General features: G+C 46.2%; 4 protein-coding genes and 1 long non-coding RNA gene across 8 annotated transcripts; 4 read left to right on the forward strand and 1 right to left on the reverse strand.

The window, feature by feature from the left end:
• The first annotated feature begins 4,561 nt into the window (after positions 1-4,561).
• On the forward strand, positions 4,562-13,176 carry HOXA4 (homeobox A4). Of its 2 annotated transcripts, XR_009541971.1 has the most exons (4): positions 4,562-5,239; positions 8,304-8,483; positions 12,697-12,779; positions 13,088-13,176. XR_009541971.1 is itself a non-coding variant. In XM_060156963.1 (2 exons), exons 1-2 carry the CDS (start codon positions 4,609-4,611, stop codon positions 6,142-6,144), a joined length of 984 nt encoding a protein of 327 aa, XP_060012946.1. In that variant the 5' UTR covers positions 4,562-4,608; the 3' UTR covers positions 6,145-6,615. The 2 variants fall into 2 exon arrangements, 1 of the variants encoding a protein (XP_060012946.1); XM_060156963.1 differs by lacking the exons at positions 8,304-8,483; positions 12,697-12,779; positions 13,088-13,176 and adding an exon at positions 5,792-6,615.
• Positions 12,705-27,832, forward strand: HOXA3 (homeobox A3). 2 transcript variants are annotated; one of them, XM_060156960.1, is made up of 3 exons: positions 12,705-12,779; positions 24,063-24,708; positions 26,113-27,832. In XM_060156960.1, the coding sequence occupies exons 2-3, from the start codon at positions 24,183-24,185 to the stop codon at positions 26,916-26,918; spliced, it is 1,332 nt and encodes a 443-aa protein (XP_060012943.1). In that variant the 5' UTR covers positions 12,705-12,779; positions 24,063-24,182; the 3' UTR covers positions 26,919-27,832. The 2 variants fall into 2 exon arrangements, with proteins under 2 accessions (XP_060012943.1, XP_060012942.1); XM_060156959.1 differs by lacking the exon at positions 12,705-12,779 and having other exon boundaries at positions 21,981-24,708.
• Positions 27,833-31,507: 3,675 nt separating this feature from the next.
• HOXA2 (homeobox A2) lies at positions 31,508-34,545 on the forward strand. Its single transcript, XM_060156965.1, has 2 exons — positions 31,508-32,782; positions 33,461-34,545. The coding sequence occupies exons 1-2, from the start codon at positions 32,404-32,406 to the stop codon at positions 34,198-34,200; spliced, it is 1,119 nt and encodes a 372-aa protein (XP_060012948.1). The 5' UTR covers positions 31,508-32,403; the 3' UTR covers positions 34,201-34,545.
• A 460-nt stretch (positions 34,546-35,005) lies between these two features.
• LOC132524691 (uncharacterized) lies at positions 35,006-38,779 on the reverse strand. Its single transcript, XR_009541974.1, has 2 exons — positions 38,504-38,779; positions 35,006-35,142 (listed from the first exon to the last, which is right to left on the reverse strand). It is a non-coding gene; the product is annotated as an uncharacterized LOC132524691 (long non-coding RNA).
• On the forward strand, positions 38,201-41,610 carry HOXA1 (homeobox A1). Of its 2 annotated transcripts, XM_060156967.1 has the most exons (3): positions 38,201-39,315; positions 39,519-39,613; positions 40,092-40,222. In XM_060156967.1, exons 1-2 carry the CDS (start codon positions 38,971-38,973, stop codon positions 39,576-39,578), a joined length of 405 nt encoding a protein of 134 aa, XP_060012950.1. In that variant the 5' UTR covers positions 38,201-38,970; the 3' UTR covers positions 39,579-39,613; positions 40,092-40,222. The 2 variants fall into 2 exon arrangements, with proteins under 2 accessions (XP_060012950.1, XP_060012949.1); XM_060156966.1 differs by having other exon boundaries at positions 38,201-39,613; positions 40,092-41,610.
• Positions 41,611-69,627: the final 28,017 nt, after the last annotated feature.

Genomic DNA, 69,627 nt, shown 5'->3' on the forward strand with positions numbered 1-69,627 from the left:
TCCACAAATGCCAGACCTCTTCTCAAGACCACAGTGACAGACTTCTATTCTCCAGAAAATACTCTTTAAAAATACATTTGGAATGAAAGCCAAGGAGAGGGGAAGCAAGCTAAGGAGGGAGGGCGGGAGAGTAGAAAAGAAAGGGAATAGTGTGTAAGGGAAGCCTACTGGAACCATGCCTTGTGTGTGCACTGCAACTGGAGAGCTAAACAATATTTTATTTTTAATGCACCTATATTAACGTTAAGTGTTGGTACCGTTAGCATCTATTTTCTGGGGGACGTATTTTCCTTTTCTGTGTATTGATCTTCAAGTAATTCGTGTAGGGAAACAGAGAAGAGAAAGATGACATTTTTTTCTAGGTTTTTCTTTTAATTTTAGAGATAAACTAATTCCACTACTCAAAATGTAGACCCTTGCAGGGACATTTAAGATCATCCCACTATAGTCTGCTTGATTAGATTTGCTGGTGCCAGGTATGTTCAGGGGTAAGAGCAAATATTTCCCAAACACTGCCTTTGTGGAAGTGGTCAGGTTGCTTTCACTGTGCAATGTGTAAAGTTTTCACTCTGGCCAAGAGCTTGAAGCCAAATGGGGGTGTGCCAGATGAGAACAGAGGAAAAGGAACAACTGTGGTGACTGCTGTTACAGCAGCGAACACTTCAGCACATCTGGGCCAGTGAAATGAAGAAAACGGAAACCCCCCCCATTAGTCACCAAGACAATTATGCGTCTCTTTGAGAAAACCCTGTTATTGTGTTATTGGTTAAAAACGCGCCACACCTTAGGAACATGTCAGCTTCAATAATCACAGACACCTCTTAGCTAGTTTTTCAACTCAAAGAAAATGTACCTGCAGAAGTTATTGCTTTTAGAGTGCTTACTTTCTTTATTTGGAGGATTTTAATCTTTAGGCCTCTCACACAATCCTGGTTAAAATTCATGTCTAAGCCGGATATGAATTTCATATGCCTTATGCCTGGGTTGTGTTCATTAGTATAAACTTCTATAAGGAAATTACCCCCAAACAGTTAATTGGTCAAATGGCTGATAAAGTATTGCTTCTCTAAAATCCTATGCCGACTGTAGGTGGGGGAAGCCCTCAAATGCCACCATCAGGCATTTTGAAATTCAGTCCTTCTCCCGTGCCCTCCAGAGACGTGCTTCAGACAGCGAACAGTCAGTCTGGGGGACTCTCGCTCTAGAGAACAAAGGACAAATACAGTCAATACATTCCATAACGTTTACATTTCCTTTGCTCCCCCCCCCGCCTTGGTTTTCCCTGAGAAGGAGTGACCTGGGCAAAGCACCCACTCTCTAAAAGACATGGTATAGACCTTTTAGAGGCGCAAAGTCCAAGGCCGAGGTGAACTTCAGGTCAGCGCGTCTAACAAATATGAAAATGTCGGCTGGTGAAGGGCGCGCCTTGTGATTTAACAAAGACTGTCAATGTGTAAGATTAATAAGAAACAAAATGCGCACGGTGTCACTGTTCGGTCACTTTGAAACTTGGGACAGGGCTGCATTCAAGAGGGAAGGCTGTTCCAAATATATTCAAAATGATTCAAATCAGATTCAAACTAGGCTGCAAAACACTGCCCCCCTCTCGCCCTCCCTCTCCCTTGGACTCCCTTCACTCTCCTTCTCCATCTGGGACTCGAGGACATGATGAAAAGTTATTTCACTTAATGGGACTTTAAGAAAGCTTTTGTTGGGAATATATGTTATCCCTGCACGTGGAAATGAGCAAATGTGCTTACCAGTTTCCCAAGAAAAGGATAACGCTTTCACCCTGCTTGGGACTGGAGCCAGTTGGCGTGCGAAGATTAGCACACTCCCTCTCTGCTCGATTTCAGGGCATCCCACCTTTTTTCGGACAAGGCGCTGCTGGTAAACCTCAGTTTATTTATTAATTGAGTTAGTTTCTTCCTGGCTTTACTTTGGTGTCTTGGATCGCATATGAAGGCAAGAGTTTTCTTTGTTTTGCTTTTCCAAAGATTATTTGATTCAATGGAATGATGCTATGGCTTGCGAAGAGAGATTGTGGAAGGATCAGAAAAGGTACTGAGATTGTTTATTACAGCCATAAATCTTGCAGTAAAATGTCAAAATGTCCGTGTGTGAGATAACACTTGGTGGTCCTGGCTTCCTTTGTGTTTATGATACGAACCACAAAGACAAGTTACAGGCCTTGGGGGGATTCTGTGTAAGCCCATCTTCCTAAAGTAATAGAACCACATGAAACACAGGCGCAGTTAACTCGTTTAGGTTAACCATATACAAAACAGTGCCCGAGCCTCGTTAATACTTTAAAATAGAAACTCGGTAGACGGTTCTGAGGCTAAACAACATGAATTTTGTGTTTTAGTGTCTGTAAATAATATTGAACAGACATGGTTAAGACCTTAGTCTGATGGCACGAGGAGGGAGGCAAAATTTCCTTGTCATGTTTTTTCTTCCCAGAAGCTTAGAGAGCCCAGTTTTGCTAATTACTTTATGTATGTACATATTATTCATGTTATATAGTACACATATGTATATACTATTTTTTCTTGCTGTAGAGAGATATTGGTTTAGGCAGCTATATCACAGGCTAGAGAGTCTAGAGAGAATGTCTAAAGATTTACACTCAGCGTTGATTTCTGTCTGTGGCTTAGATTTCATTTTTAAAAATTTTCAGGGTGTGCCATGTCAATGGACAGCACTCTTCACAGACACACATCCAATGTGGAAAACCTCTTTGTACCACTTCAGGGTGATTGCAGTTAGAAAGCTAACATGATCCCTTTTTTAACCTCTTTCCCTAAATTAGTTTAAAGATTAGTACCATATAATGGGCTTTATGTGGCTAAGCATTAAATGACTATCCATCAAATGGATATATTCCAGCATTTAGTAACTCATATGAGTAACCGATATAAATGAAGATAGAATTCACATTCGTTTTGAAGTGTCTCCAGGCTTAGGCTATGACTTTCCTTGCCTGCGTTTCAGACTCAGTTGTGAGAAGGCAGTTTATATTGCTCTTTGAAAAATCAACTAGGGTACACCAGCTGAAAAATCCTTGCTTTACATGCCAATATGAAAGTGTTTTTAGAATGGTGACTATGCTAGTTAAACGCACTGCTTTAATCTAGGCTGGAAAGTAGAGGATCTAGGTATGTCTGTCACTCAGAAAAGGAAAGGGAAAGTACACACAACGAGTAAGGCATCAGTATTTACTTTGAAGATCAACATTAGGTGGAATTAATAAGTAATTTATTTGTTAATAATGGCATAATTAGTTTACCCATCAAATTTCAATTACCAAATGGCAGACAACAGTCCTCTCTCCCTACTTTCCAGAGCTACTGACATCATTAATATGCTAATTTTCAGCAATCCAGAAATTATAGACCGTCCTTAAATATAACTTTAGCCTCAGATACAGCCTGGAAAAGCAACAGCTAAAAGACAAAACAAAATTCTTAGCGGGAAAAGACCCCTCGGCACAGTGCCTATGCTATCCTTAGTTTGTTTTTGTTTGGAGATTTTTCTGAAGTAGGAAGTTGTTGGTCTCAACGCTCGATTTTGTGGCGGCATCATCGCTCTTATGCATCCCCGCCCTTGGGCCACTTTCTCACAATCGCACCTACTACACTGGAGCATGTTTCATTCTGAATCGACACCTCCATCAAATGAGATGCTATTAGGAAGGTTGTTTGCTTTTTTTTTTTAGGTAAAAAACCAATTATCTTCTGCTTCTAAAAGAAAGAAAAAAGGAAAAGTGCTCATCCGGTTGTATTGGAATTGCCTTGCTTTACATCCAGGGGCCGATTTCTCTAAGCTGCTCACCCACCCACCCTTTTCGCTCCTGCCTGGCTTCTCAAACTGGGGACGTTGGGCGCGGACGCGGCGGGCATGATGTGCGGAAGGGAATCAGCTGGTGAGAAAACCGGTCTGTTAGCCTCATTCGTTTTATTCCCCGGCCAGGATAAAAATCGGAATACCCCCTTGGTCCCGACGCCATTCCCTCCCCCAGGCGGCCTCGAACCCTTGAGGACGCCAGGCCAAGCTAGGCTGGGCCCCGAGGTCAACGCTGGGCCGCGGCCGCCTGTCTGCCCCGAGGCGTAGGCCAGAGTAGGGCACGCATAGGGCTCGGTCTGGGCATCCGAGAGGACCAGAAGACTGCGGGCCCTGAATTCCCAGCGGAACTCAAAGTTGGGGGTTTGGACGCCCAAAGCTCCAGTTCCCTCCCTCCTCCTGGAGCCGGACAGCAGCATCCATCACCCGCCCGCGCGCTTCCTGATCCGGGTCCGCGCGCGCGGCGCGCACATTGGCGGGGGCGGGTCACGTGGCGGTACTGGGCGGGGCGCGCGCGGGGCCGAGACCGGGGACGCGCCCGCGCGCGCCCGCGCGCGGGCGAGCCGCGGGGGAGGAGCGGCGCGAACTTTGGTGGCGTCGGCGGCGGAGGGAGGGGGAGGGGGAGGGTGGGATCTTGACAGCGGGGGAGGGGAAGGGAGCGGGGGAAAGGGGGGATGGGAAGCGAGGCAGGAGGGGGAGGGGCCTCGGCGAGCCCAGAAAAACGACAACGCGAGAAAAATTAGTATTTTTGCACTTCACAAATTAATGACCATGAGCTCGTTTTTGATAAACTCCAACTACATCGAGCCCAAGTTCCCTCCCTTCGAGGAGTACGCGCAGCACAGCGGCCCGGGAGGCAGAGACGGCGGCCCTGGCGGGGGCCCGGGCTACCAGCAGCCCCCAGTGCCCGCGGCCCAGCACCTGCCGCCGCAGCAGCAGCCCCAGCTCCCCCACGCGGGCGGCAGCCGAGAGTCCGCAGCCTCCTACTACGCGCCGCGGGCCGCCCGCGAGGCCTCCTATCCCGCAGCCGCGCTCTACCCCGCGCACGGTGCCGCCGACACCGCCTACCCCTATGACTACCGCGGCAGCGCCAGCCCCGGGCGGCCGCCGCAGCCCGAGCAGCCCCCGGCGCACGCCAAGGGTCCCGCGCACGGCTTGCACGCGAGCCATGTCATGCCGCCCGGGCGGCAGCCCCCGCCGCCGTCTCCCCCGCAGCATCGTGCGGCTGCCTCCGCGCCCCCGCGGCGCTGCGAGGCGGCTCCCGCCACCCCGGGCGTCCCGGCAGGGGGCAGCGCCCCCGCGTGCCCGCTGCTCCTGGGCGACAAGAGCCCGCTGGGCCTGAAGGGCAAGGAGCCCGTGGTGTACCCCTGGATGAAGAAGATCCATGTCAGCGCCGGTACGTGGCGCCGCTGGGGAGGCGCGGGAGGGTGGGCTGGGACCGAGCCCGGGTTCCAGGGTCGGGGCGGGGGTCGTGGGGAGAGGCCGAGGGGTTGGGGGCCTCGGGAGGGGAGCCCCCAGCTGGCTCTAGCTACAGTGGGATGTGGGTGTGTGCGCGCCAGCCAGCCGCCTGATCCCAACGTGAGAATCCTTTTGTACCCGGGGTCCCTTTATCGGGAGATTTACGAGACGCCAAACTGTTAGGGCAGTAATTATAGCCCCCATAAATTTAATTGCCCTGGCAGAGGCTTCAGGCCATGTGTCTTTGAAGCTTTTCTTCAGCCCCAATGCCCAGCACTATTCTTTATGGCTCTCGGGTGTTTCCCTTGTCAATAGCCTGTGAAACATTTTCTTTGCCGTTTTATGTATCTTGCGTGAACTTGGTGTCAGGTTATTATATAATGATGATGTCCAATTGCTCTTCCCCCACCCCACCTTCTCTTTCCTCCTCTTTTCCCTCTCTTCCACTCCCTCCTCCTTGGCTTTCTCCTTCGGGGTTATGGGCTTTCAGTCAACCCCAGTTATAACGGAGGGGAGCCCAAGCGCTCCCGAACCGCCTACACCCGGCAGCAGGTCTTGGAGCTGGAGAAGGAGTTCCACTTTAACCGCTACCTGACCCGGCGTCGCCGCATCGAAATTGCCCACACGCTCTGCTTGTCCGAGCGCCAGGTCAAGATCTGGTTTCAGAACCGAAGGATGAAGTGGAAGAAAGATCACAAACTGCCCAACACTAAGATGCGATCCTCCAACTCGGCCTCGGCCTCAGCAGGCCCACAGGGGAAACCACAAACTCAGAGCCCACACCCGCACCCCCATCCTCACCCCCACCAGGGCGCCTCCACACCCATTCCCTCCTCCATATAATCTTCCAGAGCTCTAGACCAGTTCTTGCCCTCACATGCTTTTCTTTCCTCTTCTGCCCGTTTCCCATCCACCCCTCCCCATCTGGACTACAACAGACCCCAAAACAAAACTCAGCTTGGTGAAAAGGATAATAAAAGGTGAAAAGGATAATAAAAAGAAGACATTTTCTGGGTAAGAGTGTGAGCTGGTTGCCGCCCAAGAGAGGACAATGGCCAAGATGCTGGCTAGTGGGACAACCTGCTGGCCTGAACAAGGCTGCCAGGTTTGGGTACCTGAGAAGAACCACTTGGCATCAAATACTTTTGAGATGGCTAAAGTCAGTCGCACAACCCATGCTGACTGGGGACGTGTACATGTATATTTGTTGCAAGCAGAAGAAATCAGACCCTTTTCCTATCTTCCTTATTTCCCCTTCCCTCATTAAGGCAGCTCATACAAGCTTGTACCGAACTGAATAAATGAGTAGACATTGTGGACCTCACAAGATTATTTATTTCTCAAAATGTACAGACCTTGATGGTAGATGTGACACGTTAGTTTCCTTTCCTTTCATTTATTTAGAATATTGTTGTGGAGATATTGTTGTCTTATTCTGAGGCACTATCTTGGGGGAGGGAGAGTGCATTTAGACCCATGTGCAACTCTACAAATTGTGGTGTGGCTCTATAGAAAGACATGTGCTAAGAATAAACTCCATTTAAAAAACAAAGTTCTGAGACATATTTGTGTGTTTCCTACTTTTAATTTAAAAAAAATTATCTCAATTGAAATGGTTGACCTTGCATGTAAAATTCCTGTAGATGGCTTGAGTTGCATTCACTTGGACTAACTGCTCACATAATTTGTTCAACTTGAGCTGAACTCTTGTCAAGTTTGACCCACTGTGGGAAAAGTTCCAAAGAGCAGGAAGGCTCTTGAGCTCTGAGAGGGCTCCTCTTCCCAAACTTGGCCAGGCTTTCAGGCTTCAAGTCTCTGTAAGGCATAGAAACGTGTCCTTCTCTGCAATGAAAGGTGAAACTGTGCAGTGCTGTGGGCCCAGGACTTTCTGCAGCTGTTCTACATGCTGAACTCTGAGCACACTTGGAAAGAAGTGGTCTCTTTGGTATTTATTGCACCTTCACGCTTAATCTTTCTGTTTCCCTGGAGATAAAAACTAGTTTGTGCAAAGAGTTGAGATTGCTTTTTGTTTCGTGGCTGTTTATAAGGTTCTCTTCTTCACTAACTACAGCTTGGGATTTTTGTTTGTTTCTTTTTCTTTTCTTTTTTATTTCTTGAAGCAGGAGCTTTCAAAATAAACTGAATTTTCCCAGTACACCCTCCAGAGTTTCTTCTGAGGAAAGAAAAAGCATAATGACACCTTAAGCAAGGTAGACCTGGGAGTATTAAGTGCTGGAAGAAAGCCAATCTCTGAACTAGGGTCGCCTTCCTCAAATGCTCCTGGATCTTTCTGCGCAACCTAGAGATCTAGACTCAGAAGGTTGAACTCAAACCCCATTCTCAATCTTCATAGCCCTAGTATTTGTTTACTGATTTACAAATTAGTAAAAGAGGATTTAGACTTGGTTGTCACTGAAGGGAGTACTCTGCAACAAGATTCAGAAAACCAACAGCCACTAGCCCCCAAATATTAGAACTGTAACCTGGCTTTGAATGAGTGTAGTTTTTAGTTCATGTAACAATTTTAGCAGAGATGGGAGGGGGGAACTCACCTACCTCTGCAGTATCAGAGGATTTTTAAACACATTTTCCCGTCAGAGGCTAACCATCCTTAGCCAGTAGTCAGTGCTGTTACCCCTTTCGCCTCGGCTGCTCTGTGTGTGATAACAGGCAAGGGTGATTGTTCTCTACCTGGGAGCAAACCAGATCTGAGAGGAAAGTGGACACCAGTCTCTGAGGGGCCACCTCCTCTCCCCAGGAAAATTCAGGGGCGAACAAATACACTTCTTCCCAGGTCAGGCCAAACCTGGCATAAAGTGCATTTTATAAGGTGCCAACGGGTGCCAGGGGTTTCTGGAGGCCCTGCAACTGCTGCTAAAACTTATTAACCCTCCCCCTACTACACTCACTTGTAAAACGCAATTAAATCACGCTGAAAATAGCAATTTCCCCAGGAATCATTAATCACCTCATACAATAAATACTTCTTTGTAATTCAACAGCAATTCTGAAAGGCATTCTCTGGGAAAAGTCTGTGGAGAAGCGAGGGATCTTCTTGAAAATAATGTGGTCTCGGGCAAAGACTCAGCATCTTGGCTGTCTGCTCAAAAAATGCCTAGACTCTTGGTGGAAATTGAGTGTCGAGCTGCAAAACCTCGAATGGCAGATTATCATCATTTAAGGTAAATTCTTATATTTCTCCTTGGTGAGGAAGGAGGGGTACGGGGGCATTCATTAGCTTCATACTGGGGGCACTTGTATAGGGGTGGAAGGGGTAACTTTCTTTCACTTACTCTGAATCTATCCAGGAAAAAAAGAGGATCGAGATTGTCTTTCTAATATCCCAGAACAAAATGGTAGTTTTTGCCCAAGCTGTCTTGATTATTAAGGTGTTGGTAAGGTTTACAAAGCCAAAGTTACCCACGATGATCCAAATGATTATGTCATTTCTTCAAGTGTTTTGCCTGCTTCAGATTTGGTCTTTAAGGGAGTTTGTTATAACAGCTTAGAAAATCCCACTTTGTGCTTCAAAATCGTTCATTGTCTGCCCCTTGCTAGGGCAACCATAAGAGTTCACCCAGAGGACAAATTTTCTATCTCATTAATTTTTTTTTTAAAGCGGACCCTACTGGCCCCTCAAACCCTTGGCCTTTAAAGACAGTATTTTGCGTAAGCTCTGTAAGCCTCCTACAAAAATGACCCTTATACATGCTCCCCTCTTCTTTCTCTCTTTTCCCCTCCTTCCCTCTAACACACACTCATCTGCTTTAGTCACAGAGCCACACTGTGCATGACTCCGGAGATAAAAGTTTTGTCAACATCTGAAATCAACCTAATCGGATAGGAGACACTTTAATGGTCACAGTTTGAATTAAGTACTTAACACTCTCCCCCGTGAAGAGAGATGGCACTTTTCAGGCTCTCTTTCCTAGTTTTGCTGAAATCTACGATATACCCGGTGTTTTATTACAGCAGGAATTCAACTGTGACAGGCATAGTAGAGTACTTAATACCCAGGATGGACCTCCTGGGAAGATTACCTAGATATATGGAGAGTGGGCCCTCCACACAGCATCTTTGACTTTGTATTCACCTGTCCCAGGGTGCCCACATTCCCCCCACTTCTCAGCCTCCTCCCCATGGGATGAGTATCACCATCTCTCCTCTGTCCCCCTGCTTCCCTGAGCTTCCAATCTGTGCTGCTTTTCTCACCACTGCCTTTTCTACAGCCCTTTCAACATAGAAACATATCCACGGCTCTTTGGAATGGAAAGAAAGAAAAACCCCGAAGAATCACTGTAGCAAACAGAAACCTGGGACTTCCTGTGTGAATGCATTGGTTCTGTGCAGGCAATAGGCTGTTCTTTGTACTCTCTTGGTCTCTGCATCCCTAGCTGCGGGCTGGTATTGTAGAACATAGGCTCACCTTTCCCAGCAGCTGCTCCTGTTGCCCCTTGTCTATATTATACACTGGCCCAAGAATAACTGCTTCCTCTCTCAAAGAGTAGGGGCTGGGAAGGAGGAGGAAGAGAGTGTGTTCTAACTCCTTGATAGCATCAGGGAGGCTGCTGGCGCTGTTGTGAAACATTCTAGTCTGAAACTTCAGTCCTGGAACTCTGGCATCTCTTCTTCTCAAGGCCCCAAACTCATGGGGGCCCCTCTCCCCCACCCCTGCTTTCAGGCCAGTCCCACCCTCTCTGGGATTGATTCCTGGGGCTAAAAGAGATCCCCTGATTGAAAGGATGTCCAGGGCAAAAGAGATCTGGAGGCCATTTTGGTTCAGTCTTCTCAGTTTACCAATGAGGAAACTGAGGCAGCTGAACGCTTCCCCTTCACGTTCTTTATGTTAATGAGTGTGTAGTTTGAACAGCGTCTTTGGTCTCACCTTGGGTAGGGGTAAGTGTACAGACATCTTTTCTCTGCAGCAGCCTGGAATGGACATATGCATCTGAGCTTACACTTGAAACAGAGGGCCACAGGTGTCCAGAGGCCAGGGAAGAAGGGTGGTTTCTTGCCTGATGAGCCACCAAAGCAGCTGGGGAAATCATGTAACCAAACTGCTTTAGCCAGTGCGCTGAGACAGGTGGGCTGACCTCTGGGCTCAGGAGGGGACCGACATCAGGGCACCTGACTGTCCACAATTCTCCTAGTCCTGGAACGACTAATTCTACTATGGCTGGCCCTGGGATTTACATGGCGGTGGCTTGCCTGGGAGCGGGCATCTGCGTTTCGGAGGCCTGGGAGCTAAAAAAGTTAAACAAGGATCCTGGTTGCAGCAGATAAAGGTGTAGCGCCTGTTCGAGGGAGATATTGAAATTGTAATCTTTGTGGTCACGTGACTCATTAAATAATTAATGTGGATCGTCAGGAATGGATCGGAGTCGTCAGGGCTTCACTAGGAATGAATCTCTCAGAAGTGAGTCCCCCAACTTCCTATTTGATTTTTAAAAGCACACATACTCAGATTTGTATCCAAAGGCTTTTTAACTCCTTCAGGAGTGGTGGAAAGAGGCCATCAGCGGCCAGGACCGGAGCTGGCGGGCCCACGCTGGGTCTTGGGGCTTTTCCTGCAGGGGTTCTGCGAGTCTGTGGAGCGCGCCGCGCCCGGGCAAACGTGAGTTCGGGCTCGGGATTTCTGCGGTCACATCTTGGCTTTGGTGATGAAGTGGGACGGATGAGCAGACAGTTGGTAATGTTCTGATTCGCACTGGGGAAGGCTGCAGAGATACCACAGAACGGACGCGCGGCTTTGTCCAATTTTCCCGGTGTTCATAAATCACCCGCGCCGGGCGAGCGCCAAAAACGCGGAGAGAGAGGCCGCGGTGGTGGCGGCCATTGCAGAGGGAGAGACCTGGGTAGCATCTCTTTGTGACTCATTAGTCTGAACGATTTATGGTGGAACAGCAGCCATGAATATTTGACTTGGGGATAAGGAAATAGCAACAACAATGATCACCATAATAATGACAATACTCCTAAGCGTGAGGAGGTGGGGATGTGTGTTGTGGTGGATGGTGGTGCAGCAGATCCTTCTGGGGCTAAGCTGAGTGGTAATGTGCAGGGTAGCTAAGCCCCACCTTGCTCAGGGTCAGGCCAGGATCCCCAAGGCCAGGGGGCGCTCCCTTTGGGGACATAGAGGGCAAGTTTGAACAAGAGAAAGGGCCCAGCATGGATTCTGAGTCCCAAGTGCTTGACGGACAATGGGGCCTGAAGGTCGAGGTGGTGGCAGAGGGCAGCTACCTGCTGGTGTGCGGCCACTTGTTCAGTGTGCTAGAGGGCCCTGAAGCCTGAGGGTCAGGGTACTTACCGGCTATTTGGTAGCCTCTCTTGGCACTATCAGCAGGATTGCATGGACGCAGGACAGCCACTGGGGCTAATTTAGGCAGGCTGGAGTGTGGGGAGGCCACCCAGGCCTCGGTGAAGGGATAGTGGGGCAGGGACAGAGCTGTGGAAGCAACCGGCCCTCAGAGTCCCAGCCCAGCAAAGAACTTCTCCAAGCCTGAACCCAACGCACAGGAGGATTCTTTGTCCCTCCTCAGAGTCTTCCCCCATCCCCTGAAAGTTGGCTGACCATTTGGTAGTTAGAGAGCAAGAGAGGGTTGCAGATATCTTAAGGAATGAGGCAGCAGCGGAATTAGGGCCTGGAGCGGCTCGTGGCTGCTGTGCATAGGGAGCCTGGGTAGGGCCCCCAGATCGGTTATTGTCTGATGCCCGCATCCTTCCCCGTTTCCCCCACTTCCAGAAACCATAACTGGCCTACTCTGAGGGACTGGGCACTGTGGTGGTCCCGCCAGCCCACTGGGACCGAGAAAGGATGCCCCAGGGCTTTAATGAACCAGAAGACAAAACCTCACAAGACTGCCCCAGCCCATGGGCTGAGCTGGAATCTGATTTCGCGCCAAACAGAAATGAACACTATTAGTGAGGTTTCAGGAGAGTCCGTGATTGAATGCTCCCAGACAAGGCTTCCCTTTGTTAGCAAAAGAAAATAAAGCGTGCATTCACATCCCCAAGTTGAGGTGCGAGAGGAGCTCTCGCAGCAGAGCGGACACCAACAGAAAGCCTCTTCCACCTTCTTGTCTTCCTCCGTCTGGTCCATTTTCTTCCCCCGCTTCCCCTCCCCCCCGCATAAAAAGAAAAAAAAAAAGAGTGTGGGTGCGGAGATGGAGTATGTATTTATTTTACAAAAATAAATCATGATCTTCAGGCTATTTGTAGACCGGAACCTTTCAAGCAATGAGTGAGCCGCATGGACGAGTGCCCTGGCGACTCCTCCGTGTCCGCGTCACCCCGGGGGCCACCCGGGTGCCCGCGCTGCCTTCGTCTCGGCCTCCGGCCTTCCAACTCCCTTCCTCCGCAGCCGCTGTTCACCCTCTGCTGTTTGTTTGTCCGCAGAGCGCCCAGACACCGGAAACGGCGGTTCCCTGAGCGCCCGGAGCTGGAGACACTCTCGAGTTCAGTCTTCGACATCTTTCGAGGTAAGCGCTGCGTCAAAACTCTTCACTGCCCCGGGTTTCGCACCGGGCCTTTGGGCAGGAGTTTACTTTCCGTGGCAGCTGCAACCCCATGCCCTTTGAAAGAGGTGCTGGTCAATATTTAACTTCAGAGGAGTTTTGGGGCTGGTTCCCCTCAGCTGCACGCCCAGCCAATGCGGGGCTTCAGCGGACAAAGCTCTGCCCCAAAGCTGGCCTCGTACGGAGGGGCGGTTGCATAGACCAAAGATGTGTGTCTGTGTGTGGGGCAGGGGGCTCAGAAGGGTGTGTTTGTCCCCTCCGGCATGCCCCAGACAGACCAAACCGCTACACGGAACAGCAGGGCAAAAGCAAGTAGAGGCCACTGGCGCGGCGGCCGCTGCGTGGGCTGCTCTCCTTGTGGACTGTTTGCGGCGCCTGCGGAGACTGTGAGCTCGGCAGTTGTGGCCAGTCCCAGCTCTGCGTGGAGGAAACTTGTGTCGCCGCCTTGCAGTTTCTCCTATCGTTTTGCCTTTTCTCGGCACGAAGGAAGTTGCTGTATTTCAAATGTGTAGACCATCGCAGGCAGCTGGGCTTCTGGGTTTCTTTAGCCGGGCTGATCCGCTGATCCTCCTATACGAAAAGCACGAGTTTTGTATGTCTCGGCGTTTTCTTTTCCTATTTGGAACAAGGGAAAACTCTTTAAAATTCTTTTCAAGTTCTGGCTTAATTTGTTCTCTTAGTTTGGGGTGCAGGGAGGTAATTACTGTGGTTTATTACCTTGTAAAAGATCCATAAATTTGCTGCCTGTTTGGGGGAGGGGCTGCTGGAATAGCTTTCAAAAGCTTGGGTTGAAAGAATGGATTTGCTTTGTGCTTTCAGGAATTACTTATTTTAAAAAGTTTTCTGAGATTTTTATCTTCTATTCCCTAGGCCTCAGCCTTCCCCGAAATCCGCTCCTACAATAGATACCAGGTTGTTAATTAATCAAAACATGCTATTCAGTGTTGCTCTAAGACTGATATGGTATTCCAGATACAATTATTACTTTATCAGATAGGAAGTAAACAGAGTAATTGTAAAGCTGGTTATGTTCTCAGCTACTGTATGTCTGTTTATACCAAGTATAGATGGAGCATTTCAGGAATTTGCAACTCAGTGTGTACTTATGATTTGCATCTCTGCACACAACAGAACCACTGCATGTGTAAATAGTTGCAGAGGTCTGCGGCCATGTGTATAAAATGATATACACATCCATATGGGTCCAGAGAACTTGGAGCTCATTTGTACTGTAGTTGCACCCACAGGAAATATCTCATGTTAAATAATGATCTATAATCTACTCTCTCTCACTCTCTCTCACACACACACACACAATACACACACACACACACACACACACACACACACACACACACACACACACACACACACACACCATGAGCAAAGAAGGCCCTACCTGACGCTGAGTAGAAAAACCACTAGAGTTAAGTAAAGGGAGAAAAATGTTAAGTGTATTTTTGACAGAGAAATCAGATTGCAGTGTTTGAATACAGATATAGCTAATCTGCCAACAGCCTTGCAAATATTGACTCAAGCTCTGTATCCTTGGTCACCTGCTCCTTCCAAGACAACTTCACGGCTATTTTGGCTCTGGTGCACGGATCCAGGGTATGTGTCCCCAGCCCTGGCCAGGTTGGGTGGGGGAGTCAGGAGAGGGCGGATTGGCAGCTGGGTTTCCCAACCTGGGCTTAGATACTTGAGCATCTCTATTCTTGTTCTCTGGAACTGAACCATAAAAGACCCACAGCCTTGCTCCAGGAAAGTGGGTTTCGGAGTGGTGAAGGAGGACTCTCAGCTGCTGGTTCCCCGGGGGCTTGCCCAGACCAAGGTCTCATAGCGAAGCTGTTTTCACCTCAGAAGTTAAATTTCCTTTGACTTGCTCAGATTTTTCCCTTCACATCCCACCCAATCACCCCATCCCACCCCAAGTCGTTAATGTTAATTGTTAAACAGCAGTTGGAGCATTAACTGGGCTGTTAATAGCGGTATAGAGGCTCCTGGCTGGAGCTGAGATGCTGCTGGGCCTTGCTGGCGTTAAGGCATTTCTCTGAAGCAGTACCAAAGACTTCTCCCATTGATTTATGGCCTCGGGAGTTTTGGTTTGCTCCAGATTGCTCTGAGAGTTCTGAAGGGGGCCCCTTCTCATCTTTGAGTCGAAGCCTGTGCAGAAACTTTGGTTGGGAGCAGGCAAGGGGTTTGCCAGGTTATCTGGAGAGCTCAGGGTGAAATTGTGTGGGTGGAGGGGTAAGGGGAGCAGAGGACAGTGTATTAGTTGTCTGAGTCCTCGGGGAACTGGAGAGTGCTTTTTGAAACCAGCCTTTGGTCCTGTCCTCTACCCCCAAAACGTGAGAGAAGCAGGTTTTCACTTTGGGTTCTCACTTTCTAGCTTGTGGCTTCGTTCAGAGCTGGGAAAGTTCACAAAGAGGTTCTCTCCCAGCTATCCCACAGACAGAACCTTATTGGAACACTACCTCTAGCTTAGGCCAGGGCTTACTTCCAAGGGATTCGGTCTCCTCCTCTTTTATTGCCCTTGTGATTTGGACATCCCCATGACCAGGCCCCTTTGCTGAGGGCCTTACATTCTCACCAGGCCTCTTCTGCTCCTCTGTGGGGGAGGAGAGGAGGGAAGGAATCACGCACAGCTTCCGGCAGCTGCTACAAGTGAGTCCTCACACTCAGAGAGGCCTAGCCAGCTGAAGACCTACTCTCGAGGAACAAAAGAATATGGCATGAGGATCTTACCCCCTCAGAGCACTCCCCTAGTTCAGAAACTAAGGCCTGAAAAGAGGAACTTTTTAGATGGCTCCTGAGAGGGTGAAGTGTTAAAGTCAGTGGATGGTGTCACCAAGCAGAAGGTAGGAGTTGGAGTGGGATGGGGAGGGGTAATGCCAGGTTCTTCCTGAGCTGAGTTGGTCCAGTTCAGTTTCTGATGGTGGACACAGAGTTGTCTTGGGGGAGGGTGGGCAGACTTGTCTGCAGAGAGGGTCCTAGATTGTCTAGTAGGTTAATTCAAGGGATGCCAGCAAAGGTTGGTTCTTTTTTTTTTCCTCTCTTGCAGAGACAATTAGATCATTTCCCCTTACATTTTTCATCATCAGAAGCTTATAATTTCATGTATCACTGAGCTATGCACTAAGGAAATGTGTAAGTACAGATTTGGCCAGGGCGCTTGGTCCCTTCAGATTTAGCAAACCCTGACCCACCACTCTAGAGCCAAGCATCTCTCTTCTAGGGGGTTCCCGTCGAAAAAAACCAACTGGACTTGGAGGAGGTGCTTCAGCCTTTTGTCAGGTAATTATGGGCCTTTTGGGTTTCTCCAGTGGCTGTGGTGTATGGTGTGGGTGTTAGCAAACTCCATACAATGGCAGGCCATTAGGGAGTCCACTGACTAGGCCAGTCCTTATTGGGTTTCCTTCTGGAAACAGGGCTAGCGCCTTGCCTTTTGACATACTGGCCAGTGGGCCAGGGGAGACTAGAGTGCTTGGGTGTTCTGGGTTCAGTTTATGTGTGAGTGGAAGACTGTAAGGAAAGTTCCGTGGACTGTAAGAATGGAGATAGAATTGCTGTTCCCTTGTGTCTGGATCATGTGTAAAGAAATATAAGTAGAGATAAGTGGCCTTGTGTGGCACGTGTTGGGGTGGGAGGAGATGCCCCCAGCGTCCTACTGCCCTAGACAGTGCTTCCCTTCCCCATTGCTGGTCAAGGTCCCCCGCTTCACCTCCCCGAAAGCTAAATGTTCTGCTTGGAAACCTAGTTCCTTCAGTGATTCCCTATTTCAAATAGAAGGATTTAAGTTGACGTATGACCACGTGAGCACATAATACAGCACATTATTGTGGCATTTGGAGCGGAGACCCGGGCGGGCTTTGCCTGTGATTACGTTTTCTAGATTCTCTACAGAGCGAGAGCTTTTCCCCCCACCCCCTCGCACCCACCTCCTCCTTCTCCTGCCCCTTCTCCGGAAAGCGCTTTCCTAGCGGGTTGCAGTTTTCAGCGCTCATGGAGCAGTTCTGGGCGAGCTAGCGATGGGACTCCAGGCCACACCAGGAGGATGGAATTTATTTTAAGGTATTTCCGTTGATTGTTCATATGTAGAGTGAGTTATGGCTGTGAGAGACAAAGGTCAGGTGAGGAGACCCTGGTTCAGGGACAGGACCCTCAGCCCTTCTCTTCCTTTGTTTCTCCCTTAGAACCGAAAGCATTTGAAAGATCCCCAGTAGCGCCTCAGACTGAATTTAATTCCTTGGAAAGTATTGGGGGGGCTGTAAAGGAAGGGGCACTCGGGGGCTACTACGTGGGCCTGGTGGCCTCCGACGCTCCAGTGGCTTTGTCCACTGCATCGGGGCTTGAGTCCCAGAAGCTGAGCCCCAGGCAGAGGGAGGGTCCCAAAGCGCCGGCTCGGGCCAAGGTGGCCCACGCTGTGCTCGCTGGACACGACTGCCTGGAGCGGGTGGGGGCTGAGTGAAGGAGAAGGGGGATCGCGCCCCATTTAGCCGTGTTTGCCGGCCAGGATGGAGGGTGAGGGCTGACCTGGACAGCCAGAGCAGCTGGGAAAGGGAAATCAATGAGCGTCCAGATGCGCTGCCATTTTATTGATGATGCTTCGGGCCACTTTGTTCAGTGCTGGGTTGCAGGAAGCGCTTTCCCACTTGCCAGACTGAAGGAGCTAGACCCTGAGGACTAGCCATTGTTTCCCTGAGCACCCTCTGCCCGAGTAGGGGTGGAGAAGGACAGCTCAAATCTCGGAGAGGCTTGGGGTGGGGGCAAGCGTGCTGAATGCCCAGAAGCTCTGTTATTCTAACATTCAGGAGACAGAGAAAGCAGGGAGCTGGAGCTGCATTTGGGCTTCATAATGCACAAGGCTTGGGCGCCCCCTTGTACGCCCTCAGCCAGCTAGGAGGGCTGGAGGACTGGCTGGTGTGCCCTGGGCTGGAGGGAAGTCTGAAGGCAGTCTGCAGAAAGCAGAGGCAGACGTCTCAACGGTTTCAGAGCCCCAGAAACGGTGCTGTAGCCAGAATGGGGGCAGAGAGTTAAACAGTGTGCTTCCAAATTACTGGGAAAGCCTGAGCTAACTGGGCTTTAGGGACCCAGCACTCCTGGTAAGGATGGAAACTCCCTAAAAAGGTGATGGAAACTTCGCTTTCCTTTGCTCTTGAAGCTCTTGAAGCAGAGAAAACAGATGCCTACAAGGAGTTGGGAATCGTATTTGTCTCCTGACTTTAAAAAAAAAATCTTATTTCGTTCTGCACTGGAAAAAAAATCAAATCAGGTTTCCCCTACTTGAGTGGGATTTACTTCCCCAGATGGAAGGGCTGCTTCAGCCCTCCTCCGCTACTGGCCCAGGCGCTAACCGTGTTTAACTGAGGCCATTTCAAGTGCTCTAAAACACCCCTTGGAAATAAAATGTAAGCTTTAATTGCTGTTCAATTACTTGTCAGCATTTCATATGATTTATGACCCAGTTCTGGTACATTTTTGACCCAGTTAAAGACTCATAAATAATATAGTTTCGCTAGAAAGAATGAGAGAGGGAATAGAAGAGGTTTGCTAAAGGCATCTTTTTATTGTCGCTTCAGTGCCAGCACGCGGAATAAATATCTAGGGATGGACTCTTGAGCTGACTCTGTATAAAAGTGTGCACGGAGAGAAGGCAGTAGTGGCGTTTATAGAGAACCGGTTGGTTTTTCCTCCACGGAAGGAGCTAAAGCCACTCCATCATAGCTAAACAACAGCTATACTTTTTTAAAAAAGGCTAGTCCCCTTTTACCCTCAAAATGCCAACTTCAACCTCACAGGCAAGCTTATTTCCTCATTGATTTTCCTCCCCAGTCTGGGATTTCTATGCCTCTTCTTGCCAACAGTTATTCCTCACCTTCCTCCCTGGCTGCATAGCCAGCCGTGGAGCCACCCACAGGCCCTCGCAGATAAGTTCACAAGGAGGCCCCTGTGAAGGGTAGAAAGGCACCAGCGCACCTCCGCTGTTCCATAGATTCTTCTAGTGCTGAGAAAATGTTTTCTTCTAGTCCACATGGGCGAGGGATGGGGGGCGGGGGCATGGGACTTAGGGGTATTGGGGCAGCCAAGGGGTCCTCTCCCCAAAGAAAACCTCAGCGGTTTTGGCAGAGCCGGGTGCATGGCTGCGGGATTTACCTAGAAAGGGCGCGGCGGCGGTGGAAATCGACTGGCGATATTTTTCTTTTAAAAAGCAGTAACAAACAAAAATCCGTCAGCTATTATACATTATTATTTTTAATCACCTCGCCTGCCTAGCTCCAAAAGCCAATCTGTTGGATGTCAGCAGAGAGGCCTGGACCCGGGCAGTCTGCGTGCCAGGCCGCCAGACCCTAGTCCTGAGGTCCAAGCCCTACTTCTGCCCGCCGCAGCCCGCAGCCCGCAGCCCAGAGGCCACCTAGTCGGGGGCGAGTGGAGGCCCGGCCCGAGCTCCCGCCCCGGCTTTCCCAGGGCTCCGGCGGCTCGGCGGGTCCAGTCCCCGCGTTTTGCCGGCACAGCCCTGACGCCGGCGGAAAGGTATGCGCCCGGGGTGCCCCATCCCTCACCTCGGCGCCCTGGGCCATCCCCTCCCCCGGCAGGTTCTCACGAAGAGCTGGCCTTCCCGGCAGCTGGCTTAGCTGAGAAAGCGGCGAGTCGCGTCAGCAGTTTGGAGGAGAAAGTGCGGGTTGATTATTGACCCACGCCTTCTTTCTTCAAATGCCACATCCAACCCGGCCGGTTTGAAGAGAAAATGCCGCCCAGCGGATTTTTGCGGCCGGCTCTCGCCTCCTACGCTGCCTGGCTACCCCTTTCAAGTCGCGCTGGAGCAATATGCCATAAGGAGCAAGTGTTTGCTGTTTTGTGCTCTGTTTACAGCTTTGGGGCGCCGAGTCATAAATCTTGCCCAGCCATAAATGACAAAAACCATTGGTATGCATGAGGCCACCCTGGCCCGGAGTGCTTTTTGATTTCTCCCTTTTCCCTTGGCTTTGTTTTTGCTCTAAGGTGACACTTTGGCTCCCTGACAGTTTAAACATACTACTTATATTTTTAACACCTTCCTTTGAGAAGGACCGGCCGCTGACACCTTGGAATTGCACGAAAGCTCCATTTCTCTCTTTTTGCCACACACATATCCTTGCAGAGTTCACTTCTGAATCTGGGGAGTTGAGGGAGGCGTTAAGGAGGAGAAAGACCATCCATTCTCCTTAAAGTTTTGGCAATGTTACCAGGCACATCGGGCCTTTCCTCTGCTCAGCGTCCCTATCTACCACCAATTAGGGAAGAAAATATAGGTGTACGTTCCTGCGGGGGGTCAGAACTTTATCTGTCTTTGCCTGAGAGTGAGCTGCGTGTTTGAACTGTGAAATGGGCACAGAAGAGCTGGAGACCCAGGATTCTAGCACCTTTGTGTGTACCTGAGCCCAGAGTGTCCCATTTCACGGCCTGGACAACCTGCATCTCCCCCAGGCTACTTCCCTCCCAGCCGCCAGGATTTCAAGGGTTTCTACTTAAAAAATATAACCAAAGACACCCCAGTTGGCTCTTGGGGCGGTCTCCCGAGAAAGGAGGCCCTATCCCAGCTCCCCAGAGATTGGCTTTGAGGTTCTTGGATTGGGGGTGGCAGGTGAGGTGAGGTAAACTGCCCAAAGTCTGGGGAACTCTCTTCTCCTGGTTCCGTCATCCCTTCGCCCCGCAACTGGAAACGTCCAGGGCACAGGGTAAGGTGGTTTCCTAAATGGATTCCTAAGAAAGAGAGCCCCTTTGTGAGAGCCGTTTGTCCTCATTAGCATAATTTTCCTGGACTTCAGTGACGCCTAGGAGCGGGGAGAGGGAGGGCGGTGAGGGTTGGGGGGAGGCTGCCCTCCTCCCGCCGCCGCCGAGCTCCCCCGCTCGCTCCCATCCCTCCCCTCGCCTCAGCCCCATCCCCCACGCCGGCCCACGTTCCCCCCTAGCCGCCTCGGCCTCCCCTGCCGCCCGCCCCCAGCGCCCCCCACCGCACCCCCCGACCAGACGCTGCTCCGCGTGTAATATTCATAAGAAACATACCCACGTCGGTGCCACTAGCCCAGGCAGAGCCCTGCGCCGCGCTAGCGCTTATCTCCGGGCCGCGGCTGCTGCCCTCGGGAAGGGCAGGGGGCGGGGGTGTGGGGGAGGGGAGGGAGGGTGGGTGGGTGGGGTGGGTGGGAGGGGGGGTCCGAGCCGCCCCAGTCCGCCCTGGGCGAGCCGTGCCGGAGCAGCTAGGCGGCCACGCTCTGCACCGCGGCGTCCGGGCCTCGGGGTCTCCCTCCCGCCCGCCGTCTCGCCTGATGCTGAGGGTCGGTGCCCAGCCTGCGCCGAGGGGACCCGGCCGGGCTGCGGAGCCGAGCCGGGCCGGGGGCCGGAGCCCGAGCCTGCGCTCACGGCGCTCATCAGAAGTTAAGGTAAGCGGGGCCACTACCGGCCGCTCTCGGCGCTGAATGGTGGAGTTTACGTCTCGGTGATTTATGGCTGCAGACTTAAATCTCGGTTCAAGAAGAGTTCACAAGCCGGAGCTTCCTTCCCGGCAGTGACTGATACCCTTACACTTCGAGTTCAGGCCGCTCTCCCATCCCCGCCCCCACCTCTTCCCTCTCGCTAGCCCAGCCTCAACTTTTCGGGGTTGGGGAGGAGGGGAAGCAGTGGGCGAGGGAACGCGGGAGCTCTTACCCGCTGTTCCCGCTTAAACTCGGGGTGAGGGCAGGCCGAGGAAGTGGCGGGAGTGGAAAAAGGGAGCAGTGTCTGAAGGAAGGAGGTTGAATTTGGGCAGATCTTCCAGAGAGACAATAGGGCTTGCTTCCTGCAGTCAGTTTAGCCTCCTCAACTCTTTCAGTTTTTGCACCTGGGGGTTACTGTCCAGAAACGGATCTTTTCAATGGAATCTCCTCCCATCCCCAGCCCTTGCCAGGGGATGCAAAGCAAAGTTTCCTGGCTGGCAAATCTCCAACTTCTTTACTAGGTTGCAAACTTTGGGGGCTGGGGTGGAGTGGGGTGGTGGATTATGTGGGCCCCAAGGTGGTTATCCGTTGGCCTCAAACAATAGGAAGGACTTTGGTGGGTGAATTCACATTTTAAGTTTATGGAGGTTGTTGTTCGCTCTTAGAGTTTCAACGGTAGTTTTTATTATTTTATAAGACAATGCATAACTTGACGAAAAGACCGTAAGCCGCAGGCTGGTGTAGCCTGTGATAATGAATTAGCAAGTCACTTGAAATATTGCATGTTCAAAATCAACTTAATTTTGTTTTATCTAATATCTGCTGTTCAAGTGTCTGGAGTAATTTTCTTAACCTGACGTTTTATTTTACACAAGCCCAGTATCTTAAAAATTTATAATGGCAGACATTAACACTGCCAAATGTAATTGGAGTTATTTTCAGTGAAAGAACAGGAAACGGAGACATTAAATTGCTATTCTGTTTTAAATTTTATTTTATCCTTTATTTACTTTTTGATCATGGTATCTGTAGCTTCCTATCTATTTCCAAAAGAGAAACAATACTCCAGGGCTTAAGATCACGTACAATAACTCCGGATAAGGGCTGCTGTAATTTTTAATTGAGGTTCTGGAAAATTAATTGTGCCTGTTTTCCAGATGTTGGTCAGATTGTTGGTTTAATAATGAAATCCAAAGGAGTCCATTATTAAAAACAAAATTATAATCATCCACTGCTATATGCTTATTACATTAATTTTTTCTAGTTAACAAAGTGTCTGCTATTCCTGGAATCTTGAATAACTTCAGGACTCGAATACACATAGTTGAGGCATGAAGTGTAAGCCCTTTTCAAATTCAATTACAATGAATTTGTCATTGTAATTTTCTTAAATGGTCAGAGAGACTAACATTCTGATTGTGTGTGCGGAGCGACTATTTGAACTCACGTGAAAGTTTTCTGAGCTGAGTGAGAACCGGAGGTTGACCATGCAAAGGTGAAAACAAAAATAAAACATAGATTTCACTTATACAGTATGTTTTCTAAATAAAAAGGGTTGAGAAGGCTTTCGATTGCTTTTTAGATTTCCAGGTTTGTCCTTTACTTGGTGTTTCTGAAGCAGGTAAATAGGCCAAGTAACAAATATCAACAACAACAACAGCACACAAAGATCAGGGAACTCTGGCAGGATTTTATGGCTTGTGCTTCCATCCCTCGTCCGGAGCCAAATGACCCCCATACATCACATTACATAGCAGTTTCTAAGACAGAACCTATTATCGTTAAGTTGGAAGGAGAGTTCAAGCCGTGGTCATGGAGATGACGCTGGTTTTTCAGGTTCCTGATGGGTTTTTTTTTCTCTAATCCATCATGTTTTAACAGGTAGAATTTGATAGTTGCCCTGAATAACAGGACCTCAGAAAGTCCAAGGCAGGAGGGTCTGGAGACCTTCTGTAACAGGGGCAAAGAGGTGGGAGTGGCCTGCTGGGACCTGCCTGAGAAATAGGGAGAGGGAAGGAGTAAAGAACTGTCCAAGATTTGAGTTTAACTTCCTGGAGAGGGTGTCGTTGTTGGTCCATCCCCACCCAGAATGTTCCATCCAAAGTTTTCTCTCCCCTCCTTGACCACAAGGGTCTCATTTGGAGGAGGTGGGTCATATCCCTGCACAAGGGTAGATTAACTGTCTAACAAGCTCAGCTTCTGAAATCGACAAGGGTCCAGTAGGGCTATTGCCTGAAAAAAATTTGTGCATACCTCTCTTGGGTGCTGGAAGGTCCAAGAAGGGCCTGGACGGGAAGTCACCCTGCGTCATGGTTCTTTTGGCAAATATCAGTCCTAAAGAGAGGATTGGAGAAAAAGTTGGTGACCCAAGCTCCCCTTTGCCCCCTTGCCCCTTCCCTATGATCTCCAGAGGGGAGGAATCCAAGTTGTGGAGAGGAAGGGACACCCCAATTTTCTTCTTCCCTGGAAAAGAAGGGATCCAGAGCCTGTTCCTTTCTAGCCCATCAGGCCTTTCTTCTTTTGGATTCCAGCTCCCCTAGACCCGGCTTCCGGACCTCTCACTCTCCTCCCCTCTCCCCGGAAAACACCCCAACTCCAGATGCAAGTTAAGCAAATATTTGTAGCTGCCAGTAAATTCCAGCGGCTTTTTATAGCGCGGCTCTCTGCGCCCGGGGCCAAATCGTGCTGCTAAATATTGCTGACCACTTTTTCTTTTATGGCTTTCATGTCACTTAGCTATTGAGAGTAAGATGGATTTGCGCGGAGCCCTCACGGCGCTGCGATTCTCGCCCCCCAGGTCTGCGCTGGGCGGCCATTGGCGGCGGAGCGTCACGTGACCGCGGGGGCGTGCCAATGTGCGCCCTCACGGGTGTCAAGCCCCTGTCAGAGTTTGCGATCAAGATCGTGAAACAACGCGATGCAAAAAGCGACCTACTACGACAGCTCGGCGATCTACGGTGGCTACCCTTACCAGGCAGCCAACGGGTTCGGTTATAATGCCAGTCAGCAGCCGTACCCGGCGTCCGCAGCACTGGGCGCCGACGGCGAGTACCACAGACCCGCCTGTTCGCTCCAGTCGCCCGCAAATGCCGGGGGCCACCCCAAGGCGCACGAGCTGAGCGAGGCGTGTCTGCGCACCCTGAGCGGTCCGCCCAGCCAGCCCCCGGGCCTGGGCGAGCCGCCCCTGGCCCCGCCGCCGCCCCAGGCCGCGCCCCCTGCCCCACCGCAGCCGCAACCCCCGCCGCAGCCCCCTGCGCCTGCCCCCGCCGCGCCCCCGCCCCCCTCGTCAGTCTCCCCCCCTCAGAATGGCAGCAGCAACCCTACCCCCGCCAGCGCAGCCAAGAGCCCCCTACTCAACTCGCCTACCGTGGCCAAACAAATCTTCCCCTGGATGAAAGAGTCTCGGCAAAACACAAAGCAGAAAACCAGCGGCTCCAGCTCAGGTAAAGGGCCGCCTTCCGGAAGAGGGTCCACTGACCTGGCTCCCAGCCCCCCAGGCCACTTCCAGCCACAACCAGCAAGGTTTAGGAGCGCTGGGTTCTTTCCAGAATTCACCACTTCTCCTCCCCCCAACTCTCAAAGGTTTCCAGAGGCTTTGCAACTAGGGAAGTGATTGGACTCTGCGCAGGAAACCCCAGAGAGAGACCTGATGGGAGTCTTTCCGGACCTCTCTTATGAGCAAGTGGGGCCTAGTGACTTTGGAGTCCCTCCCTGTGGCGTTAGGACCTTTGGGCAGAGCAAACCTGAGCAGCACTGTCTCTTTTTAGCACAGCTCCTCATTTCTAATGAAACACTGGCACCCACCCCACAATGAAATGTGACAGAATAAAAGCAGGCCTCCAAGTCAGAATCAATGCTCTGCCTATGATCAGAGCCTATTTTTAATTTTTGCTCCAGTAGATGGAGTGGCTGCCTTATCTCTGGGAAGGCCCTACTCAGACTTAGTACAATGAAGGCAGCCAGGGATTTCCTGGGGGAGGGGATGCTAATGGGAACCACATGGGCCTCCTGGAACCAGATTCCAATAGAGGACAGGCGCTGGGTCTTGGGTTCCCAGCCTCTTCGTTTCCTTTGCCGCTGCCTTCTCCAGTTGCTAGTGCTCTGTTCAGAACCTGAGCATCTGGGACCATCCAGAGCCAGGATTTGGGGGGCCAGGGAGGAAAGGATGGTCAAGATTAGTGGCCAAAGCTGGGGCAGGCTGCTTGATGACGTGGAGAACCCTAATTAATAGCATCCAGCATCAGGGGGCTGGGCCTCCCCACCAGAAGTGGAATCTCTTTTCAATGGGATCTCTTCTTTCTGGCAGAGAAGGCCTTCCAGATTGGAGCTTCCACTCCACTCGTTTATACTGGACAGATCAAATAAGTGGCCAGTTGAGGCAACTGTCCAATCCTTCAGTCAGATAGTGATGGAGGGAAAGGTTTATTGAGCGTATATTAAGTGCCCCACATTCCAGTTACTGTGAAGGGAATGAACATGGTGACGCCTGCCCACACGGAGTTTGTAGTTTGATAGGGCTGAAGGATCAGTAAATGAGTCAGAAAGTGAATAGCTCCAGAAGGGAAATACAGACCAGGAAGGCAAACAGGGGGTTCTGCTTTTCTGTTCCTTCCACACACCCCCTTGGAGAGGCCTATGATTTGCAGCTTTACTCAATGACGGGCTACAGGCGCTGTTTCCCCACCAGGACAGAGGACAATACGTAGTTCCTTCTTCCCCTTTCTGGGCCCTGACAAACGGAGGGATCTTTGGGGCCTGGAGGAAGGAGGGGCCTGGCTGGGTCAGGGGCTGGGCGGGGCTGCAGGCAGCCCCTGATGCCACTCTTCCTCTCTCCTCTGATCTCGCAGGGGAGAGCTGCGCAGGTGACAAGAGCCCACCTGGGCAGGCGTCGTCCAAGAGGGCGCGCACGGCCTACACGAGCGCTCAGCTGGTGGAGCTAGAGAAGGAATTTCACTTCAACCGCTACCTGTGCCGGCCGCGCCGTGTGGAGATGGCCAACCTGCTGAACCTCACCGAGCGCCAGATCAAGATCTGGTTCCAGAATCGCCGCATGAAGTACAAGAAGGATCAGAAGGGCAAGGGCATGCTGACATCATCAGGGGGCCAGTCCCCAAGTCGCAGTCCCGTGCCGCCCGGCGCTGGCGGTTATCTTAACTCTATGCATTCGCTGGTTAACAGCGTCCCGTACGAGCCCCAGTCGCCCCCGCCTTTCTCCAAGCCCCCCCAGGGCGCCTACGGGCTGCCCCCCGCCTCCTATCCAGCACCCCTGCCCAGCTGCGCGCCCCCGCCGCCCCCGCAGAAGCGCTACACCGCGACGGGGGCGGGCGCGGGGGGCACACCCAACTATGATCCGCACGCGCATGGCCTGCAGGGCAACGGCAGCTATGGGACTCCACACTTACAGGGAAGCCCTGTCTTCGTTGGGGGCAGCTATGTGGAGCCCATGAGCAACTCTGGCCCCCCCCTCTTTGGCCTAACTCACCTCCCCCACGCCGCCTCGGCTGCCATGGACTACGGGGGCGCTGGGCCGCTGGGCAGTGGCCACCATCATGGGCCCGGGCCAGGGGAGCCGCACCCCACCTACACGGACCTTACCGCCCACCATCCTTCTCAGGGAAGAATTCAGGAAGCCCCCAAGCTCACCCATCTGTGATGGTGGGCTCGGGGCTGCGCGCCAGGAGAGTCCCCACCCCACCCCCGCTACCTACCTTTCTTCTTCGTTTGCTTTTTTTGTTTGTTTAAGGTTCTTCCCGCCCCTCCCTTTTCTCTCTCCCCCGCCCCCCCCCCCCGGTTTGTTTTCTTTGGTAACACGTTTTTATAGTTTATGTGACGTAGCAATCTTGGTTGCTGGAATGGCTGTCAGTATCAGTAGCGATATTTATCTCCTCCCGCCCCTCGCTCGGCCGCTGGCCCTGCACCTTTACCTTCTCTACTCTTTGATCAGAAACAGGGTATATGAACAAATTTTCTAGCCAAGTTCTTTGATGTGAATTTGTTCGTACATTATGGCTCCCGAGGGGAAGCGATTACTTTTTTTTTTTTAGTTTTTAGTATTTTTTTTTAATTGCACTTCTTGTAAAGAGCGAGAAAAAATCAAAGGCGCTTTGAAACAGGGGCTCCCTGTGCAAGGATGACTAAGTGTACGTCTTTCCGTGTGTGTATGCTGGTGAACAGTCAGATTTATTTATATTTTTTTTGCAAGCATTGAATAAGTTTTAAATATTATTTATCCCCATCCGTTCGTATTTATATTAAAGAAATTCTGTACCCTGATTGTTCAGAAGGTTTCTTGGGCCTTTTGTTCAATGGTGTATTGGCGTACATAGAAAAAAATTTTATTCGAAAGGGAAATAGAATTCCTTTATAAAAACAGTAACGATGCAATAATACCAGAGAGGATCCAGCTTCTGAAAACAGTGATTTAGGTTTGTTAACATCAAGCGAAACTGAAAAAAAAATCTGTAAACGCGAAAAACGCTAGGTTTGTTTTGAGAGTTCTACATTCCTTGCTGCTCACATTCTGAGAAACAAAACAAAAAAATAAAATAAAGTTTCTATTCTGAATAATATCCGTGTTCAGAAGGGATTCTTTGGCCGAAGATAAGGGTCTGCGTGGAGTCCAGGCAGAGGCGAACTGGCGGAGCAGGCCGCGGCAGCCCTCCAGCTCCGGCTTGAGGCCTGGCCAGGCGGCTCGCCCGGGAGCGCGGCGAATCCTCGGGAAGGCAGCCGGAGCTTCTCGCGGCGGCAGTTCTGGAAACGCTGAGCTGCCTGCCCGCTGGGCTGCCCGGTTCCCAGCTGCCACCGAGGCCGGCCGCGGGCGCTGGGGCTGCGGAGTGCTGAGTGCGGGAGGAACAAAGGCAGCCCGGCTGAGGCGCGGCGCGGGGCGCACAGGTGCCCGGGCAGCCCCGCCGGGGGATAAGGTAGGGCTGTCTTCTGCTCCACCATCTTCCTCCGGTCAAAGCAGACCAGCCAACGTCTTAACCCGGGGAATCGCCGGCCGCGCGGAGGATGCCGAGCACTTTCTAGGAGCAACTGGCCTCTCCGCCGATGCTTCGCTGTCCCTTATCGCGCCCGGAGGAAAGAATCACTCCTAAAATCGCCACTGGGTGCGGGGCGGCTCGGAAGAGACTGAGGCTCACCCAGGTCTCCAGCAAAAGAAGAGCTGAACTCCAAGGAGCCTCCCCGAGTCCTTCCATGGACTGCTTGAGTCCCAGCATTGGCTTCTTCCCGGAAAATAGGATTTGGCATACTCTGGATTTATTTCCTCTCCTTCTTCCCTCCCTGCTTTCCTTTTATGGCCCCAGGGGGAGGGGGAGAGAGAAAGGAGATTGGTATCTTTCTAATAAAAATGCAGTTTTACAAGTACTTCTTTTATTTGATGCTACAGGAGCTAAACATTACATTCCTACTGCTGGATTTAAGATAGAGCTGCCGACTGACTGGCTGGCAGAGGCAGAGGCAAAGGCAGGCACAGGAAAGGGAAATATTTTCATCTTCAGATTAAAGAATTGCTCGGAGAAGACACCGAAATCTGAAAGTGCAAACCTCAGAACTACATCCCCATCAGCAGCCCCCCTGTCAAAGCTGGAAGTGAGGAACCACCTGTGTCTGGGGATCAGGAGCATCTGATGTGAGAAATAAATCCCCCATCTCCCTGGATTGTATCTTTCAGAGGCAGAGATGGGAAATGTCGCCATTTTGTTTGCAATCCAAAATATACATCATCATGGCCTCTATCTTTCCCTTGAGAAGCTCCTGAAGATGAGCTTTAAAAACAGGCAGTGGAGCCATTTTGAGGGTACCTACTGGGCGTGAAGGAGCTGCTTTTAGAGAAACTCCTGAAGTTTAAAAAAAAAAGAAAAGAAAAAGGCTGGGCAGATGCAAAGCGAGGCAGCTGTAGAGATCTGGGTGTTTCTCTCACTGCTAGAGGTGCTTCCCCCAAATCTGTCCTGGGTCTCCTGCTATGTATTTTTTTTTCTTTTTAAAGAGTTTGGGCCGTGGAAGAAGTAGATTTGCTCCCTACCATCCCCCACCCCCAACCTCCCTGCTGACATATGGTGCACCTCAGAAATGTAGAGGCTGGAAAACCAGTCTTTTTGAGGACTGGAGCTTCCACCCTTTTGGTTGTTCAGACCTGAACACAGTAGGCTGAGACAAGGGGGTCTTCTTTTAAGTAATAATTTTAGAGAAGTGTGTAAAATTACCTGGGAGAAGACGAAACAGTGGTGGAGGGGGGGGAGAGAGAGAGAGAGAAAGCTACCCATCCAGAGATGAAAATCTTTCAGAGATCCCACTGTTTGAATCCGTTTCTAAAATCTCTAAAATCTACTCTTTAGCTGAGGGAGAACTGGTTTGGAGAAGTCCTTCTTCCCTCAGGGCAGAGATTTTAGAAAGGAGATTCCAATATGATTTCCCATATCTTGGCAGTCAAGACATTCATTTTGACTATCAAAGAAAAAATATCAATCTCAACCCCAGTTTCCTAGATATTAAAAAGAAATCCTTATTAAAATATCTCCTGAGTTAAAGTAATAGGTTTTGGGAAGATTTCAGTGTTGAATGGTCCAAAAAAAGGGTTTTCTTCCAGATGGTATTTGAATTAAGGCCGCTGAGGCCAGCAGAAAGCTCTCACCCACGCAGCCCCTGACAAAGCCTCAACGATACGGGGGCAGCGCTGCTTCCTCTCCACGCTCCCCCTCCCCTTAACCCCTCAATATTTTCTGGTAAAAGCAAATGCCAAAAGCCACCATCCCAGAGTCCACAAAGCACCTTTCCTAAAAGCAGCCTTATAACTCTTTTTGCTGCCAAAAAAGAAAAATCTTTAAAAAGACTAGTTTTCCTTGTTTACTTGCGTTTCCTGCTCTCCTCTTTGCTCGGCCACATTTGATCTTGGAAAGAGCTCGAAGCTGAAATGTGTTCTTAAGGGCCAGAAGCTGTCAAGGCTTTTGGTGAGCAAGATTGATCGCACTCAGACTTCCTTCAGAGCTTTGTTTGGAATAAAAGCAAGAAAACTGAAAAAACCCCCACATTTTCCAAAATAGCATCTCTATCTGTAAGGCAATGCTCTGGGCTAGTCAATGACGAAGTCCACTTTATATCTAATTTCCAACCCAAGCCCCCTTTGATGCCAGCCTCAGAGATGGAGTCCTATCCTTGTGGCTTGGTCAGCCTTTCTTGTTTTCTACGTAGATTTTTCTCCTCCGACAATCTTTCTCTCCCTGGCCATCAGAATGATTTATTTTCCTGCCACCGATGCCTGCCGGCCAGGGGGAGTCTGATCACTTGGTCCATTTCAAAGGAAGCAAAAGCGAATCATCATCCTCAGGGTTTGGGGGAAAAGAGATACCTTCAGATTTCTCTCTCAGCCTCCTTCCCTTTTTCTGGCTTGGTGGATTTTTTCAAAGTCATTGTTTGGTATCTAAAGGTGTTATCTTTTGAACCCTCCAGCACAGTCCAAGATTCGCTCAGTCTCAAGTCTCCAAGTTGGAAAAAAGAAAGTGAAGAGAGAAACAGAACCTTTATAATTCCTCCTTGGGTCGCCCTCTGTCACCCGCGGTGCTGTTTCTCACAACAGAACCCGAGTGCAAACATCCCTGGTGGCCAAGAAGCGGGACAGTGCAGGAGACAGTTCGGGCTGCCAGGGAGCACTCACTGCATCTGAACCAAGAAGCCCCCACCAGAGCGACAAGGATGAGAAGAAGGGGAGGAAAAGAAAAAGAAAACAGGAGAGAACAAGCAAGCGCCTTCTCCTTCCGTGCTGCTAACTTCCAACAGACTTCCTGGAAATCAGAAATACTTACCGCACCCGAGCCCTACGGGTATGAAACCCAGAATGCCAGGAGCCGCACGCGCCTGCTCGGGGCGGCATTTCTTTGGCTGGCCGCCGCCCTGGCTACAGGGATTTGGACACATGGATCTGGGGTTGTTGTCTCGCTTGGCACATGCATCTATCTTTCTCGAGCCACTCCTGAGAAGTTGATGGCGCAAGAGGGTCGGGAAGCCTGGAGAGCCGCCTCCCGTTTTCCGCTTCCCGCTGGAGCCAGATGCATAGTTGTCGTGGAAAAGCCGGCTAACAATGGGCCGGGGTCCGGGGTCCGTGGGCGCGGACTCCGAGCTGGGCTTTGGGAGGGGGGCGAGGGCCTGAGGGAAGTGGGGGGAGGAGAGGTGGACAGAGGAGAGACAGGGAGGAGGAGAGGGGAGAAGAGGGAAAAAAAGAGGAAAAGAGGGAAAGACAGACAGACGGGAAGGAAAACAGAGACAGACCAGTTCTGAGATCCAGGAACTGGTTTATGGCGGAGGAGGAAAAGGGAAATAAAAGGGAGGAACCCCCCAAAAGAATCCTTCTCTCTCTTTCTGTCCCCCCCCGCCCCCGCCCTTTCCTCTCTCTGTCTCATCTCCCCTCTCCCTCTGCTTCTTCCTCCTGCCTCAGCAGAACTTATGTGGTTGGGATGCGGGGCCCTCGGGTGTCAAAACTTTAAGATTAATGGATTACTTTGTTAATGACTGCAGGCGTCAGACTGAGGTGCTTAAATGATTTGTGAGGTGCGAGGCGTCTTCTCGACAGTCCCAAACAATGCGCGGAGTGTGCGGGGGAGGCAGAGGGCAGCTGCCGCCGGGACCGGCTGCAGGGCTCACCACTCGCACGCACTCACACACTCACACACACTGCCAGGCGCACACACCAGATCCGTGCTGATCAGGAGGCAGGCAGGCACCCTCGCCCCCACGCACTCCCAGGCATCCCTAACCCACACCCACATATAGGTATTTTTGCCCTGAAAAAAGTGTAAATAAAGCCTCGCTGGCCCCCAATGAGGCGTTCCTTCCCGACTTTTTTGGATCAATCAAACAGACAGTGGCTTCTTTTGATTAAAGCCCAAATTGTCATTGGGCAGAAGCAATCATGTGACAGCCAATTCGGTCCAATTTCAACCTTGTCTCCATGAATTCAATAGTTTAATAGTAGCGCGGTCCCCATACGGCTGTAATCAGTGAATTAGAAAAAAAACACCCCAGCAGCGATCTTCTATGATAGATTTTTTTTTCCCTCCGCGCTCGCCTTTTTCCTGGGCCTTGCCCCCCCAAAGCCCCTCCAGAAGAGGGAACTTTTTCTCCGAGGGGGCTCCAAGGAGAAGGCCATGAATTACGAATTTGAGCGAGAGATTGGTTTTATCAATAGCCAGCCGTCGCTCGCTGAGTGCCTGACATCTTTTCCCCCTGTCGCTGATACATTTCAAAGTTCATCAATCAAGACCTCGACGCTTTCACACTCGACACTGATTCCTCCTCCTTTTGAGCAGACCATTCCCAGCCTGAACCCGGGCAGTCACCCTCGCCACGGCGCTGGCGGCCGCCCCAAGCCGAGCCCCGCGGGCAGCCGCGGCAGCCCAGTGCCCGCCGGCGCCCTGCAGCCGCCCGAGTACCCCTGGATGAAGGAGAAGAAGGCGGCCAAGAAAACCGCGCTGCCGCCCGCCTCGGCCGCTGCCGCCACCGGCCCTGCCTGCCTCAGCCACAAAGGTCAGTCCAAAGACTTGGCCCCAGGTCCCCGGACCCTCTTCCCCTTCTGGGCTGCCCCGAGAGCGGTTATGGGGGGAGGGGAGCGTGGGCTGGGAGAGAAGGGGGAGAGAGAGAGATGCTTGGCTGCTTTCCCTTCCCCTGTGGGCTCAGGAGTGGGTTTGATGTGGAGAAAAGGGATCCTGCGTTCCGCATTGATTTTATATATATATATATATATATATATATATATATATATATATATATTTTAAGAAGGGGGTGGGGGAACTTTCCCTAACTTGTGTAATGTGGGATGATTTATTTGAGTTGGAACTGACCTCCTCTTGTCTAGTTGTCCTAGAGTTTGGCTTTTTGACAGTAATGAAGAGTGATAGATCGCTCTTGCTCAGCTAAGCAGCTGATGCATTAATTATAAATTGTGGTGTGGCTAATATAAAGTTTGCTCCCGGATGGAGAGGTTGGGGGGAGCTACAGGCAAGAATTTGATGGAGGTGGAAGAGATGGGGTCTCCCCGGGCTGGGCTCCCAGGAAAGGCAGCACAATAGCTTTACTGCATCTAGGGGCGGCCATTTTGTTGCAGTTGATCTTTTCTGCTATATTTATTCTCCAGTGGAATAACCCCGCTCGGACCCCTCCACCTCCAACTGTGCGTGTGTCTCTTGTTGGTTTCCCTTTCCGCAGAATCCCTGGAAATCGCCGATGGCAGCGGCGGGGGCTCCCGGCGCCTGAGAACTGCTTACACCAACACGCAGCTTTTAGAGCTGGAAAAAGAATTTCATTTCAACAAGTACCTTTGCAGACCCCGAAGGGTGGAAATTGCAGCGCTGCTGGATTTGACTGAGAGACAAGTGAAAGTGTGGTTTCAGAACCGGAGGATGAAGCACAAGAGGCAGACCCAGTGCAAGGAGAACCAAAACAGCGAAGGAAAATTTAAAAGCCTCGAAGACTCTGAGAAAGTGGAGGAGGACGAAGAAGAGAAGTCGCTCTTTGAGCAAGCCCTCAGCGTCTCCGGGGCCCTTCTGGAGAGGGAAGGTTACACTTTTCAGCAAAATGCCCTCTCTCAGCAGCAGGCTCCCAATGGACACAATGGTGACTCCCAAAGTTTCCCAGTTTCGCCTTTAACCAGCAATGAAAAAAATCTGAAACATTTTCAGCACCAGTCACCCACTGTTCCTAACTGCTTGTCAACAATGGGCCAGAACTGTGGCTCTGGCCTAAACAATGACAGTCCCGAGGCCCTCGAGGTCCCCTCTTTGCAGGACTTTAACGTTTTTTCCACAGATTCCTGCCTGCAGCTTTCAGACGCAGTCTCGCCCAGTTTGCCGGGTTCCCTCGACAGTCCTGTAGATATTTCAGCTGACAGCTTTGACTTTTTTACAGACACACTCACCACAATCGACTTGCAGCATCTGAATTACTAAAAACATTAAAGCAAAACAAAGCATCACAAAACAAAAACCCCTTTGACCGGGTGGTTTTGCCTTCCTTTATTCTGAGAGTTAATTTTTATTTTATTTTCTTTTTGACTTACCCTCTCCCTCCTTTAAATGTTGAAGATTTTTCTGTTTAGTGATTCCCTTAACCCAGTTACAGAGCCATCTTTTTCAGATTATTTTGGAGTTTTAGTTGTTTAAAATCTAATCCAACAACCCTCTATGTGATTTCCTGAAAGCAATATATGAGGCCTGCAAGAAAGTGATCATATAATTGTATCTTCACTTTCTTTTTATTTTTGTATTACATTAGGATGCATTGTCATGCGTATTTTTGGTAGAATAAATTCTCCTTTGCTATAAGTAGCTTTCTTATTTTTTTCCCTCCCCCTCTTTCTCAAGGCTCATAACAGTTTCTTTTTCCTCTTTTAGTCTAACTTGGTAAATAAAATTCTGGTCACAATCCATTTTCTTTTTCAATTTTAATATATTTATTAAATGGGCATGTTCAAAGTCTTCAATAGACAGCAACAAAAAAAGAAAGCCAGAAAATGGTTAGGGCTTCTGAGAAGTGTGGTTTTTTTGTTTTTTAAGGGAATGGATTAGGTTTTTCAATGTAGAGATTCAAGCCATAGATATAAATTGGTAATAGAAACAGGACTGGGCAGCCTCAGAGTTGGGCCAAGCCCAAGCTTTTGAAAGTGGAGAAATAAAGTGCCTACAGAAACCTCCAACTCCAGGAAGGAGGAACATGGAGTTTCTTTAACAAGCTACCAGTCTCCAGGTCAATAACTAAGTTATCAAGAATTCATTTATTTATACACATTTGTTTCAAACATTTACATTCCAACCCCCTCCCCCACAAATCCCCAAACATTTTCAGTGCGGTTGATTAGTCTCCCAGCTGTTGATGGGTCCAGGCAAACAGACCTAAAACAGAAAAACAAAAATAAAACAAAACAATGGTTACTAGCTGGAAAATGCACTTCAGAAAGGGTGTTTTTTTTTTTTTTTTTTTTTTTTGCAATCCTCTGGTTCAGTCATTCTAGGCTTCTTCTCTTTTTTTTTCAGGGTCATAAAAATCAATATTTCATTCTTAAATCTGTTTACATGGCAAATAATGGATCATTAAAGCTTTGAAGTCAGGTTAGCAAGATGAGATTTAAAGTGGAGTGTTTCTACCCCCCAGGTTATAAATTAACCCAGTTTCTAGAGAGAGAAAGAGAAAAAGCACTTTAAATGAAATATCAATAAAATGTGAACTAGGGATGTTACTGGGTTGTTCTGATTTTTTCTCCCTTCTTATGTCTCCCCATGTTTATTTTCCCTTTACTGAGCTCTGTTCCGATGGCTACTTACCGTGAGAAAAGGCAGCGAGTAAGCAACATGTGTGGGGGGCGGGTTGATTTAAGAACCCGGCTCTTAATAGCTAAGGCATGGAAGTTATGAGGAAATCGCGATCCTTCTCCCCGGGTTTGCTGCCTACCTTCCCCCACCCTTTTGCCCCCTAAATCCCGGCAGCGGCGGAGGCGAGTGGGGACCCGGGCAAGTCTCCTGCCCCAGGCGCGGAGCGGAGCAGGCGGCCCGGCCGAGGCCAGGGTTTAGCCGCTGCTGTTTGCGATTCATCCCACGCTCATAAATCAAACGCTTTCTATGAATGAGAATGTCATCAAAGAGATCAATTGCAGGAACACATGCACAAATAAAAATCCTCTTACGTATTTGCCAGGAATCCCCGTCCGAAAGCATTAAGTTAGAAGGCGTTTAGTCATAATTCATTTTTATTGCTCTTTTAAAACAACAGCTTGGCTGAGCCGCGGATGCCATGAACAGCTCGGGGCCTCGGCGGCGTTTTGTCTCCTCCTCGCTCCTTCCCTTTCTACTACTAGAAGAGCCCTGAAAGAGGCGCTTTGAGCTCAACAAGCCGCTTGCAAGGGATCATTTAAATAGTGACCGAGCTCGCCTTTCACGCACTCTCCTCGGGCGTTTAAAGAGACTTTAACTCGCGTCGTGGGTCTCTGGCCTACTTGCCCCGAGGACCTAGGGTCTCCCACTCGGCGAAATGAACCCTAGGATTTCGTGGTGGTGAAGGAACCAGGCTACGGAAGCGTGCGGGATCGAGGCCAGAGGAGGCTGCCTTTGTGAGCCGCACCGGGAGAGCGGCGCTCTGGGCGACCAGCCGGGGCGGAGTCGGCTCGACCTCGAGAGCCCGGCCAGCCCGGAGCAGTGCGCGGAGGCGGGTCGGTCGCGGCCCGTGTGCAGCGGCCCTGTGTGCTAGCGCAAGCTTGTGATCCCAAGAAAAACACTCCACCCACGACGGCCAGGAAAAAGGCCCGGAGGGAGCAAGAGAGGTGGAGGAAGAGGAGCCCAGAGGCGGAGAACTAGCAGAGGAAGGAGAGCGGCTGCAGACTGGGGTGGCTTTGTGGCGCGAGCCCTGCTGCCGAGGGGGTCGTGCAGACCCGAGCCGAGGAGGCCAACAAAGGGACAGGAATGAGGCAAGGGGGAGAACGTACCGACGAGCTTCGGCTGTGAGAGCAGATCGTCCTCAGTGCCAGGCCAGACCCCCTAAGGTCCTGCCTCCTCCCCCATAGGAGCCCCTTCTCCCCCCACCCCCCACTGGCTGGAGGCCTGGCGCTCCCAAGGAAGCCACCTCCAGGAGGGCCTCCTTGCCTTTTCCCTTCTCCCGGATGAGGTTCCCCAGGTGCTGAAACTGGGGCAGGAGTGACCTTTCCTGGTTCCCTCTTAACCATGATTGGGGATGGGTCGCAGGTCACAGGAAAATACCCTTTCAAAAGGAAATGTTTAGGAAAAATGTTCCTTTGCTACTGAGGGAATCTACAGTCAAATGTCTGCCAGTTTTCCCTCTTGGGGAGACAGGTTAGGAGGGAACTTCTATACGTGAAGAACAGAACCCAGAAACCTGAAAGGCTGACTAACACATCTGAAACGTGCCTGCCTCAAGAAAAACCTCCTTCTTTTAACTGGGGAGGGGGAGCTAGAGAGGAGTGGGGACCCCCAACCCACGCACAATCCTCAGACAATCCGATCTGTCGGACTCCGATGTGGTGAACACGGTCAGAATAGAGCTACACAGCATTGGCTGCAAAGCTTCTGGATGATGTCTGGATTTCTTTTACCCAAGAATGCATCAATTCTTGGCCTCTGTTTGGCCTTTTCTCTCTACAAGCTAAGGGTTCACACGAAACCTAATAGTAAACAGCAGTTAACGACCCCGTCGGCATCGGGGTAGGACGAGGGTGATGGAGAACAGGACCCCTGTCCTGGGATGACGCTCAGATTTGCACATGTCTCTCTAGGGAAAGACTTGAAGGTTCACACAAGGAACTACGCAGTCAGTTGTTGGGGAAGGAGGAAATGTCCCGTCCACCATCAGCCATCTGTCCCCCGCCCCTCCCACCTGCCAACCCCCCACCCCCACTTCAGCTGTGCAGTAGAATGGGGGGGTGGATAAAGGAAGCTCTACCACTCCTAACATCTCCCTTCAGAAAACGAGAAACGTTGCGGGGAGTGGGGGGGGGAGAGTCCATCGTAGTTTGCGGTAGCCGTGGTCTCGCCCTTTGAGGCCCCGGTCGGATCACGCAGGCTCCTGGGTCCTAGGGAGCCGGCAGATGGCCTGCAGCGCAGGGCCCGGCCCCCAGGCTTGCCACGTCCGCTAGCGTCATCTCTCTCCCCCCGCCTCCTACCCCTCAAAATCCACCGGCGGAGTTGCTACGGATCCCGTAGGGCTACCAGAGCAAGCTGAGTGGGGAGGAGAAAGGGGTGGAGAGCGAGGAGAGAGGGAGGGCGAAGAGTTGGGCCACCCCTGGTCTTGGCCAGCAAGCCTAGCTCCCAAGGCTCACCCACTCCCGGGCGTCAAATTACATACAAAAGCTCCACGTTGCCACGCTAATAGCCGATGGGGGGGGGGGGAGGGGGGGAGGGAGGGGGAAGAGGAAAGGAGGCAAGGAGGCTTCAAGACCCTCCCTGGAGAAGGGAAGTTTCCTTTTTTGCCCTCGTCCCCTCCACGCCCACTCGGGTTCCTCCCAGCCAGCTCTCTGCGTACTTCCCTCTCCATCCCGAGCTTAGAGAGCTGGTGGCCCAGCCTCGTCCTACGCCACCGTTCTCGGCACTCCTCGAGGCACCGCAGAAGGCACTGAACGGAAAGCGCCCGGGGAGCAACCCTTCCAATTCCTTGCGTTCCGGGCTCGGCCAGTGTGCTAGTGGCGGCCCAGCGAGCTCCCGCCCACTGATTCCCGACCCGAGAGATCGAGGAGCCCTCCTCGCTTCTCACCTCTTGCCAATTCATCTTTCTGTGCGCGGTGGGGAAGGGGGCGGTGACGGGGGATGCCTTCCAGCCCCCACTTCCCGGAGGGGGGAGATCGGATTCAGCGCGCGCAGAAAGCAGCCTCTGCTCCCCTTCGCCCCAGCGCTCCGAATCTGCCCCGGCAGCTGCCGCAGCTGCTGCTGCCGCCCGGGCTGCCTGGGGGGGCGACTGCGCGTCACCTAGACTGAGGAGCGCTGGGGATTTAAATGCCACTGAAATGGTGATCCATCACCGCAGGAGCCAGCAAACTTTCGCAGCAAGCTCCGCCATTGGTTGATATAGTCACGTGCCCCTCCCCTAGCGCCCTCCGCCCTCCCGCCCCCCCTCTTGCGCACTGTACATTCATATCATTTTTCTTCTCCGGCCCCATGGAGGAAGTGAGAAAGTTGGCACGGTCACCCAGGGCTTCGCAGGACCCGGTCACTCAGTGACAGATGGACAATGCAAGAATGAGCTCCTTCCTGGAATACCCCATCCTCAGCGGTGGCGACTCGGGGACCTGCTCAGCGCGAGCCTACCCCTCCGACCATGGAATTACAACTTTCCAGTCGTGCGCGGTCAGTGCCAACAGCTGTGGCGGCGACGACCGCTTCCTAGTGGGCAGGGGGGTGCAGATCAGCCCGCCCCACCACCACCACCATCACCACCCCCAGCCGGCTACCTACCAGACTGCTGGGAACCTGGGGGTATCCTACTCCCACTCGAGTTGTGGTCCAAGCTACGGCGCGCAGAACTTCGGCGCGCCTTACAGCCCCTACGCGTTAAATCAGGAAGCAGAAGTAAGTGGTGGGTACCCCTCGTGCGCTCCCGCTGTTTACTCTGGAAATCTCTCATCTCCCATGGTCCAGCATCACCACCACCACCAGGGTTATGCCGGGGGCGTGGTGGGCTCGCCTCAGTACATTCACCACTCATATGGACAAGAGCACCAGAGCCTGGCCCTGGCCACGTATAATAACTCCTTGTCCCCTCTCCACGCCAGCCACCAAGAAGCCTGTCGCTCCCCTGCATCAGAGACATCTTCTCCAGCACAGACCTTTGACTGGATGAAAGTCAAAAGAAACCCTCCCAAAACAGGTCAGTCTTGCCATTCCATGAAAGCTCCTTGATGATTTTGGAAGGAGCTGGTATGCTTAGTTTCCAAGGAAAATTAATCATGTTTTTTTTTTAAAGTTCTTGCTTCCCACCTGTGTTGTAGGGTGTGGGGTGGTTTACCCAGGTGCGTTGGGGCAAAGGAGCATCTGGGACTGCTGTATTTCCAAAGGGGCTGGGTTTTAGAGGTTTGGGAAGTAGGAAGTGGGAAGTGGGTAGGTGTGTGTGTGTGTGGGGCGTCCTGTTAATATCTCCAGGCTCCATTAATCACGGTCTGACCATGCTAATGGTTGATTTCAGATTAACACTTTACACCTCATCACTCACCCTCCCAAGCCCAGTTTATGTTCAGAAATTCTTGATTCCTCTTTACCCGAAGGTTGCTCTGAAGCGTGTACGGAATCTCATATCGATTATAAAAATTTTTACCTTTTCCTCTCATCGCTTCCCACCTTGCCCCCAGGGAAAGTCGGAGAGTATGGCTACGTGGGTCAACCCAATGCAGTGCGTACCAACTTCACTACTAAACAGCTCACGGAGCTGGAGAAGGAGTTTCACTTCAACAAGTACTTGACGCGTGCCCGCAGGGTGGAGATTGCCGCATCCCTGCAGCTCAATGAGACCCAGGTGAAGATCTGGTTCCAGAACCGCCGAATGAAGCAGAAGAAACGAGAGAAGGAGGGCCTCTTGCCCATCTCTCCAGCCACTCCGACGGGAAGCGAGGAGAAGGCCGAGGAGTCCTCAGAGAAGTCCAGCTCCTCACCCTGCGTTCCTTCCCCGGGGTCTTCTACCTCAGACACTCTACCTACCTCCCACTGAGGCCGCCCCGGCCCCACTCTGCAGCCCAGGCTACTCCTCCGGCTGGGACTTCTTACCCAAAGCACATTCTTAGCTTATCTTCCTCTCCATTTACAATCTTTCTCTTCCTTTCTGATCCTATCTGGGGAACTCCTGGCCAGGATAATGGGTTTCCAGAGAATTCTGGATTAGAAACTTGATGAGGGGGGAGGGGGGTGTTAGCTCCGTAGCGCAGATTGAGGGCCAGCATCAACTTTCCAATGGCACCTAACACCCCTACTTTTAGGAGATTTCGACAGAACCTACTGTTCCTTTCAGATGCCCTTTGGAAAATAGTTTCCTCTGCCAGCCGAAACATGTCAGAGCAAGGCCTCTCATCTTTTATCTATCTGTATATTTACAGTTCTCCCCTACTTTGCCCTTAAAGTAGGCTAGAGAGAGAGAGAAGAGGGTCCAGGAGCTCATGAAGAACAGATACACTATGAGAGTGTTTACACAATTAATTCATCCCTTAATTTAATTCAATTTTATGTGTGTGAGTTTGCTGGTTGTAAATGCTTTGTCCTGAAAGATTTATCTTTATACAGATTTTCTAGAAATATTTTGATTAAGTGACTAAAACACAGTGGGCAAACTCTCAAAGCTGGTACAACTTTATATGTGATTATAGGTTAAAGAATTAAAAGCTCTCATTTAAAATCAATCAGATGCCTCAGATGGTAGCCTCAATTTGTTCTTTCAGTGAGTTCAGAAGGCCTGCAGAATACAAGGGTCAGAAACCTTGCTTCCTGTGCTAAGTCTCTCCCCATCCCCACTCCTTTCTTGTTTCTCTGGCCACACTCTATTTAAAATTTGTGCTGGATTATTCAGCATCTAAATGTATTATTCAAACCAGCTTCTTCCTTCCACAGTTATCTTAGCTGGATATGATATATTTTCGGCTCAATTGTTAATGTGATGGATGGCACAATGAATGTATATTTTGTGTGATTCGTGAACAGTCTTTTGCATGTCGCACAATGTTTTGATGTCCCTGAAGTACCACACTGAGTTCTATCAGTTATCCTTTGTGATATTCCCCATTTCCTGTACAATCATGAACAGCTCAGAGATCCCGGAGTGATGTGATCCAGAGCAGAATTTACGGGTCTTAAGATGTCTGTAATAAATATATTCAGGTTTCAGATATGCTCACGCATCTGTGTATTTGGCTTGGCTACAATTTGCTGGTTCCTACAAAGTTGGCTCATTTCACATGGGGGAGAGAAGTGTGGTGTGTATTTTCAAAGAGGTGGGCCTTTTCTTGAAAAAAAAAAGGAAAGGCTTTTCATTATGTAGCTGAAGCTTCCCCTATGAGTGTCATTGCACCTAACGATGTCTATGTAATAGGTTGATTTTCTTTAAAATAGCAGCAGCTGCTTTATTATAATCAAAGTTCATTATGGAAAAAACTGAATGGTGAAGAAATTTATGAAGCAGATCTATTTTTGAAACAAACATGGATACTTCCTGGGTCAAGTGCTAACCTTTTCACCTCCAACTCAACGTTGACATATATATAAACAGAATCCCCTTCAAAAGCTGAAACTCTTCAGTCAGTCTTTCCTCACATCAATGAACCAAGAGCTAAGAGATTCACATTTAATTAGCTCCAGTATAAAGCTGTTTGAGGACGGGGCCCCCACCCCACCCCTCTTCCTTCTTTCTGGATTGTTGGACAGCGTGCCAAAATATTCCACTCTTTAAATTGAGTGTGGTCTGTACTGAGTAAACCTTTGCATCCCTCCTCCAATTCCTCCTGTCAAGATCCACTCTTTCCTTCCACTTTTTAAACCCCTACTCCCAATTCCTTCTGGGTTACATATCTCATTCCCATCAGATTCAGCTTTGATTTCACAGCCACCATGGCTGTAATGGGTCTACCGCTCAATTTCCATGCCACATAACCCAGAAAAACATTTTAATTTTCCCTGGGCTCAATAGGTTCTTCCAGGTGAACTTGTGGAAGCCGCCCTGAAGTCTGTCCATATTCAAGTTGCTTCTGACCAATGCATGTGTCTGCTGGTCTCAAACAGAAGAAGCCGGCAAATCAGAAAGTTCAAAGTGACTCTCCTCCTAGACCTGTTACCACGTTCCCTTTACTTTCACACATTTTTGGAGGCTTTAATTTAACCCCAAGAGTAGAGCAGAAATTTTACCGCATCACAAACAAATACAGACATATGACTTCCGCTCCAAAGGGTGTTTCACAAAGGATGGGCTCGGGTTCAGGGTGGGTGGGTAGTGAGAAATCTTACAAAAACTTGTAATTTGCAGGCCTCCTAGAGCATCCTTGAGATTTCCTGTAGTTCCCTGTCAAAGAGAGTGAGCCGGGACTCTGCAGGCGCAGTTGCCGCGGCCATATCAAGGGCACCCAGTGCCCTCCCCTCAGCTCCTGGGTTCTGGGGTTGCTTCTAAAAGACTCAAGTGGATGGAGGAGAACTTCAAAGTCAGCCAACTCTTTCTTTCATTTCCCGCCTGGCCGTATACAGTATCTTTTGTTTATTAGTGTAAAGCCACACAGCGAAACAGATGGCTGGTTTCCAAATACTTTAATGTGTTAAAGTGTCATTTGCATGCCACTGCCGAGATTTCAATATCTAAAAGCAGGGCCAACCCGCTGGAATCCGGAGATTCCAATCTTCTAGGTGCTGGTTTTAACGTAGCTGAGAGAGAGGAGAATGATGAATTATGGCTAAACATCCCAAGCTTTCTCTAGGTCGTGGAATAAATCAATTAACAAGCAATGCATTTAGGAAACATTAATATACCTTTCAACAAGGAAAACATTTGTATCTTTTTAGTTGTCCCAATCGATTAAATCAAAGGCGCTTAACACATCCTATTTCAAGGTCTCTCTTTTTCTGTTTTGGTCTCTGAGGAGCACAGTTAGTTCCTTGAAAAATGACAGCCATGGTAACTGAAATGACAGAAGATGGAAAACAGAAAATAACATTTTATTGATAAATTTAAAAAGGACAAGAGTCTCAATTAGGGACTTGGGATAATCACAATATAAAATTCCAGTTTTCCAATGCTTTTTCCTCACTTCTCTCACCTTCATTCAAAGTACTCCAGAAATTTAGGGTGTCCCCAACTGAGGCTGAGTTGAAATTGTGCTGTGACTCTGAAGTCTGCTCTCGGCTTCACCTTTGAAAGTTTACTTTTGGAGGCTATTCAGATGTCCTGGTGTTTTCCTCTGGGGCAATCAGATTCAAACCGATCAATATTTACTCAGTCTGAAAGGGTTGTTGAAAAGCCTGCTAACAACAAACTGCTTAGCTGCTCACCCCTGTTTAATCTCAGGTTCACTGAAAGTTCAAGAAGAGATGAATGCAGTGATGGGTCACTTTAGAATGAGTCCCAGTGGTTTATCTGAGCTCTCTGCTAAAGGCAACAATTATAGTTCCATCCCTCTTTGGGAAAGGGTTAACTTGCCTATTATTCTTTTGCTAAACAGTGTTTACTAGAAACTTAAAACACTTTCCTCTCCCTTCCTGACTTTTTTTTGGGGGGGGCGGTGGAGAGGGACTTTCCAGCTGCCCTTCTCCTGTCTCCTCTAGCTTTCTGCCAAGCCACTAGGTTTCATTTGACTTAAAATAAATTACACGGAATATTTAAAAAACATTCAATTAGCCTGACAGAAGAGATCCGATTTATTTCAGGTGCCACGAACTATGAAATGAAGCTCTTTGGGCCATTAGAGTGTATCTTCTTTGCGAAAGAACAGGGCAAGATTGAACTGAAATCCATTTGCGTTTGAGTAATATCGACAATCAGAGCCCCAATATCCATCTGAGATGGCTGTTTAGACATCAGATGGGGGGAGTGGAGGGGGAAGTGCCTTGTGCAGAAGCAAATACCTCAGGTGGAAAGTCAACTTTAAAATTTTATGCCCTCCGAGCATACGAACTGCTGAGATGAAAGGAAGACCCAAGGAAGCCAGTGGGGAATGGTGGGAGAAGATGCTGGACCCTGAAGCTAATTGCTACAGCTCTTCAGAGGTCAAAGTTCATATAATCACTGCATAAATGCATACTAAATAGGGACTTATTAAGCTTTTCTGATGGCTGAGCACGTCTGTGAAAAAAACGGTCACTGCTGTTTGTGTTTCTTCCTGAAGAATAATCATCCTTGCAGTAGAAGCTCTAGGAGTCTGAGTCTTTAATTTACTATTTTGAATGACAGGCAAACTTCTGTTTTAAAATTTTGAAAACGGTGCGTGAACAGCATCTTTCTTAATATTGGTTGGGACTGTAAAATACCTCTCTTGGAAATGCTATGGCTTTTTCAACACACACAAGAACATCATGCCCCTATCAGATGAGCTACTCACTAGATGGCTAACTTTGGTGACCCTCTGCTGAAGATAATCTACTTTTTCTTGCGTTTCTGAGAACACACGGAAGTTCTGTCTTAGGACTTCTTGTGTTTAGGTGACCAGAATGGATAGAAATCCATCTACCCAAACTCTAATTTTATGAGTCAGAGAGATAAGGCACCCAGAGGTGGATTGATTTGACACAGAGCACATAATATCAATGCTCTTATTTCCTAAATAAAACCCAGAGTGGCTTAGCACCTGAGGCCAGTGCACTGAATTCTAAATTCCTGATTTTATTTTGTTCCTTCCCATTTACTCAATATGATTAGTTTCAGGCTGGATATTGTTTAAATTTTTCTACTTCTGGTTTACTAGCCACACACTCAGTCAAGTCTTTGATTTTGAGGCCATCAGGATTACTGACTCTTTGAAACAATCTCCCAGTATGGCAGATGGAATGTTTCTGCCATCTTCTTTGAACAACAGAATGTTGGGCTACTTGCTGTTAAAGACATATGTTCTAAAAATATAAAAATAGAGATAGAGCGAGCAGGCAATGTTCAACATATGTATATCTGTTGTTGTTGTTTCTAAACCTAGACTAGAGAAGAACAAATGAAAGAGGAGTTGTTTGTACCCAAGTTCAACAACCTCCCTTAAACTGTCAAGTGGTATCAGCCAGGAAGGGCTTAGAGATGCAAGGAACATTCCAGGGGGTGTCTTAACCCTGAATCGTTTTTTTTTTTTTTTGGTGCTTGTTTGTTTCTGTTTGCTTTGTGGCACAGCATATCCTCCTGAATTGTTCTGGTCCAAATTTCTTTTCTCCACCACTTACTCATTTACCTAAAACACACACACACACACACACACACACACACACACACACACACACACACACACACACACACACGCAAGGCACCTCAAGCCCAAACAATTAACATAAAGTTTCCTTACAACACAACCTGCCTCGTTTTCCTTCCTCACTGGGGTTCTACTGAAATCAGCAGAACCTGCTGCCCAAAGGGACATCTACGGCTGTCAGTGTTTGAAGAGCTTAACTGGAATCCCTAGCGTTTTAGAGCCTTATTTTTAATAACACCAATCATCAAATATAGCTGACCTTCGGGCCGCAGAACTGAAAACCAAGTAATAATCAACGCTGCTCCGTAGACACTAGCCTATGACCCCACCACCCCCAATCCCAAACCCCAATTACATCATGCAAAACAGTCTGGAAAGACTGCATTTTGAGCTTATTGTAAATAAGTGAAAAGCCCAATGTTTCTTTCTCAACATCTCCAGACACATCTAAAATATGTCTCCCTTTTTTAAACATCCCATTACATTTTTCCTGTTAAAAATGTGTTTGTAAAACGTCTAGTCACAGGGCTAATCTATAGAAATCAGATTGTTTTACGTTTTCCTTTTAGGTTTGGGTGGTTACTTGGTTAGTTAAAAAAGAAAGAAAGAAAGAAAGAAAAAGCACCAAGCAACTGCTTGCAACAGAAAATAAAGGAAAAATTATTGAATGACTTTTTTTTTTTTAATCGGGCGACTTTTGAGCCGCGCTGGACACTTCACAAATTACGACCTGCTACCTTTTAACAGAAAAATCGCCATAGACTCATATGAAGGCAGAAAGCAATGATTTGAGATGGTAGGGGACACCCCTCCCCCCAATATCAGTAATGTTCTTGGACGAGAATTTTCCATTCTGAGGAGCAAATGGGCTCCTTGCTTCAGGGCGCGCAGGGGGCAGCTGCCCCAGCCTCGGCGAGAGCACGGCGGGGGCGGAGACCCGGCCGGTGCTACTGCTTTGAGGGACGGGGTTCGGGGGGTGCCGTCCGGTCTCCGCGGGCCCGCGGGGGTGGAGGGCAGCCCAGACGTCGCGGCTATAACGACTTGCCCCCTCGGCTTCCCCGCCTTCCGGAGCGAACGCCGCGCTTCCTTTCACGTCCTCGCGGGACCCACGCGGAACAGGAGGCAGCAGCCGGGCAGCCGAGCAGCGCCCGCGGGGTTGACCGTGAACGCCGCCGGAGTCAGGGCGCGTCTCCCGCGGCGTCTGAGAGCCCCGCCGGGCCTCAAGGGACCACCTCGCCTCCCGTCTCCTCCTTCTTTCCCAGCCGGCACCTCTTGCGTCTGGCTGCTCCGGGGATGGAGTCGCAGGGCCTGAGAGATTCGGCCTAAAATGCCGCAGGCGGCCGCCTGACTCCTCCCGGTGAGGGCCTAGGCCTTCCGTCCAGCTCGCGAACCACGCCCCGCCCCACGGGGTCCTGGACAGAACATTCACCTCCAGGAGAAGAAACCCAGGTCGGAAACCTAGCCCCCTAGTTCACTTTTCTGATTTGAAAGCGGAGGGAGACTTTACTCCCTGCCTGCCCCCTCCTCTCAGATATTTTCAACATACGTTTAATTGAGTAATATGTTCATTCCCCTTCTAGTTCGACTAAGTTGCTTTGAGGGTAGAGGTGAGGGATGCAGGTGTGGTGAGTTTCTAAACAGTGAATGTTCCTAGAGAGACAAGTACTTCTCTGCTCAGGGAAACAGCCTTGCTTCTCAAATGTCCTCTCCTTATTCAGTTGTAGAGTCAAACCCTGCCTTGCCTCAAGTCGCACTTCTTTCTAGAAAGTTTCCTGTACTACTTTCCACTCTTATCAGCTGAGCCCCTCAGAGCTCCACCTTTTGCGCCGGAAGCTTTGTTATAGAACAAGTAACGGGAGTTGTGTGTGAGTTTTGACTCCCCCTAAGAGATCTTAAGCTTCTTGAGGGCAGGGCTCTTGACGTTTAATAATGAGGAGACAGTCCCTGAGGAAAGTGCTCTGGACTGGAATTCAGGACACCTGTGTTTAGTCTTTTCTCTTTCACAGGAGAAGCTTAGGTAGGTAGGATGCTTAACCTTTCTATACTTTGAGATTCTTAAATTATAAAATAAGGCAAATGTTCTTGTTGACTTTTAAGTTACCCTCTAAGATTTATGTGATTTTTCAGAATCTTGAAAGTCTGGTGTTTATTCAGGATTACTCTGAGCCAAGCCCTATGTCAAATACTTTACTTACATTAACTCATTTAATCCGCACCAAGAAGGAAGTGTTTTTATTCTTTTGATTTTCAGATAAGGAAATGGAGAGGCGTAAGATGTTAAGTAACTTGTCCACTGAATCCAGAGTCCAAATTCTTATGCATTTTGTCGTAGTGTTTCTCCATGGTGCCAACCACATAAGTCCTCTACAAAGAGTTATCAGGCTATTGGTGTTTGATACAGGTACTATCATGCTGGTAAAGAATTAGAGAGCTGGGGAAGCTGACTGTTTAATATCAGATGTATGTGCAAACTATGGCTGTACCTTCTCGGGAAAATTAGCAAATGGCAAGTATTTGAATGAAAACAAAGCTAAAGAGAGAGGTCAAAATTAACAGTAAAGTCAATGAGAGGATTAACTTAATAAAGACTTTTTTTCATGTCTGACACTAATTGGTTAAGGAAATAATTTTCAGGGAGAAGAAAGATACTGTTTATATTCACAAATGATGTCTGTGGCATGCCTAACATGTGCAGAAAATTGGAAGTATTCAATGTAAAATATAAATGTGTTGTCTCTATGAAAGCTAACATCCATATGGTTGGAAACATTTGAATGCATGAAGTCCCACCCCCCAGCTTTCATTTGGTTATTTGATATACTGAAAATCAGTCACAATTTGCATTTAAAGAATAAAGGAAAAGAATAATTCATCCTCACCCAAAGGGGCCAGTCCTCATAGTTTACCACTTTACACTTCTTGACTGAGAATAACAAGAACAACCAGAACTTCGAGGAATGTATCATGAGGCCTAAAGAGAGCCAGTCTTCAGAAGTCAGTTATTCTCAGAACTCAGTCTGCACAAAGTCAGATTGAATTGTATGTAGAAACACATACATTTGCTTCTTCCCTTTTCTAATTTTCATAAGTGAACAAGGACTTGGCATAATTACAAACATTACAATATTACTGATATTATTCAGTTTTGAATCACAGAATCTAAGACAAGAAGAGACATTAGAAGTCATCTAATTTGGTTTCTCTACTTTACAGGTGAAGAACCTAAGGTCCAGAAAGGTACTAGCAGCAATAGTGGTAAGAAAAAAAATATTTTCTTATATCTTTAATAGGTACTTAAGTGGATATTAGAACTGGCAGGCAAAAGTTAATCTCAAGCTAGATATACTAATAACATTAATGATTAATTACTATATTAAGTATACAGTAATTAAGCAACAGTAATTAATTTCAGTAATAATTAAATACTGAAGATCTAAAAGTTATTAAGAATAAGCAGGTTTGAATAACTAGATATATGCCCAGAGGGTTTCTTCCTTCCTACTTACCTCCAAGAATCTTACAGAAAAGGTGACTGCTCACATCCATCCTATCCGACAGGATATTAAGCAGGGTAAAAAGGAACTGGCTGATCTATTTTATTCCTTCCATTTCAGAATTTTTTTTAATGTGATTTGACAGATGAAACAGAGACAAAATCAAGAAAAAAGCCAGGCTTCTTAATTGCCCTGCCCAAGCTGCTCAGATGGCATGTTAATTCCCTGGTTGTTCCCTGATTCAGACACCATGGAAGTTGAGGGCATTCTGGTTCCTATGAACCACAAGGACTTCACTTGCAATTCATTATCTTACATCCAATACACTCCTTCTATGAGAGAGATCCAGACTTTAGCAAGTTGTGACAACTTATTCTTTGTATGTTAATATTTATTATTAACTTTCTTGGTACCAGATGCTGAGCTAAGAGTTTTATGTGTATCATATCTCAGTTAGTCTTCATAACAGCCTTATGGGTATTTACTATTCCCATTTACAGATGGAGAAACTGAAGTTTAGAGAAGTTCTCTAAGTTGCTCTCCATTGCATAGTGAGTGATCAGTAAAGTTGAAATTGACAGCCCATGTATTTAGTTCTCACATACTGAAGCCTCATATCTTAAGAATATGAAAGTAAAATGTAATTAAGACTAACCTTAAATTTAATTTCAGATTTAAAATGTTTATATTTTAGAAGCCTAGTGTTAAGTTGTTATAAACCTATATGTACACTATGAATGATCTTAGTTCTGTTGAAAAATATATTAAAAATATATAATTATGAACATGCATACAAAAAAGTTAATTTTTCTATTTAGGGTTTTATTGCTGACAGAATTGAAGCTCTCAGAATAACAATTATTTGCTTGCAATACTCATAGCCTAGTAAAGAAATAGCGTGGTTCTATAATATCATACAGATAAAATTATTAATTAAAAAAATTACCAATTACCATCACATTCCCCAAAATATAGCTTTTTTCTAGAGTCCAGTCTTTGGCCCTGTGCATACTTTTACTTAAAGGCAATTATTGTGTACTACAATTTTGAATTCCACATTTTTTCACTTATGTTATATCATAAATATTATCTGTGTTTATGTGGTATAGTTTTTATTTGATGATTAGTTAAAACAGTGGAAGTATCATTACTTATTACATAAGATATTTTTCTTTCTTTTCTTTCCTCCCTCTCCCCTATTTCGTTTAGTGGGATTGGCCAACATCAGAACCTTTTATGTTTAGAGAATTTCTCACTGTGAGCCAGAAAAGGCCATACCCTTGCTTTCTCGGTAGCCTCATCTGTTTCCAGCACAGCCATGTGAAGGTGCTGTAGATAAACATCCAGCAGCAGTTAGCTCTAGTGGTTTGGCAACATCAGGGTTTGGGGTAAGGGTAGTTGTCTCCTTACCAGACTGGCTGTGTGGTGACATATTGGCTCTGGCTGCTGGGCTTAACATTTTTCAAGCTTGATTTCCAGTCTTCCTAGCAATTTTCTGAGCTATCCATTTGTTTAATCCTTTTTCAATGAAATAACCAACAGTTAGTTTCTGTTGCTTACAACTAAGAATCCAGATAATGTACCATATTATAAACCAAATAGTGGTGCTCTGAATTTTTTTTAGGGCTTGTGGGCTATGGCCTGGAATTGTGGGAGGGAAGTTGGACCAGATGGCTTAGAAAGTATCTATGTAAGATGGCCAAATGGCAGCTTCTTCACATTCCGTTTTCTCTCCCTCCCCAGCTTTGGGCTCTTTTAATACGCACCCTTTTCACTTTGTTAAACCTAAACAAGTATGTTACAAGAGCCAAAGATGGCCCTTTTCTTTGTCCACCAAGAAAACACAAATTTATCTAACTGAGTTGTAGAACAGAACTTATTTCCTATTTTATTTTACAGTTTTCCTATCTTATCATCTCGAGCAGTTATTCTTCTGAGTCTGAGCCTATGTGTACGAGGGTAGCTGACACTTCCTGATAGCTCACATTATACTAGGCACTCTGCTAAGCACTTTCCATGGGTTGCCACCTTAAAATCCTCTCCACAACACTATGAGGTGTAGGTACTATTAAAATCCTTATTTTAAAGAAGGTGAAACTGAGAAGAGAGGTCACCCAGCTAGAAAATGGCGATGCTCACTTTTAAACTTAGCCGTCTGGCTCCTGAGCATTCATTCTTAATAACATTGTATATACACTCTCTACCCTAACTTGCTTGACTCATCCTATTTTTCTTTTTCTTACTTTTCATCTTTCTCATCTCCTAGCTTTTTCTTTCCTATTTGAGAATGACATGAAGGCATCCCATCCAGTCCCTAATTGAACATCAATAACTGTGGGAGGTGAGTGGTTCCGTACCTATCACTTGCGGGTGCCCTTGAGAATACCTCTAGTTTTGCTCTCCTGGCTCTAGGAATTCCTTCTAACTTCACCTCTTCCTGACCTCCACTAATTCCATCCCTTCCCCCACTAGGAACTTCTGCTCTCTCGTCATCTGGTTTCTTTCTTGCTGTCTTCTATTTGAATCCTGTCTCATGACTCTGCTCCTTCATTAATTAAAATATTTATTCAGAGGTGATGCAAAATTTTACAGAGAGAAGATACCATCCCCTTTCAAGGAGTTTACAAATCGTAATGAAGTATATAACCTGATTTATGTTAGAGAACATTTCTTAATTAATATTTTTATTAGAATTTAGTTAAACATTTAAACTTCTAGGATTTTATTCTAAAAGTTGTATAGAGTAATTACAGGTGACATTCCTTTCTCCCCAAAACGTATAACTTGAGAGTAAGCCTTTAGTTCTGGTTGGGGCTGTGATCAACACGTGATCTGGGTCAAATGCTAAGGTTTTAAGATGACCTTTGCTGGAGAAGACATGATGGTGGGGAAATGTTAACGTAATCTTCATGCCCCCGTTTGACTGCGAAAGCCAAGGGAATGGAAAGAGAAGAGTGTCAGAATTGTAGAAACTTGGGGCTTTTCAGGTGTTTGTGAGTCAGAAAGGATGAAAATGGAGGGTGAGACAGTTGGAAATGACCCTGGGGAAATTGTATGCTTAGGAAAAAGGGGATTTAATTTTGGAAAAATTCTGTAGATGGAATCTAGGGTTGCTACCAAGTTAGATAGAGTTCTTAATGGTTTCAAGGTGATCCAGATCTGGAATATGTGAGTGACTAGAGGAAGTTTTTTTAAAAAAAACTTCTGGCTTAAAAAAAGAAAATAAAGTTAGGAACAACTCTAAAAGCAAGATAATTCACCCATGGTTTAGTGTAACTATGCAATTATACATATATGTGTTTATATCTCTCTTTAGAAGAGCCTTTCCTTCTAATGCTACACTACTCACATTGTTCACCTGGCTTCTTGAGTTCCGTCCAAAGAGCCAAGCTCTTTCTTGTCTGAGGGACTTGCAACCTGGAATCACTCCCCCCTCCCCATTTTCTTCTAAGATCTTGAGGCTTTAGCTAAACGATGCTTCTTCAGAGAGGCCTTACCTGAGCACCCTCTGTTTCCTTTACATACTATCAGAGTTTGCAGATGTAGTTTTATATATATATTTTGTCTCTTCTTCTAGACCATAAGCAACCTATGCCCAGAGGGCTTTTCTGTCCATTCACTACTTTATGTTTCCTCAGCATACAGTTCCTGTCACATAGTAAATGCTCAATGGACATTGAATGATTGTTTATATTAATTGGGGTCCAGCTAAGCTACTGTTACAAAGAAATCTAAAAATACAGTGGCTTAAATATGGCTGACTTTAATTCTCTTGCATGTAAAATTTCAGAGAAATATAAGAGCCCAGACTGCTGGGCTGCCTTAGCTCCGTGAGGTCATTCATAAGGTGGGTATCTTCCATTGTGCTCTTCCAACATTCCTTAGGTCTTGTCTGTACGGTTGAAGCTGTGTCACCTCCACATTCCCATTTCAGTTTTTAGGAAGAGTGATAGAGGGAAAGTGGAAGGCAAGCAATTTCCTACGAAGGAAGTGACTTGTAAGTGGCACACAATTTCCACTCACATTTTATTGTGATGTGATAGTCACATGGCCACACCTAGCTGCAAAGGATACTAGGAAATGCAAAGGATACTAGAGAATGGGTATTTGGGGAATAACTAATCATTTACTTCATTGTTGGATAAATGTTTGTTGAAAGAATGAATATTCATTCTTACATTATCAGAGGTTGGAATAAAATTGGGGTTTAGGAGCTGTGTTTTAGAATCCCAGAAAAATATTTATGATACAAAATGCTAGATATAGACTAAGATAACATCAAATATGTTTCATGACACAACCTATTCACCTGCAAATTTTGGGACAAGGGGGGTTAAAGGTCTAAGAAATTTGCTAAGGCCAAGAAATTGAGCAAAGGGGGCATGGGTGGCTCTGGGTATTGTGGATACATACCTGGCCTTGTTAGAATTGGGAGATGAATTCCATGTCTTCAGCAAGCTCCCAGAAATAAGCTTTTAGCTGCTACAGTTAGGTAAGACTTTCCTAGTCAGAAGGGAGCTATTTTGAAGCAAGGACATTACTTGATTACCAGCCTTTTCTCTTTGTTAAGCTAAATTTGACACTAACAAAGACTTGGAAATTCTACGGCTGAAAACAGAGCAAAACCAAATAGTAACTATTTTAAAGGATATGGATAAAATTTATGTTCCAATGATGTGTCCTGATAGAGAAATCACATCTTTACAAGTGTGGCTTGAGCATGGAGCTCTGTGACAGCGCCTGCACCTGTCCTTCCCTTTGAGTGGCTCCGGGCATCTTGGCTTATCATCAGCTGGCCTGGTCATGTGACTACAGATGAACTGAAGGGCCCCAGCTGCTGCCACAGCCCAAGTTATCTTTGTTTGTGGCTGCAGAAGACACTGGGTTTGGTGTTAGCTCCTCCTGCCTCAAATGCTCTTTGCACAAAAAAGGTAACCATTTCCTTCCCATCTCCCCAATACATTTGGCCAAAAGATTTAGGGAACCCATTTTGCCCCTTTCTCTGCCTTTCGGCCTGCCAGACTCCTTCCAGCTGAGCTCATAGGTCTGTCTGCTGTGAAACCTGTCCCAGGGAAAGCGAATCGTCCTCCTCCAGCATTTCATTTGTTAGAGCACTTCTTACTTTTGGACTTTAAATTCTTTTAACCAGGCTGTTACTCTTCTTTGTAGAGTACTCCAAGATAGAGACCATATCTTATTAATCATTCTCTCTGCCTTGTACAATCCCTAGCACATGGTAGACACTTGCTAAATGTTTGCTGAATGCATGAATGGGTGAATGAGTGAGTGGGTGAGGGAAAAATTCTTAGGGTTCTTTCTATAGCCTCTCAGCTATTCTAATGCGGTTCATGACTCCCCAAGGCTGGGTACACAAAGTGTGATCTCAAGTTCTTCCATGTTTCCGAAGTATTTTCTTACTTGCTTACTAAAGTTAAATTGAAATTCAAAATTCTTTAATGGAGAATCGACCTTTCAGTATACAATGAGGTGTAAAATGGTTTAAAGGTAAATGCTGCTTGAATGAATATACTGACTAAAGCTTATTGACACTAAAGTGTAACCAATCAGTCAGTCAAAAAGTGTAAATAACTGACACTAGAGCCTTTTCTGTTTTGACAGGGGGGTGGAAGTTAGAGAGAAGTTGGTGCTTGGGCCTTAGAGTGGCAGGAGAGGATGGGAGGTCAAAGGGTCATCTAGGTAGAAACAGAGCACAGAAAGGGGAAGTAGGGGCCACTGATTTAACACTTCCTTAATGTCTCAGTTTTAGAGAGAAGTATGGCAGGACCACTCATGTTCGTGCTTTCGTCAGGACAGTGTTGGGAACTGTATGGCGCGTGAACACTACTTTATAGGATTTGTTAAGATCTGGCTGTCTGTGCATGTGTGCACTTTAAAAAGTTGACTTTGTTGCAGAGGAATTACATTTTCAGAGGAGTTAATTAAGGGTTGTATAACCTAGATTATACCCTAAAATAACTCTCCCAGTAGTAGAACAGTCTGTGTACTTTGCGTGACTAAGTGGTGTTGGAGATGGCCCTGGACTGGTAGATGATATGTCAAGATTTGATTTTGAGTTGGAGCTCCCTAAATGGGGACCGCCATAATTTACATTTTGTGGAAAATTGCTGTTATCAAAGGATCTCTGATACCTCAGATTATTCAAGTAGAGCCTGCTTAAATAGCTCAAGGCACTTTGCAAGTTTCTGGCTGGTTCTTTCAGTACCTTTGGAAGTGGAGACCAAATATGTACCATCAGAGGCCCAGTGCTGCACGATTAGCTGAAAATTTGAGGCTTATGCAGTGCCAAATGGTCAGTCTGGCTTTCCTTTCTTTTCTTTTCAATCTCCCTTGAACTGGAATTGAACTCGAGTATTGGTTTGAGAGCCAGATGTCCTAGGTTTTAGTTTCTGACTCCACACTGAGTAGCTGTGTGGCACGTCACAGATCACTTCTCCTCTCTGGGGTGAGGGAGCCTATATGAACCTCAGGGCTCATTCCAGACATGACACTTTCTATGTTTCTACTAGTTGCAACAACTAGAGTGTTTGACATAGCAAACCAGTAGCAGAGTTTGGACTGGAACACATGTCTTAGAACCCATTTAAGCTCTACTTTAAAAAATCTTAATTTCACAATTTTTATTGAAGTATAAAATATGCTTAGTATAGTAAGTGTATAAATTGCACTAATCTTAAGTGTACAGATTGTTAAATATTTTTAAAGTAGGTATTGAATTGTAATTTAGTTATGTTAAAAAATAATTAAAGAAGACAATTTAGGTGATACAAATAAACTTATTTAGCACTTCAAGAAGTGAACAGTCTCCTTTTGGAGAACTGCAAAATGGAGCAAGAACCTTTAACAGGATAAAGAATTAAGAACAGGGAAGAGACAAATAGAAAATATCTGATTGGCTGGGGCCACAGAGTCAAACCTTGTTTGAGGTGAGAGTTGGCTTGGCATTTGGGGATTGGCTGCCCGGGTACACTGAGTTTCTGGTCTAGCGGAGCAATCACAGGGACACAAAAGTTATCTAAGTTTTGGTTTGCTGACATGGCATCCCAGGTGGGAGTGGATCCATCTTGGGTCTAGAAAGTTATCTGAGCAGCTATAAGATAATTCAGCCTTTTAAAATGTATAGTTCGATGAGGTTTGATAACTATATTCTGTCATGTAGCACCACCATGGTCAGGATATAGGCCATTTCCATCATCCCCCAAAGTTCTCTTGTGTCCCTTTGCAAGTCAGTCACCTCCTTCCACCCTAAATTCCTGGAAACCACTGATCTGTTTTCTATCCCTATAGTTTTACCCTTTCCAGAATGTCATATAAGTGAAATCATACCACCATACAAAAGTAGACTTTTCTGTCTGACTTTTTTCTATAATCCTTTTAAGATTTATCACATACGTGTATAATTGCCACCTAGATCAAGATATAGTACTTTCCCAGCACCCCAAAAGGTTCTGTTCTGTGCTTTTCCAGTCAATACCCTCCTCTCACTATTCTGACGTCTACCAATGTATTAGTCTTGTATTTCATGTAAATGGAATTATACAGTAGGTACTGTAATGGCTTTTTTGCTTAATGTAATACCTGTAAGATTCATTCATGTTATAACTAGTAATAATAGTTTTTATTTAAAAAAATCACTGTGTAGTATTCTACTGTATGAATATACCACATTTCATTTATCCATCCTACTGTGATGGCTTTTGGGATGTTTCTGATATTTGGTTATTCTGAGTAAAGTTGAACATTCTAGTTGCTGTCTCTTGGTGAGAATGTGCACTCATATCTCTTGGATATATTCTTAAGAGTAGAATTGCTGGCTCATAGGCTAGGCATATGTTTAGTTTTAATGCATGCTGCCAAATACTTTTCTAAAGTACTTGTACCAATTTATACTCTCATCATCAATGTATGAGAGTTCCAATTACTCCACATCCTTGCCAATGCTTGGAATTGCCAGTTATATTTTAGCCTTTATGGAGAGTTGTAGAGTATAGTACCACTACTTTTTTCATTTTTAATTGTGGTAAAATACATATAACATAAAATTTACTATCTTAACAATTTTTAAGTATAAAGCTCAGTGGTTTTAGTACATTCATAACGTTGTGCTACCATCACCACCATCCATCTCTAGAAGTCTTCGTCTTATAAAACTGAAACTCTATACCCACTAAACAATAACTCTCCTTCCTCTCTTCTCTCCAGCTCATGGAAGCCACCATTCTCCTTTCTGTCTCTATGATTTTGACTGCCCTCAAATAAGTGAGATCATACAGTATTTGTCTTTTTATGATTGGTTTATTTTACTTGGCATAATGTCCTCAAATTTCATCCATGTTGTAGCATATTGCAGAATTACCTTCTTTTTTAAGGCTAAGTAGTATTCATCGTATGTGTGTATCACATTTTTCTCATTCATTCATTCATCTTTTCATGTGCTTATTGGTGATTTATATATCTTCTTTGGGGAAATGTCTGTTAAGTCCTTTGCTCACTTTTGAATTGGGTTGTCTTTTTCATTGTTGAGTTTTAGGAGTTCTCTATAGTCTGGATATGAGTAACCACTACTTATAAATAGAGTGAAATTGCATGTGCAACACCAGTAGTGTAATTCAGAAGTGTGGAGAATCTGGAGTGATCAGTAATAAGGCAACCAGCAAGGGTAAGCAGTGGTGGAGACACCGTTTGTTGCCAAGAAGACCTGAGGGTTTTTTTATTTATCATTTCTGTATCACTAAGAAGTAGTGGTGGTGGTGGTCAGCCTTCCCTCCCTGATTCAATCATACCTCCTCACCTTTAATATTTATTTAATCCCATTTTCCCTGGAAGAAAGTATCTGGGGGATTGGTTGATGAGGATCCCCCTCCTTAAGCCTTATCAAAAGAAATAGGTGAGTTTATTCCTCCTTCATTTGAGATGGCCTTTAGAAGCCTGTATCAAACCTCCACTGAAATCAGGGTAATAATTATTCAAGAATGGCAAGGGAAATGCAGAGAATCCACAAATGGAGTATGGGTCCATATGCATGTTTGGAGCAAAAATATGCTTTATATTTTCAAAGACAGTAGTTTCCAGGAAACATAGTGAAGCTAAAGGGTCCACTTAAGATTCAACTGTTATTCTTGATGTTGCTAGCACAGGTAGGTTTGAGCTGGTGGGCTGTGGGTAGGCTTTGCAATGTGGTTGTTCATCTAGTAACATGCCTATGAAAGTACAACCAAAACTGCCTGATGTTTTGTGCTCTAAGCCTAATGTAACCTGTATAATGGAGTTTTTATGTGTACCTAAGAATCACTATGCATTTTAGAGTGTTTCTGGCTACTCTACAAATACATGAATCAGATTAAGGAATAGTCCGTCAAACTTGAATTAAATATACATTCCCATAATGGTGATTATCTTTTTTTTTCTTGGCTTGACATTATTATAGCAAGCTAAAATAATAGGAGATAAGTAGCTATTATCAATGAACCATTAAAAGCAAGAGAAAGCCAAAGTTATCATTGCTCTCTCCCTGTCTCTTACTTTATAAAAACTAATGTAGTGAATTGGCATGGAGTTGCCTACTTTAATAATAAATCTGTTGTGTCAGGGCAATGACCTGATGTTTTCCTTCCCATATAATTTATAGTCTATTGATTTAATTCTCTGAATATCTCACTCTATTGGTATAACATAAAACCATTTCTTAATTGAAAGACAAAGGAAGCTTGGGATGAAACCAAATGGCAGAATATTTTTATTGAAGATTTCTACTTGATCAATAGCCAAATAAATATGAGCTTATTTTCAATGACAGTTTCAAGTTTAAAAGACCAAGAAAAGAGATGCTTTGATTCATCATCTATTTGGGTAATGGATTTATAGATTTATTTAGAAATTTAGGTTTTCTCCATGGGACAGGGAGGGAGGTTTATGGAGACTTTTTTTTTTTTAATTTTATTTATTTATTTTTGGCTGCGTTGGGTCTTTGTTGCTGCGTGCGGGCTTTGTCTAGTTGCGGTGAGCGGGGGCTACTCTTCATCGTGGTGCGCGGGCTTCTCATTGCGGTGACTTCTCTTGTTGCGGAGCACGGGCACTAGGCGCGCGGGCTCAGTAGTTGTGGCTCGTGGGCTCTAGAGCACAGGCTCCGTAGTTGTGGCACATAGGTGGCTTAGTTGCCCCGCGGCATGTGGGATCTTCCCGAACCAGGGCTTGAACCCGTGTCGCCTGCATTGGCAGGCGGATTCTAAACCACTGCGCCACCAGGGAAGCCCTTATGGAGACATTTTAAGCAAACACTAACTTCTTTTTTCAGTGAGTCATAAACTAGAATGTGGAAAATGAACTCAAGTAGCAGACAGTTTAATGTGGCCAAATAAAACATTGCTATTGTGCTGCTAAAGCTCTTCCGTCAACTTGTGGAAGAGAAAGCCAGCACTTTATGCTTTCAGCCAGGATCTCTGGCACCTTTCCACTTGGCTACACGTGCCAGGATGCCAGGCACCACACTGCCACTCTCTCACTTGAATAGAGCTGCTGACTTCCTCTTACTGCCAGTTTTAAATTACCAGCGACGACTATTACCATAGCCCTGTCATACCTCCTGTCCATCTGCACACAACTTGAGCTTAGTACCCAGCTCCTGAGATTGTTTTTCACTCGTTTCAGGCAAAAGCATAATGAGTATCTTAAATATTGCTGAGAAAAAGCCGAGAAATAGCAAATATGATAGAAATTAAACACAGGATTCATTTAGCAGAAAACTTTATTTTTGTCCACTCGCCTACTTATTTATTTGTTTATTTTTCTTTGAATGTCACAGATCTTACCCAGAGAAGCTAAAAAAAATGATCATGCATCATTGTCACGTCACAAACATTACTCAGTTTGGAAGGAAGCAATTTGAGGATGGGTATCCTATTACCATGCTTTATTTTTTTCTTCACCTAATGCAGATAACTGTAGAGAATATGGAAAAACACCTTAATACTCACCCCTTGAGGAGAAAGCAGTGATTTTTTTTTATGGTGCTCGTAACTCATGCCATCAATTTTATCTGTGGTAGGTCCATGTCAAAATTGGAGTAATTAAATGGAATGACAATTTAAATGTGTTCATGCCATTGCACTGGCAATAAAGCATGTACAAATTTACAATTAAGGCTTGTCTTTCCCCTTAGCCATAGAGAATTGTAACAACCATTAAGTTGCGTGGGCACAGGGATCCAAAAGGGTATTCGTCAAAATAAAAACACCAGGTGGATACTTTGAGGATTATAGTGTCCTCTTATGCAATTATTCTTTTTCACTGCATATTTTTGACTGAATAATAATTACTTTTGCATAAGAAAAGGCAGGATGAGCTAGTTGCAACTTGTTTTATTACAACCACCCCCCTTTTAAAAATCTGCAAGGTAGCATAGAACCATAACCGTTTATTCAAATAAAAGTGTATATTTGTTCCAGTTCTTAGCTTTCAAAGGGTAACAGACTCTTTCAAATACACCATACTGAGCTTTTAATACAAACACTTTGGTGCTACAAAACACACCATTAAGATGCATATCGCTGGTGTGGTTAAGTTCCTAAGATATCACTAGGAATCATCAATATGACAGAGATAAAGGAGACTTGAAACCCAGCCCAAGCAGTGAATTGACAGCCATCTTTAACCACCATGACCTAAGAATGACCCTGCTCTCTGCTGGATGCAGGAGTTAGATATGTAGCAGAGCACAGGAATCAGATATCTCACAGGCTTGGAGGGCCCCACTGTGAGGCAACTGTAGAATCACTTGCAAGGCCCGATACACACATAGTTGACAAAGAGTGATGCCAATTCGATGCTCTTTTATATTTTGAAATAAAGTTCTGAGGGTTTAATGTTGACTTTAGCTGCTCCCTGCTTTGTAAAGTTAAGATTCATAGAAGAAAAATTAATATGTTTTTATATAATTTAAAATATTCTAATTTGACCATGTCTTCAAATGCTCATACTGTGTGTATATACATTTTACACATACACACGTCAAGAATTAATTTTACAGCAGTGGAACGATATATCCTAAAGCACTTAAAATCACACATGACATTTTATGGTAAAATTTACCCTTTGTTTTGTTTTTGGTAGCTGTTTATCTCTAAAACTTGCTTACATTTTAAATTTCTTACTTAAATCTTTATAACTTGGTTAATAATGATAGTTTAGGGGAAGCGCACATACCAAGCTGCAGCATATGGATTTAGGCTTGATTGTCATGCTCCCTTGTTGTAGAAATGCTGTGTGAAACAATTATTTTAATAAAGGAGAGTCGTTAATAAGGGGATAGACATTTGGAGGGGCTAAGCAATAGGAACTCAGGTTACCACCTTAGCTTTCAGTGACTAAAGTGGAGAGTTTTCGGTTGTTTTCTCTTGTAACACTTTTTCCCTAGGATTCTCATGCATGAAAAGTAGATACATGCACCTTTATAAAAAAGATAAATTATTTGTACTTTTAGCATATGCATAATGACAAAAATGTTTACAATCAACTAGTGAAAATACAAATATGATGATATCTGTACAATCTCCTCCAAGTGTAAAATGTGCTTAAAAGTTATTCACAACCAGTAAGTAATCATAAAAATCCTCTGTTTCTGTGAATTCTCTCTCATTTTTAGTTTTTCAAGCTGATCCTGCTTTTGGAATTAGCCTGAGTCACTTTGGAAGCTCTACTGGCAGCACCATAGGAACTGGATTCCCAGGTCTTTTGGGGGTCTGTGACCCTGAGGCAGTGCTAAACACAGGACAGAGCTGGAGCTCCCACACTGACTCCACTGGAAAAAGGAAAAAAGCCCTCTGTCTCCTACTTGCAGTGCTGGAAAAATGGTAGAGGTTTTGAGTCAGATCTTCACAGATACCAAATTTTAGCTGAATCACCTTCCCTCCAGGGCCATTATAGAATTCCAAATTGAACTGCTGTACTTCCTTTCAAGCTTATGCTTTTCCCAGGATGACATTTCATGGTTATTATTCCTTGCTGTGCGCTTAATGAGAGAAACAGGTAGTGATCTGCATATTCCAGTTGGCAATGCTTTCTAATAATATTGTAATCTGGGTTTATATAATAGTTTTCTGAAAAGTGTGGAGGGATCTGTGGCTAAGGGAAGAGTATTGCCTCCCTAGCTCTGTGACAAATGACAATTTTAATCTGATTCATAACCTTTTACAAACAGCTCCATCTTGACAAGACCACTGCATTTGGTGACCTATTCAATTTATTAATGTTCCACATTGGGTCTAAGTGCCTACAACGGGGAAATGACACCTGAGTACCAGTAACCTCATTAACTTGGCTAACACTTCTAAATGGATGGCTTGGCATTATGGAAGTTTGCCTCAGGGAAACCCTTCTACCTGAGGACATAGATAGTAAGACACAATCAGCTGCTGCAGAGATATATATAGTATGTTCTGCTGCTTTGCTCATTTGCATACACCCCAATGCTTTTTCTTTTATATGTACTATCATTTGTGCCTAAATGACCCCTCCCTATAAATGGAATTCATCTTTTTAAAAATTTTTTAAAAATTTTAATTAATTAATTAATTTATGGCTGTGTTGGGTCTCCGTTGCTGCGTGCGGGCTTTCTCTAGTTGCAGCGAGAGGGGGCTACTCTTGGTTGCGGTGTGCGGGCTTCTCATTGCGGTGGCTTCTCTTGTTGAGGAGCACGGGCTCTAGGCATGGAGGCTTCAGTAGTTGTGGCTCGTGGGCTCTAGATCGCAGGCTCAGTAGTTGTGCTGCACGGGCTTAGTTGCTCCGTGGCATGTGGGATCTTCCGGACCAGGGATCGAACCCGTGTCCCCTGCATTGGCAGGCAGATTCTTATCCACTGTGCCACCAGGGAAGCCCCAGGATTCATCTTTGGCTTGACTTGTTTATTATCACAAATCTATAATGCTTTAGGAAATATAATATTTCAGGGTTCAATTTCAGGAAGCAGAAACCATTTCGCTCTTTTAAGGAGAGATTTAAATATAGGGAATTTTGTTCCTATAAATTTGGAGTTGTGAACACATTGCTGGGCCTGCAGGAGTGATTCCCAGAAGTGGTGAACTGGCCTGAAATTTTAGCTGCGGCTTGATCAGGAATCAGGAGGCTACCAGGGAACTGTGGAATTCCGAAGCTCCCCGCAATAGCCTCACAAACCTCGTGACTGGACACTAGAATTAAGCTGCAGAAAAACCCAACATGTTTCCCCCCCGCCCCAAATCCTCCTTGTCAGCAGCAAGCAAAACAAGAGCAGAGTGACTGCTTTCACCTTCTGGATCTCATGTAATTGCATCAGTTTGGTGGGTCCTGATTCCAGAACTCTTGCTACAAGGGAATGTAGGGAAACATGTTGATGAGTTTTCTAGTCTCTGCACAGCTGGAAGGCACACTGGAGGAGAGCTGGAGTGGATGTTGATTGCTAATCCACCACTTCCATCTCACAGCCTAAAGAAGCGAAAACGTGTAACAGGATGGGAAACCCATGGGGTCTCTTTCTCTTCCTGATGCTATTTGATTTTCGTTTAGACAAGTGAATTTTTCTTTCACTATCATAGTTAAAATAATGATGATTCTACAATATTTTTCTACTGTTGGTCTGAAGTAGCTTGGCACCTTCACAGCCCTTTCCCAGGTGTGATAACCTGGGTCTCCAAGATTCTCCATCTTTCACCCTCTGTTCCAACCAGTTGCTCCTGATTTCTCCATTGGCTCCCACTTGTTTTTGTCTCACTCTTTGCCCATCCCCCTCAATTTATTGCTTTGGTGGGATCCTGTTGCTTGGCCTCAGCTTTCTTTCTGGAAACTATCTTTGAGATCTTCCTTGTTCTAGGCTCATGAGGCAGAAGAAACCTTATGCCAATGCCCACTCCTATTCTTCTAGCCTCAGCCTGGATGTCACAGAGACCCTCAATCATCTAGTAGGGTCTTGGGTCAGTAACAGTTATGTTGCTGAAATACTCTTGAAATTTTTTGTGATAAAAGTCTCAAACAGAGCTAGATATGTCAATTGAGCAAGTGGAAAGATTTAGAGACTGCATTTACTTCCCATTGCTGAGCTGCCGTGACCTTGCTGGAATTGGCAGCTAGCACAGTCACAGAGTAGGCATGCAACATTGGTTGAATTAATCACAGAATTTAATGGCCATGAAGTCACATTTTCAGAAGTCATTCATGTATTTTGATAAGTAAGAATTATGCTTTAAGTTTATTCATCTTCCTTTGGAGTGCAGACCTTGTAAAGTGCTATGATGTCAAGCCATCTAACTATACAGTGTGGCTTAATTACAAAAGGGAGCAATTAAGCTACATATCAGTTAGAGCTCTTCATGTAATTTATTGACTCACAAGGCTGAAATGCCAGGGACAGTCTTCAAAGGCAGCTGGTCGGGGCTCACTTGATGTCATTAGAACCTGTCTTCCTTTCACCTGCAGTGGTTATATGGCTGCCTTCTGCTGTATTCAGTTCTTTGTCAGGCTATGCATGATGCCTTCAAGCAACTACAAGAACACATTAACCCAATATCCAACCCATTGTGAAAGAGTTCACTTTCCCCATAGCCAAGCAGAAGTCTAAGACCTGAACCTCCTCAGCCCTGATTGGCCTGATTTAGATGATGTGCCCATCTAGGAACCTGCCAGTGACTGAGGAGATGGGATGCTCTGATTGACTTAATCTTGGTCTTAAGCTCCACCCCCAAATCCAGAGATAGAATCAGTTTTTTCATGGATTGAGAATGGGGCTGGAGTGGATCCCCAAATGGAAATTTAGAAATTGTTATCATAGGAAGCAGAGTAGATATAGGCAGCAAAAGTGATACATGTCCACCACAGGCAGAAAACAAGCTCCTTCTACCAAGAAGATACTGTGTCCCCAGAAAATTATGACATATGAGGTCAAGAACCATCCTGAAATTTCTGGCTGTGTTTCAGTGTTCTGGGCCACATCTAGTTGGCTCTCTGAAGGCACTTTTTTTCTTTTTTCTTTTCTCCATGAAACAAATGATATCAAAACTGAGAGTCAGGGCTTCCCTGGTGGTGCAGTGGTTAAGAATCCGCCTGCCAATGCAGGGAACATGGGTTCGAGCCCTGGTCTGGAAAGATCCTACATGCCGCAGAGCAACTAAGCCCACGTGCCACAACTACTGAGCCTGTGCTCTAGAGCCCGTGCTCCGCAACAAGAGAAGCCACCGCAATGAAGAGTAGCCCCCGCTCATCGCAACTAGAGAAAGCCTGCGCACAGCAATGAAGACCCAACACAGCCAAAAAAAAAAAAAAAAAAAAAAATGCTGAGAGTCAGCTTTAAGGACATGAGTCTAGAGTCAAACTGATATGGCCCATGATGGAATACACCCTGCAGTTCTCAAGGATGATTCAGGACTCTGGGCACTATTTGTCTGGATTTCTGTTTTTAATTAAAAAAATTTTTTCACAGTAACGTAACACTTAAAAAATTCAAACATATACAAATGTAGAGAGGTGGTACAATGAACCCCTGTGTACTCATTACCCATATTAAATCCCTATCTAGATTTTGTCATTTTTTTCATCTATTATCTCCTTTTCCTCCTTTGCTGAAATATTTTAAAGGAAATCCTGGATATCATGCCATTTTAGCCCTACTTACCTCAATATTAAATGCCCTTTTTAAATAGCCTTGTTTTGTTATTTAATACAAATAGGAATGATTCAGCCATAAATCCAAATATTCTGGGGCTTAAGGAGCTTAATTAAACTCCTTTCTCCTGAAACCACAGAAGCCAAATACACCTCTGACCCAGTGCTGAAAGATTGAAGCATTCCAAACAATAAGAAAGGAATTTTAAAAATAGATGTATTCTAGGCCTACATGGACAGGACTTTGGCTGGCTTCCTGTTGAAGCAGTTTAGACATTTGAAAGATACCACGGCTGCCAGGTTTGTGGATCTGATTATCTTTAGCAGTTGTCTTAGGGAATTAAAGTTTTCTGTTTTTGAGGTTTCAACATGATTGTTTTCTTTTCTAGAAATTGATTTCCTCAGAAAACTACTTATAAAATGAGTGTGAAACTCAAAGTTTATTTTAATGTTATTAATACTGTCTTGGGTTTCAGTACAGGCACCCCAATCTGGTTAGCTTGAGCCATTTTCTTATGTATAGTTGGTATGTGGGGATGACCAAGTTCCCAAAGAAACCTGTGGTTAAAATTTTTATGCTACAATATTAGATTGGGATTATTGTCAGAGAGATTATAAATCAAAGTTTAGACATGTGGTTTAGCAGTATCTCTTTAAGTAAAATATCTGGGATAGTTTTTACAAAGTTGCCAGTGAACCTTGTTCTCTGAACCTATAATTCAGAAGGTCCCATGAGGCTTTGATTTCTGGCAGCATTTCCATTGCTATTGATCTAGGTGAAACAAGGCAGAGGTGGAAAGAGCAGCTGGAAATAGCTATTGATTTATTCATTTGACAAATATTTATGGGGTTGCTATTACATGCCAGGCACTATGCTAAGTACTGTGGGTAAATAAAAGATGAAATGACAAGGACCCTGGTTACAAGTAGCTTATAGTCTACTGGAGATAAGACCTTTACACAAAGTAAAACATGAAGTGTCATAAAGGGAATATGGGAAATTTGTAGGGGGAAAGATTTGTTACTTACAGATTCTGAGATCTGAGACAGCTGCACGGTAGAGAGATGGTAGTTGAAACGAGCTGGGGAGTATATTTTGGATTTGGACATGCAGACATGGGCAGGAAAGAAAATAAAGGCCCGACAGACCATTACAAACCATTATCTTTTACATAAGAGCCATAGGGAGGCTGCTGCCATAGTCCTTCGGGTATGCAGACAAACAAGTGGTATTGCTGTTTGTCAACTTATGTCATACATTACTTATGTATTATGTACAGGTTATGTATTACTTATTGTAAAAAGGACAAAAGAAATTACATGTCAAATATTCTGATGCTATATCTGATCAATATTCTGTGAATCTGTTATAGCTTTGCTTCTGTAACTCTTCCAAGATTTTGGGATGGATAGGCAGCAAGATAGTGCTTTCATCACTCTTTAATGTGAAATAACTTTAATTCATAAACTTTTAACACCTCCCCACATTTATACTTTTTGTGTAAAATGCACGAAAAGTATAAATAAAAGGGGACAAGATATAATAAACAGCAATGATTAAGTTCTGTCTGTTTTATCTCCTTAAGTCTCTCTTGAATCTGTTTGTTTTTCCTCATGTTCAGTGTCACTAGCCAATTCCAGGTCAGTAGTTCTTATCTAGAACTCCCTGCCCTTAGGTCCGATCTCTTCCATTCCATTCATCATCCAGTGGAGTGAAATTTCTAAAACACCAACCTGATAATATCCTGCTTGCTTAAGAACCAACCGTTCAATGGCACTGCATTGCTCTTAAGATAAAATTTGAATTTCATTTACATGATTTGCATGGCCCTCCATGATCATTTGGTCAGGGTTGATGTGTGTGATCAAAAATGTAAGCAACTGAAAAGAATAGTTGAGTATTCTGTTACAGGGTAGTAAACAGTAATAGATACCACATGATGATACATTTACTGAGCATATTTTGTTTAATATTTTTCTTATCCTGTTTCTTACGTGAGCTATTTAGCTGAAGTTTACTTTATGGAATAGATGAATTCTTTCCTCTCTAAAGTGAATTTCTGCATTTTAAGTCCTTTCCATATCAGATCTCATTATAGAATTAGAAACTAACCCTTCTGTAAGGACTGTTGACTTTAAGATTTAAAAATTTAACTTTCAAACATTATCTGTTGAAAGGAAATACTATATTAAATTTTAATATATACGTTATGTATATTTAATGTATAAATTTAAATAAGTTAGGATTATTTCTATTTTTAAGACAATGGAATAAAGATCATCCTAGAAAGATGCCAACTACTTGATTGAATATAATACAGCATAATCAGTAATCTTCATAATTATCAACCTTCAAATCTCAATAATCTACAGCAGGATGGCATGTGGTTTTCATATTCTGTTTCTTGGTGACTTAGGAAACACAAGCTAATTTGGGCAAAAGAGGGAGTAAATTACAGAAAAATCTAATACAATGATTTAAAACCAACAATGAATTTAATAAATGGAATAGTACATTTATTGACACTTTTTCAAAGGGAAACAGAGTGACAAGAAACTAACATCAAAAAGATGTTGAGGGGCTTCCCTGGTGGCGCAGTGGTTAAGAATCCGCCTGCCAATGCAGGGAACACGGGTTCGATCCCTGGCCCGGGAAGATCCCACATGCCACGGAGCAACTAAGCCCGTGTGCCACAACTACTGAGCCTGTGCGCCACAACTACTGAGCCCGCGTGCCAAGAGCCCGTGCTCCACAAGAAGTGTGTGCATGTTTGGAAATGGCTTGATTCATATGACCAAATTGCGTTCTAGAAAGGACCAATATTTTTTCCCATATGAAGTGAGCATAAATGTCCATTTCATTGCACTCTAGCCAGTATTGAGAATGAAAATAAATTTCAATATTTTCCAATTTGATTTTTGGGGATGGCGTGTCATCATATTTTAATATTTTAAAATATAGAGATTGTTCTCTTCTTCTCCACTTGTTCTTCTTATATTCACGCATATATTTTATGTTTCTTTTTTAATCACATCCCTACATAGAATCTAGCACATAAGGGAAGAGAGCTAACAAATTTAGGATCTAAGATTCTTGAGTATAAATAATTTGTCTAAATTTGAAATAAGTAACTAATAGTGCTATATTATAAGTAATGTTTATAGTTGGAACCAAGTCCTCATGTATCAGATTGTAAAATTATACCTCTACCACTGTTTCTATAGAAAAGAAAATGGAATTATAGAGATTAAAAGGTATGAAAGCCATCTGAAATGGCACGACCAGGAAAATTTTGCATAAACTCCTACAATAAAGAAGCTAGTGAAAGCAAGTTTTATTGTGAAGTAAAGAACAAGGACTTTTATTTGAATGAGTGAAAACATTTCCATTTAATTTTAATGTCTTTAAATGATGCATTTCCTGCTGTTAATAGCAGTAATCCCCATGGAGAGTAACATTCTTGTAAAAGTCATAATAGATCTCTGTTCGCTCATTTAACAGCTTGAAGGTACACTTTTAGACAGCGGGATGGTGATTAATCTTTGCTGCAATATTTCTTCAATTACTTGTGAAAAAGCAGGATTTTTGTAAGGGTATCATTACAATGATATGTGAATCTGTGGAATTACTACTATACATTTGAAAGGAACTTTAAAATTTTTAATTAGAGATAACCATTTGCTAATTAACAGAGTCATCTTTACCAGTTAATTCTTTTCTTTACAATTGTAAATCCTATCTTTGGACAATGCAAAGAATTATATGTCTTTACATGTCATACTATGTTTCTCATTGAAAATTTATGTCAAAATATTATTCTGATATTTATTGAAGTGTT

The sequence above is a fragment of the Lagenorhynchus albirostris genome, chromosome 8 (assembly GCF_949774975.1).
Source record: "Lagenorhynchus albirostris chromosome 8, mLagAlb1.1, whole genome shotgun sequence".
Classification (NCBI taxonomy): Eukaryota; Metazoa; Chordata; class Mammalia; order Artiodactyla; family Delphinidae; genus Lagenorhynchus; species Lagenorhynchus albirostris.

Excerpts from the sequence above, each read along its gene's own strand:
- HOXA1 (XM_060156966.1), top strand. The coding sequence starts at position 38,971 with ATGGACAATGCAAGAATGAGCTCCTTCCTGGAATACCCCATCCTCAGC. Across the intron at positions 39,614-40,091 it reads AAGAAACCCTCCCAAAACAG|GGAAAGTCGGAGAGTATGGC; the intron begins GTCAGTCTTGCC and ends CCTTGCCCCCAG.
- HOXA4 (XM_060156963.1), top strand. The coding sequence starts at position 4,609 with ATGACCATGAGCTCGTTTTTGATAAACTCCAACTACATCGAGCCCAAG. Across the intron at positions 5,240-5,791 it reads GAAGATCCATGTCAGCGCCG|TCAACCCCAGTTATAACGGA; the intron begins GTACGTGGCGCC and ends ATGGGCTTTCAG.
- HOXA3 (XM_060156960.1), top strand. The coding sequence starts at position 24,183 with ATGCAAAAAGCGACCTACTACGACAGCTCGGCGATCTACGGTGGCTAC. Across the intron at positions 24,709-26,112 it reads AACCAGCGGCTCCAGCTCAG|GGGAGAGCTGCGCAGGTGAC; the intron begins GTAAAGGGCCGC and ends CTGATCTCGCAG.
- HOXA2 (XM_060156965.1), top strand. The coding sequence starts at position 32,404 with ATGAATTACGAATTTGAGCGAGAGATTGGTTTTATCAATAGCCAGCCG. Across the intron at positions 32,783-33,460 it reads TGCCTGCCTCAGCCACAAAG|AATCCCTGGAAATCGCCGAT; the intron begins GTCAGTCCAAAG and ends CCCTTTCCGCAG.